The 72089-nt window shown below is 34.6% G+C and overlaps 1 protein-coding gene across 1 annotated transcript; it reads left to right on the top strand.

Annotated features, from left to right (window-relative positions):
- Positions 1 to 15028: 15028 nt before the first annotated feature.
- LOC114289006 (small ribosomal subunit protein eS8) lies at positions 15029 to 40053 on the top strand. Its single transcript, XM_028232646.2, has 7 exons — positions 15029 to 15090; positions 23919 to 23986; positions 35235 to 35324; positions 35426 to 35498; positions 37225 to 37555; positions 39524 to 39690; positions 39780 to 40053. The coding sequence occupies exons 3-7, from the start codon at positions 35321 to 35323 to the stop codon at positions 39859 to 39861; spliced, it is 657 nt and encodes a 218-aa protein (XP_028088447.2). The 5' UTR covers positions 15029 to 15090; positions 23919 to 23986; positions 35235 to 35320; the 3' UTR covers positions 39862 to 40053.
- The last annotated feature ends 32036 nt before the right edge of the window (positions 40054 to 72089 follow it).

Below are 72089 nucleotides of genomic sequence, written 5' to 3' on the forward strand. Positions count from 1 at the left end.
ACCGATTACCGTTAAACTGAACTGATTATGACTGATAATCGAACTGAATGAAATACTGAACTGACTGACTGAAATTTGAAACTGAATTGATTGAATACATCTGTTCGAATTGCATTCTATCTGTTGATTGTTTATTTGATCTGTTCGTATTTTAGTGTTTAAACTGCTAATTGAAGGCCTTATCGACGGCCGAACCAGAAATCGATTAGTGTTTTATGATCATCGTAATTTATATGATTTTATAGCATATTTATCTGAAAATTGATTAGGTATGATTAAACTAGATTAAATATTGATAAATGGCATAGTTTGCCTTAATTACACCCTTGCCATGAGAGTGGCCACTATCTAGTCACTTTTGAGCTCATTGCACTTGCACACAAATATATTTCATCAGCTCACTTCCTCAAGAAACACCGAACTAGAGAGAGAGAGTGAACTAGGAGAGTGATCCAACTTGATTTCGTGCTTTGACTTGAAGATTTGCTTGGTAATTGAAGTGTAGATTGCTAATTGAGCTTCCTTGCCTAGAATCCAAGACTTAGGTAAGAGAATTTAACCTTCTATTGATGTATTTGAACCTGTTCATGCTTAGTTCTTGAGCCTCTAGTGATTTGAGCCTTGAATTGGTCCATATATGTTGACTTGGAGCCTAGCTCATGCATGCATGCCGTTATTTTGAAGTTTTGAAGATTGTCTTTCATACAATTGTACATGCATGCTCATATGTTTACAAGAGACCATGAACTCATCATGTTTTTGAAAGATTTGGCTCACTAGAGCATGAAATTGAAGCTTTGAATTGGTTTGAATTCATGCATGTTTGCATGTTTCTCATTTTCATGAAAATTGGTTTGAATTGGATTTATTTGAAACACCCTTGGGCCTTGATTTTGCAAATTGAGCTTTGAATCATGTTTAACTATGAGTTTATAAGAGTTTTCCAGAAAATGGGCCCAAGAGGATCGGTTTTGATGCGTTTAAACTTGAGTTTGAGCTTGGAGGTACAATCTGGAATTTCCAGATTTTGCACTCCCGCTCGAGCGTGGAAAGTGGCGCTCGAGTGTGGAATCCGAGCATCCTGTATCTCTGTACTGTTTTACAGTCCGCTCGAGCGGAGGATTGGGCGCTCGAGCGGAGTCATGTGTCTCAAGCTCGAGCGGGCGTCGAGCGTCCGTCGAGCGGAGATTTCACCCATCCAGTACTTTTACAGTACGCTCGAGCGGGATATTTGACGCTCGAGCGTGTACCTTTGTCTGCATGTCCGCACGAGCGGAGTGACCTACGCTCGAGCGGGACTCTGTTTTTCTGAATTTTCTGAAACTGCTTTTAAAAGTGCATCTTTGCATCCTCATCCCATCCTAGGCATTCTTAGGCCTAGTTTAAGGCATCTTAATGAGGATATAGATGTAGAACCACACCGAGGCATATTAGGGATTAAGTTATTATCTCTTCCGACTGTGTAGCTTAGTGTGTGTTCAATCTGTTAACTGTGTAGGATTGGCTTTCTGAGGAGACGCTCTAGCCTTACTATAGCCTAGAGCTCTGTGAGTAACATCTGTGTAAAGATATGTTCAAAATGATTATTTTCCGAACAATTGAACTGTACTGCTTTCTGAACTGTTACTGTTAATTGAATGAATGTATGTCCTATATTCTGAACTGTATTGTGGCATCCTTAGCACCTACTGTTTACTGATACTGTTACAGAGATCTCTGTCGGTTCCCTCGTTGGAACCACTACTGTTACTGACTGATGGCCATCATTTACTGCTCGGTCTTTTAAGACCTACTGTTTACTGTACTGTTATGCTAATAGATGTACCACATATGACTGCACTGACTGAACGACTGAAATATTGATTTAATGAACTGTTTTCATTACTGTAAGGACATTCATTCTTAACCCCTTTACGCATTGTGTTATTCACTGGGCTTTAGCTCACTGTTTATATATATATGTAGGTGCTCAGCCACCAGATCGGAGCTAGGAGCGTCGGGATTAACTCCAGTTTTGTCAAGCCAACCCATGTGCCTCACTGCGAGGTTCCGAGCCTGCCATGCTATGGCATAGGGGTCTTTTATTTTCCCCCGTCTGTCTCTGTAACTGTTATGTGTTAACTGATTAGAATGTATACACTGTACTGTACTGTTAACAGGGATTGGGTCCCTGATCGGAATGATTGTAAATACTGTATAGACTGTTTGTTACTGACTGCTTATATATATGAAAAGTCTTTTTGCATACAGACTGTCACAGCTCATTGGACATTGTTTATTTACTGTTTTGGCTTCCGCCAGGCCCTGTACTCTGTTTTACTGTATTACTGCTAAGTAGGCCTTCGGTAATCTCGGATTACTGGCGGGTTACGGTACTAAACCCATAGGGCCGGGTTTGGGTCGTGACAGAGTGGTATCAGAGCGATACTTAACCACGAGTCATACCGCACACACGTGTCCAAATGAGCTATAGGGTGTCCTAGAAAAGTGATTAGGGCATTTCATGAACTTGAAAAGTGTGTGGCTATGTTATGACTGAATACATGTTGATGTGATAACTGTCTAAATATGCAACTGTTTATGTTACAATTGCTATAACTGTTATAACTGCTTATAGTGAAATGGACAATGCAAATGAACCTGAATCCTCATCTACCGAGGCAAGAATGGAAAGAATGGAAAGAATGATGGAACTGATAACTGCTAGACTTGAACAACAACAGAACCAACAGCCCCCACCTCCTCCTCCTCCTCCTCCTCCGGTACAGCCGGAACCTAATGCGAATGTGAATGATGGGGATATTATTGCTCTCACCCATAAATTCAGCAAGATGAAACAGCCATCCTTTCAGGGAGGCCTGGAACCGCTAAAGGCTGAAGCTTGGGTGCTTGAAACAGAAAAATTATTTGAGGTGTTCCCGTGCTCTAAAGCACACAAGGTACTGTTAGCCACCTTTACTCTGTAGGAAGAAGCTAGAAGGTGGTGGATGCTTATCCGTAATGAAAATACAGTTATGACTTGGGCTCAGTTCAAGGAGTCCTTCTTTGAAAAGTACTTCCCACAGTGTGTCAGGGATAGGAAAGTGACTGAATTCGAACAGCTGAAGCAGGGCACGATGTCCGTTGCGGAATATGAAACAAAATTTACTGAACTTGCCAGATATGCACCACACATGGTGGACACTGACTACAAGAAGGCCAGAAAATTTGAGGGTGGCCTTAATGTTGCAATACTTGACCGAATAAATGTTTTGAAACTACCGACTTTTGTGGGTGTTCTCGACCGGGCATTGATGGCCGAGTCAAACATCGAAGCACTGAAAACTGAAACACCAACGTCGGAATGGCGTGGTAAGAGGCAGGGTTTTAAGTTCAAGAAAGGCAAGCACAACCCGGCCAACAAGAAACAGAATACGGGGTCGACAACTAGCCCCAACCAAGGGAGTGGGTTTATACCACCCTGTTCTGAGTGTGGCAAGAAGCACAAAGGGGTCTGCTACAAAATATCTGGAGCTTGTTACAGGTGTGGCAAAGTGGGCCACATGGTTAAAGACTGTCCCTCTGCTCCGCAAGTTAGTAGCAAAGCTACGCTAAGCGTAGCAGCGTCAACTGTAGCACCAAAGCCTAACCCCAAAGCTACCGGGAAAGAGCCCATGAGGCAGGGCCGAGTGTTCGCCCTAGTACCGGGAGACGTGCAAAATACTGAATCCGTTGTGTCAGGTATCCTCTCTATTTGTACACAAAATGCATATGTATTGATTGATTCGGGGTCTACCCATTCTTATGTATCGCACGCTTTCTCACGGAAATTGAATAGACCCTTAGAACCCATGAACTATTTGCTAGCCGTATCATCACCCGTAGGAGGATCCATGACATGTGCTTATATGTACCCCGCATGTGAAATCATTGTTGGGGATATGCATCTGTTTATTGATTTACTACCATTGAACATTGATCATTTTGATGTAATATTGGGGATAGATTGGTTACAAAAATATCATGCCACTATTGATTGCGTGACCAAGCAAGTTGTTTTCCATCCACCTGGTTTGCCTGAATTCGTGTTTAATGGGAGTGGAGTAGTACCTCCTCCGTATTTAATTTCGTCAGTGAAAGCTGTTAAATTGATTAAAAAGGGGTGTAAAGGATATCTGTGTTCTGTGCTGACTGTGTCTACTGAGAATAGTGTTAAAACTGATGTGAATTGTATTCCTATAGTCAGGGAATTCCCAGATGTATTTCCAGATGATCTGCCAAGGGATTTGATTGACAGGGAGATTGAATTTACCGTTGATGTGATTCCGGGTACACAGCCGATATCGAAAGCTCCTTACAGAATGGCCCCAACTGAACTGAAGGAGTTGAAAGTGCAATTGCAAGAACTGTTAGACAAGAAGTTTATCAGGCCCAGTACTTCACCGTGGGGTGCACCGGTTTTGTTTGTAAAGAAGAAAGATGGCTCGCTGAGACTGTGCATTGATTACCGTGAATTGAACAAGGTAACTGTGAAAAATAAATACCCATTGCCACGTATTGATGATTTATTTGATCAGTTACAGGGTGCACAAGTGTTTTCCAAGATTGATCTTAGATCGGGGTATCATCAACTGAAGGTCAAACCGGAAGACATTGATAAAACTGCTTTTAGAACGAGGTATGGCCATTATGAATTTTTAGTTATGCCATTCGGAGTCACGAATGCCCCTGCTGCTTTTATGGACCTCATGAACAGAATTTTTAAACCATACCTTGATGATTTCATTGTAGTGTTTATTGATGACATATTGATTTACTCTAAAAGTATAGAACAACATGAACATCATCTGAGACTTGCCCTGCAGACCCTAAGAGAACAGAAACTGTATGCTAAACTGTCTAAATGTGAATTTTGGCTTGACCATGTTATGTTTTTGGGGCATGTTGTTAGCAAAAATGGAATTTCTGTTGACCCGCAGAAAATTAAAGCTGTAGTGAACTGGCCTAGACCAACAAATGTGACTGAAGTCCGAAGCTTTTTGGGATTGGCTGGATATTACAGAAGATTTGTCAAAGATTTCTCCAAAATTGCCCTACCATTAACTCAGTTAACTCAGAAGGGGACATCATTTGATTGGACTGACCAAAGGGAATCAGCATTCCAAGAGTTGAAAACTCGACTTGTGACTGCACCGGTTTTGACTTTACCTTCAGGTACGGATGGTTATACTGTATTTAGTGATGCTTCTCATAAGGGTTTGGGGTGTGTTTTAATGCAAAATGGGAGAGTTATTGCTTATGCTTCCCGACAATTGAGACCACATGAAAAGAACTACCCAACCCATGACCTGGAACTTGCTGCAGTAGTATTTGCACTGAAGATCTGGCGTAACTATCTGTACGGGGTGACATGTGAAGTGTACACCGACCACAAGAGCTTAAAATATTTCTTCATACAGAAGGAACTAAATATGAGACAGCGCAGATGGCTAGAACTGATCAAAGACTACGATCTACAGATTTTGTACCATCCGGGAAAAGCCAATACTGTTGCCGATGCATTGAGCCAAAACTCAATTGCCAACTTAGCTTGTCTGCTCACCGGACAGAAAGAGCTGCTTTGTGACCTTGAAAAATCTGAAATTGAAATTGTTTTGCGAGAACAAGGTGGAACCTTGGCTGCTATTTCTGCTCAACCGGCGCTGATTGAAGAGATTAAAGAGAAACAGCAACTGGATGACTTCTTGAAGAAGATCATCGAAGAAGGAGAATCTAAACCGAGACCGGGATTCAAATTTGAGAATAATGTACTGAAATTTCAAGAAAGACTGTGTGTACCGAATGACACTGAACTGAAAAGAAGAGTTCTGCAAGAGGGCCACAATTCAAAATTGTCCACCCACCCGGGGAATACGAAAATGTACCAAGATCTGAAACAGAATTTCTGGTGGCCGGGAATGAAGAAAGGAATTGCCGACTTTGTGTCCAAATGTCTTCATTGCCAACAAGTCAAAGCTGAACACCAACGACCTGCCGGATTATTGCAACCCCTACCCATACCAGAGTGGAAATGGGAGCATATCACGATGGATTTTATCGTTGGGTTACCTCGCTCCAGAAAAGGTATGGATTCAATTTGGGTTATTGTTGATAGACAAACCAAATCTGCTCACTTCTTACCTGTCAAGACAATCTATAATGCGGACAAATTGGCCGTTATCTATATTGATGAAATTGTGAGACTGCATGGAGTGCCTGTGTCTATTGTTTCTGACAGGGATTCGAAGTTTACATCGAGGTTTTGGCAAAGTCTACAGACTGCATTGGGTACTGAATTGAGGCTGAGTAGTACCTATCATCCTCAGACAGATGGACAGTCAGAAAGGACCATCCAAACTCTGGAGGATTTACTGAGAATGTGTGTCCTTGATTTTCAGGGAGATTGGGAAAGTCATTTGCCACTAGTTGAATTCGCCTACAACAACAGCTACCATTCGAGTATTGGTATGGCGCCTTTCGAGGCATTGTATGGCAGAAAATGTAGATCTCCGATTTGCTGGGCAGAAGTTGGAGATGGGCCTTTGCTTGGGCCCGAGATTGTGTATGAAACAACTGAGAAAGTGAAACTGATACAACAGAGATTGAAAACTGCACAAAGTAGACAGAAAAGTTATGCGGATGTCAGAAGACGGGACAGAGAGTATGAAGTGGGTGATCACGTTTTTGTGAAAGTGACACCGATGAAGGGCCAGACTCGTTTTGGAGTCAAAGGCAAGTTAGCGCCAAGATACGTCGGGCCGTATGAGATTATTAAGAAAATTAATCCGGTGGCGTATCAAGTTGCGCTTCCTCCTGAAATGGAGCATATGCATAACGTTTTCCACATTTCGATGTTGAGAGATTATCTCCGGGATCCTTTCCATGTAATAGAGCCTACCCGTGTAGTGCTGAGTGACGACTACACTTATGAGGAACGGCCTATACAGATCGTAAACAGACGGATCAAGAAACTGAGAAACAAAGAAATCCCGCTGGTAAAAGTTGACTGGCAAAACCATGGTGGTATGTATGCCACTTGGGAAAGGGAAGATGACATGGCCAAAAGATACCCTGAACTATTTCCACTGAATCCTGTTTTCTTCCAGAATGAAGGTAACTCAAGTTTAGAGGACTAAACTCTTTATAAGGAGGGGAGACTGTAATAACCCTCACCACTGTTTACCGAATAACCACCGATTACCGTTAAACTGAACTGATTATGACTGATAATCGAACTGAATGAAATACTGAACTGACTGACTGAAATTTGAAACTGAATTGATTGAGTACATCTGTTCGAATTGCATTCTATCTGTTGATTGTTTATTTGATCTGTTCGTATTTTAGTGTTTAAACTGCTAATTGAAGGCCTTATCGACGGCCGAACCAGAAATCGATTAGTGTTTTATGATCATCGTAATTTATGTGATTTTATAGCATATTTATCTGAAAATTGATTAGGTATGATTAAACTAGATTAAATATTGATAAATGGCATAGTTTGCCTTAATTACACCCTTGCCATGAGAGTGGCCACTATCTAGTCACTTTTGAGCTCATTGCACTTGCACACAAATATATTTCATCAGCTCACTTCCTCAAGAAACACCGAACCAGAGAGAGAGTGTGAACTAGGAGAGTGATCCAACTTGATTTCGTGCTTTGACTTGAAGATTTGCTTGGTAATTGAAGTGTAGATTGCTAATTGAGCTTCCTTGCCTAGAATCCAAGACTTAGGTAAGAGAATTTAACCTTCTATTGATGTATTTGAACCTGTTCATGCTTAGTTCTTGAGCCTCTAGTGATTTGAGCCTTGAATTGGTCCATATATGTTGACTTGGAGCCTAGCTCATGCATGCATGCCGTTATTTTGAAGTTTTGAAGATTGTCTTTCATACAATTGTACATGCATGCTCATATGTTTACAAGAGACCATGAACTCATCATGTTTTTGAAAGATTTGGCTCACTAGAGCATGAAATTGAAGCTTTGAATTGGTTTGAATTCATGCATGTTTGCATGTTTCTCATTTTCATGAAAATTGGTTTGAATTGGATTTATTTGAAACACCCTTGGGCCTTGATTTTGCAAATTGAGCTTTGAATCATGTTTAACTATGAGTTTATAAGAGTTTTCCAGAAAATGGGCCCAAGAGGATCGGTTTTGATGCGTTTAAACTTGAGTTTGAGCTTGGAGGTACAATCTGGAATTTCCAGATTTTGCACTCCCGCTCGAGCGTGGAAAGTGGCGCTCGAGTGTGGAATCCGAGCATCCTGTATCTCTGTACTGTTTTACAGTCCGCTCGAGCGGAGGATTGGGCGCTCGAGCGGAGTCATGTGTCTCAAGCTTGAGCGGGCGTCGAGCGGGCGTCGAGCGTCCGTCGAGCGGAGATTTCACCCATCCAGTACTTTTACAGTACGCTCGAGCGGGATATTTGACGCTCGAGCGTGTACCTTTGTCTGCATGTCCGCTCGAGCGGAGTGACCTACGCTCGAGCGGGACTCTGTTTTTCTGAATTTTCTGAAACTGCTTTTAAAAGTGCATCTTTGCATCCTCATCCCATCCTAGGCATTCTTAGGCCTAGTTTAAGGCATCTTAATGAGGATATAGATGTAGAACCACACCGAGGCATATTAGGGATTAAGTTATTATCTCTTCCGACTGTGTAGCTTAGTGTGTGTTCAATCTGTTAACTGTGTAGGATTGGCTTTCTGAGGAGACGCTCTAGCCTTACTGTAGCCCAGAGCTCTGTGAGTAATATCTGTGTAAAGATATGTTCAAAATGATTATTTTCCGAACAATTGAACTGTACTGCTTTCTGAACTGTTACTGTTAATTGAATGAATGTATGTCCTATATTCTGAACTGTATTGTGGCATCCTTAGCACCTACTGTTTACTGATACTGTTACAGAGATCTCTGTCGGTTCCCTCGTTGGAACCACTACTGTTACTGACTGATGGCCATCATTTACTGCTCGGTCTTTTAAGACCTACTGTTTACTGTACTGTTATGCTAATGGATGTACCACATATGACTGCACTGACTGAACGACTGAAATATTGATTTAATGAACTGTTTTCATTACTGTAAGGACATTCATTCTTAACCCCTTTACGCATTGTGTTATTCACTGGGCTTTAGCTCACTGTTTATATATATATGTAGGTGCTCAGCCACCAGATCGGAGCTAGGAGCGTCGGGATTAACTCCAGTTTTGTCAAGCCAACCCATGTGCCTCACTGCGAGGTTCCGAGCCTACCATGCTATGGCTTAGGGGTCTTTTATTTTCCCCAGTCTGTCTCTGTAACTGTTATGTGTTAACTAATTAGAATGTATACACTGTACTGTACTGTTAACAGGGATTGGGTCCCTGATCGGAATGATTGTAAATACTGTATAGACTGTTTGTTACTGACTGCTTATATATATGAAAAGTCTTTTTGCATACAGACTGTCACAGCTCATTGGACATTGTTTATTTACTGTTTTGGCTTCCGCCAGGCCCTGTACTCTGTTTTACTGTATTACTGCTAAGTAGGCCTTCGGTAATCTCGGATTACTGGCCGGTTACGGTACTAAACCCATAGGGCCGGGTTTGGGTCGTGACAAATAGGAACCCGTCTCGACATGGTTTCCAATTTCCTATTCCTAGGTCTAGGCAAATACACTTTCCCATACAACTTATAACAATAAGGGCGAATATGACCATGCATACCACAATGATGACAAATAAAAACAGGGTATACCTTCTTTTCTTTTACCTTACTAACTCTAGGAAGTTTAAGAAGTCCAGCCTTATGTTGAATTTTTTGTTCTCCCTTTCCTTGAGTTCTTGTATCATGAGATGTTGAAGCACTCTGTTTTTGCTCTTTCTTACCACCAAAGCCAATGCCACTCTTGTCACAACTCATTTGTTGAGACCCAATGATATCCTCCAAAGTCTTTGATCCTTTGTTCCAAAGACCAATGGTAGCCATAGCACACTTGAGCTCTTTCTCTTTCTTGATCATTAGTTCTTCCAAAGCAACTTGTGACATCTCGAGAGATTCAATCTTTTCTTCATACATGGCATGGGTTTGCAGTAGCTCATTCCTTTCTGTCTCACAAGTCAACAGTTTTGCACAAAGAACTTGTCGATCATCAGCTACCTTGATGGCATTAATTCTGGCCTCGGAAATCTCCTCCTTAAGTTCGACATTCTCACTTTCACATGCTTTGAGTTTCTTTGTGAGTTTGTCATTCAATTTGAATAAGTTAAGAGACTCCTTATACAACTTTTCATAAGCTTGCTCAAGTTCTTCATCTTCACTCCCCGAGGATCCGTCAAGTAGGGGTGGTCGAACCATAGAATTTTCCTCACGAATTGAATCCATTATCACAAATCAAACAAGATCTCGTTCTAAAAGAATTTTTTTAAAAAAAAAAATAGAACGACCTGCTCTGATACCAATTGAAAAATCTAGAAATCCCCTAGATATTGATTTGTGATTATGTAACAATTTTAAGTAATATATAACAATCCCAATCAAACAATCAAGACAAATCAACACAACGATTTTAACATGGAAAAAACCACAATTGGACACCTCCAACTGTGATTAAAAAACCACGGGCAACAGCCACAAAACAATCCACTAAGAAGATTTAAAGGAATTACACAGGTATACTCTCAATTACCTAGTGAATCCACGCCTAATTGAACCAACCTCTATGTGTCTCTTCCAACCTGTCTTCACCTCGGAATTGTCTTTATGATGAGCCACCCCGGAATCTACCAAAGCTTCAGGCTCGAATTCTTCAGAATCCACCGAAGAACAACTCTCTTTTTTGTAGAACAAACAAAACCTTTGATGTATACTCTTTAAAACATGAGTTGAATACTCAATCAAAACATCAAAGAAAACTAACAAAATAACCCCAGATATAAACCTTAAGAACCAAAAAGAAGATCTGGAGGAATTCAATAGTTTTGGGAGAAAACCAACTATTTATAGAAAATCCAAAAGAAATCCTAGTTTTGGAAGAAATCCAATTACTTATAGAAATTCAAAAGTAATCCTAGTTTTGGAAGAAAATCAACTTCTTAAAGAAATCCTTGTCAAACGGGATTGCCAATAATAAAACCTAACATCATACCTCACTCTTCTCTTCTCCTCTCCTCTCAAACGGCGCTCTCCTCTTCTTCTCTCATCTCGCTGCTGAACGACGAAACTGCTCCATACATCGAAGATCGCGCGGCGATCATCCCTGTTTTCCGTTGATCTCCACCAAAAAGTAAGATTTGAAACCCTAAACCCTATGTTTTTGTTATATATAGATATACATATATTAGATATACACCTTGATTTAGGGTTTTTTTGATTTTTCATTGCTCTGTGTTCAAATCCATTAAGATTTGTGTTTGTTTTTGGTTTCTGGTTGCTCTCTAGCGCTCTCTCTCACCGATTTTGGTTTCTGGTTCATGTAGGCTTAGGATTTATGGGTTGATGAAGAGGAGTGGGTGGGGGGCCTTAACAGATTTAAAACGATTTTTTTTTTTAATACTGTTTTTAGGTTCATGTTTTTAAAACTGTTTTTGGTCCTTATTTGTTGCTTCATTGACTAGTTTTGATTGTATATATTAATCAAAGAAAAATGGAAAAAAAAAAAAAAAAAAAAAAAAAAACTTACCACTCACCCAACTCCAAAACACGGTGAGTTCACATCTAGTGTAACAAAACACATATCACATGTTCCAATTTTATAGCATTGTTCTGTATCCCCACTTGGGTTTTTCAACATTTCATTGAAAGCTAATTGGGTAATAATTAACATTAAACATTCAATTTAAAATTTATTTATAGTGGTTGTGATGTTGCTGTTGGAATGAAAGCTATCAAGGAGAAGAAAAAAAATTTGGTTCAGACTCATTTTATTTTGCACCAAATGAGAATCATGAGCCATTTGTAAGCTATATCAAGTATTAATTCGGTCTATGAATTTTATTTTTGGATAGTTTTTTGGACTTTTTCTAGAACTAATAGTTCTGCTACAAATGTAAGAATCGATCTAGAAATGAATACAAGATACACATGAATTGATAAAATTTTATCCAATTGAAAAAAAATTTATATGTCTAAATAGAGTTTATATCTGATCCTGTGACGGATTCAAGTTTACTGAACAACTCTCCAAGTCAAGACATAAATTTGTTAGTTTAGTTTTCCATCAGTTTCAGAGTTTTCTTGATTTGAATTTAAGGGCTGAGAACATTTTATTGATCTAGTCTTGAGAATTAAGATAGTGTTCATTTGCAATTTTTAAAACACTAAGATTCCTTTTTAAAAAGTTTACTATGATTGTGTTCAGATTTTGGAATTGAAAAGGAATTTGTGGGGAAAAAAAATGAAAAAATAAGGATTAATTATACTTTGCACTCTTGCATTTTCTTTGAAAATGACACCAAATAATCAAACTTAAGATAGAATTTTCAAAGTACAAGGCAATGTTGGCATTTTAAGATATTCAAATCTGTTCTAACTGCAAGCATTTAAATGTAATTACTTAACCTCTCTTTACACTTATATGCATTACAAAAACACTTACAAATGTGAGTGTGAGAGAGAAATTGTGTTTGGTTATGTGTTCCAAACACAAATGTGAGGACGATCCTGCATTGGATGTGCTCATTATAGTTGTGCCTTTTGACTTTGAGAGAGAGAGTCATGGTTTTGGAGTAGTAGACTAAAACTTCTCAAACTTCTTAGTGCTTAGGTGTGAATGCCTTTACTAATTTTACCTCTCTCATTAAGAAATGCCTTTATCTTTTCATTAAATTTGCTTTTACCTTGGAATAAGTATAATTTTATTACATTATTACAACTAACTCTCCCATTTGAAATGAGATCAGTGCACTTCTAATTGGTCTAGGAACAAATGGGTGCAAACAATTTGTCGTTGTGTTAGAAACATTTTATTCAATCAATACTACATAGGTGCAATGTATTTACAATTAGCTTTCCAATGAGGATTTGGATTCAATTTTTCCTAATTAATGCAAAGGCATGTCATTCTCCAGTAACTATTATTCTAGTGGTGAGAGCTTCAACTTGAGGTATGAGGCTTTGAAATGTGATTGTGGGCTAAGAGCTGCCATAAGGGTTACCAAGTCTGACAAGTCATCTAAAGAGAGACTGTATTTCATTTGTAAGAAGAGAAATTGTCAATTTTGGAGTTGGTGTACCCCAAAATCTATAACGATGGTAGAGAGGTTGAGGACCGAGAGAATGCTTAATCAAAATCAAAATATGGAGACTGTAGGACTAAAAGTGAAGAACCAAATGCTTGAGCAATCCAATGCTTTCATGAAGCAGCTTGTTGTGGGTCTGCTCACGATTTGTATTGTTATGTCAGTTGCATTACTCTTCAAATGATGATAGGTACCGTTTGGAGATACTCGGTGTTTTTGTGCTAATGTAGTTCACTATGAACTATTGTACTAAGCTTTGTAATTGTTGAATGTTGACGTAGTTACTATGTATGGTTCTTTTGTACTAATCTAGTTGTTGTAATGCAAGCCCTGATGAATGAGTTTGTTTTAATTTTTTTTTTTTCTTTCATAGAATGAGTACCCAAGAGGAAACACAGTCTCAAAATAGGAAGAACAAGGGAAAATCAAGTCAAGTACCATCCGTTAAAGCTCATTAGGATGCAAAATCAAATGGAATTTTTATTAAGCTTTGTGTTGAGCAAGTGAAGGTTAGACATAGACCTGGTACACAGGGTCGGGTGGGAAAATGTGATAACTAAGTTTAAAAGTATGACCGGAAAAGCATACCAATGAATACAAATGAAAAATCATTGGGATGTGTTGAAAAAAGATTGGCTTTTATGGAATAATCTGTTAAGGGGTGAGACAGGCTTTGGCCGTGATACATTGACTGGAGCTATATCTGCATCTGATGAGTGGTGGACTTTGAAATTGGAGGTACGTGAAGTGCTTAATGTACATATTTTGTTTGTTTTTAGTTTAAATACACCAAATTTTGTTACTTGAAATTGTTACATTTTCCTTTGTAACTGTTATAATGATATCCTGATACTGCTAAATTCTGGCGTATGCCGTTGCAATTCGCTGAAGACTTAGACATACTATTCTCAGATGCAGCTACTACAGGAGAATGGGCATACACTTTTAGCTCAGGGGTAATGCCTCAGACTAATGAGACGCCGGAGGAATTTTATACCCCACATGATGCTGAATTTCATGATGATGCTGATTTGGAGGTGGTTCATCCTTTCGAGTTAAACAAAAAACCGTCATCAAACACTGATGGTTCATCAACCAAGAGCAAGACAAAGAAGAAATTTACTGGTGCAGCTCTACTGAACAAGACACTTGATCGTATAGTCAATGTGGTTGAGTCATCTTCAGCAACTTCAACACAGACTTCATCAAGATATCCTTCGATTGCAGAATGTTTGGCGAAGTTGGAAAGCATCCCTGGTGTGTCCCCGGATGATGAGCTGTATGTATGAGCTGCCAGATTGTTCTTACGAGACAAGCGTCGTGAGTGATTTATGAGTCTTCCAACGGATGAAGTTCAATTGAGGTTTCTAAAGTTTGAGATTAAGATGGAGAAGACCACCATAGGTTATCGCGGCTAATTGTTTTTGAGATGGACTGTTGTGTTGAACTCATTATTTTTTTTCTTTTATTAATATTTTTGTTGGACTTTGATGGATATTATTAACTATGTTGGACTTTTATTATTAATATTTGACTATGTTGGACTTTGATTAATATGGAAAAATGTTAAACTTTTATTATTAATATTTGGGTAGGTGGCATTTTCATAGTTGAATGGTAGGTGAATGGTTGACTGGTTAAATGTTAGTTCAATGGTTGAAATGTTAGTTGAATAGTTGAATGGTTGGTTTCAATTTTGAATATGAATGGTAAAGATTTTTATATATATGTAGATGTTTTCCAGCTGGTTTTATTATGGTGTTTTCCAGCTGAGTTGAATTTGGAGGTCATTCTAGTTTGAATTTCAATCTTTTGCTGTTGTATTGCTGTGTTCATTGCAGGTAACATTTTAGGAAGTTCAATTTGCTTGCTGTATTGTTGTGCTTGCTCTTGGCAACTAGTCAGTTTAGTCTGCAAATAATATATCTTCTTGTTGCCTAGAATTAATCCTTGAAATTAGTTTTTCCTTCTTGGAAACTAGTCTTTCTAATTTACTTTGTAGCTCTGTTATGTATTTTAATACATGTGGTACTGTGGTTGGGATACTTAGATTCGTTTGTAATCAATCAAAAAAATATAGTGAAAATTCACCAATGTGTGTTGGATTTTAAATGGGAATTATATCTTCTTTTAATACTAATGTGGCCCAAAGACTGCTTTAGTCTGAAAATCTCTAATCCCCCAGGAAAAACTTTGTTTAGTTTAGTGTTGTCTTGGTGACCAGTGTTTGACCTGGCCATTTGGTGCACAATAGGCACAAAATAAATTTCCCACAAAATCTTTCATGTCTTAAAATACTCTGTTTGGATTAAGAATTTGAAATAAAATTTATTTTTAATTATTATTTTTTTTTTGGTTAGTGTTAACATTGTAACTTTAAAAGTAAGAATTAAAATATTTAAACTATAAAATAAATAAATATTAATGTAGGGTGGAAATATTTTAGCCTTTTAAACCTTTTGTATTTTAAAAAATAAATCATATATATAAATAGATAAATAAATATAATTGAGACAAACAAAAAAATGACATTGCAATGACATTTTTTTGTTTCCTTGTCAACTCAATATTATTACAAAAAAAATTAAAAAAATTAAAAAATAAATTTGAGGTAATGAAATGTACCAAATTAGGTACTAATTAATCAACTTCCATTAATGAAATAACTTTTTCAAAATTTAAAGAGAAGAAAATGACAAAATTACAAATTTTCTGTTCATAAGGGCAAAAATGATAATTACACAGCAAAAAGTTATTTTACAGCTTATTTACCAAATATTACTCTGCTGCTTAAATCTATAATCCTACAGTTACACCAAACAGGTTACCAACTTATACTCACAACTATAAATTATAATTTAACAAGATTTGCAATCAACACGAAGTAAAAATTTTTGATTTAAAATATCATCTTGAAATTTTTGAATACATAAAACAGTAGATAAAATTTCTTTTTTGATAGTACTATAATTTAATTGTGCTTTATTCCAGACACCAGAATGATAGCGAACAATTTGTTCAGATGATTGAGGAGTGACTTTCTGAAGAAGAATGCCACCATAACCAATATCGGAAGCATCAGTTTGAATAATTTTGAAAGAATTTTCAGTAGGAATACCAAGACAAGGAAGAGACTTAACATATTGTTTGACTTGTTGAACAATAGAAGTATGAACAGAAGACCAAGGAGGAGGATTATCCTTTAACCTATCAAACAGAGGTTGACAAGTTTTCCTAAGGTCTTTGTAAAATTCAACAATGTAATTGAGGGATCCTAAGAACCTTTGTAATTGAGTTTTATCCAGAATTTCATCAGGGAATTTGGACGCAAATTCAATGGATCTACTAATGGGTAAAATAGTATTATGATGAATGTCATAGCCTAAGAATCGAACTTTAGTTTGAAATAATTTAATTTTAGGAGCAGAAATGACAAGACCATGACTTTTAATGGTGTAAAAGAATGCAGTTAAATGTTTCCAATGTTCACTAATTGATTTTGAAAAAATTAGTATGTCATCAATGTAAACAATTGAAAAATGACTAAATGGGTTGAATATGTCATTCATGATATGTTGAAATTCACTAGGAGCATTTTTTAATCCAAATGGCATGACATTCCATTCATATTGGCCAAAGGGTGTATTAAATGCAGTTTTGTATCTATCTTTCGGGGGAATTTGAATTTGCCAAAAACCACTTTTCAAATCAAATTTACTGAAAATAACAACTTGACTAAGTCTTTTAATTAAATCTTTTTTATTGGGAATAGGATATCGAATTCATTCTAGAACAGCATTTAAAGGTTTATAATTAATAACTAAGCGAGGGACACCTCTTTCTAATTCAGCATTTTTGTTAACATAAAAAGCAGGGCAAGACCATGGTGATTTACTGGGACTAATGATACGGTTGTTTAATAATTCATTAATTTCTTTTTTACACATTTCAAGTAACTCATGATTCATTTGAATTGGTCTAGATTTAGTAGGAATTTGTCGTTCATCAAAATTCTTAATATAAGGTAAAGTAACTACATGCTTTTTTCTATGCTAAAATGTAGTAGGTAAGGTAGAACAAACAGTGGATTCAAGTTTTAATTTGAAATCATTGATTTGAGAAATAACAATTGGATCAGTTAATTGTTGGTCAATGCGTTTATAATTAATTTCTTCTTTAAGAAAATTTAAATGCCGAGTTAAATGACTAATTTTATGGGAAATGGAACAATCTTTTAATTGATTTAATTTTAATAGTTCAGGGGGAGATAAAAATTTAAATGTGACAGGTTGTCCTAAAACATGCGTAGTTATTCCTGTACTAGATGTAGTAAATGGATATAATAAATATATAAATGGGGATCCTAAGATAATTTTATCAGTCATATTTGTAACTAAAACAAAGGAGGTTTTAAAACATACATTATCTTGGCAAACATGAACTTTAGGTAATTTATATTTGATATGCATTTTACTACCATTAGCAGAAGTTAATTTTTCTTGACATTTTTCATAATATGTAGTAGGGAGTAAACCTTCTTGTATACAATTTAGATCAGCACCAGTATCAATTAAAGCAATTAATTCTAATTCAAAATCATTGATAATTATTTTAATTTTAGAATACCATTTTTTAATGTAAAGCTTATTAATTAGATTTCACCGTTTTTCTTCAGGATTGTTGGATTGAGATTGGTGTGGCCGATTATCAAATATCAAATTATCAGGATTAGTAGGATCAGAATCATGTTCAGATTCATTTGGAGATTCTTGATCATTATTTTGGAAATTATCTAGACTTTTATTAAGTTTTAAAGTAATAATTTCGTCTTCTAACTTTTTATCTTTATTGTGTAATTCTTTAATTGTTTGTTTAATGTGATTGATTTCTTGTTGTAAATCTTGTAATGTAACTTCTTTTTGTTTATTTTTAAATCTATCTAAGGTTTTGGATAAACTAATTATGGGTTTATCAAACTTAGGTTTATTATCTGAATGAATTAATAAGGATTTTAATTTATCAATATATTTTTGTTTTAATTTGGGATCATCTAATTTACTAATTAGGTCAATAAGAGCGGATTCTTCTTGAGTATTTTTTGTAAGAACAGTAATTTGTTTAACTGGTTTACAACAAACATCATTACATCCTATATTAATGTTGTTATCAGAATCATCACTAGGTGATTGGTAATCGGATGAAGTATTGGGATGATCAGAAGAGGAACTACTAATAGATTGATTTAGTTGAAAGATTTCATATAATTGACTTTTGGAGTTATCATCAATTTGTAGTTGATTAACTTTATCTTTTAATTTTTGTTTTTCTTTACATTTATTGGAATAATGACCTTTTTGACCACAGTTATAACAAGTAATATCTTTGGTAGATTTAGATTTCGGATGTGATTTTGATTTATAATATTTCTTTTTAGGTTTAGTATAGAATTTATCATTTGATTTGGAAGGTGAATAATTCTTTTTATATTTATTAGAATATTTGTATGATGATTTATGTTTTTGTTTGGAGTATTTGTGTGATTTCCTACGAGAGGGTGCAATAGGAGGTAAATCATATTGTTCACAGAAATTACCTAATTCATATTTAGCTTTATGTTTATCTTTATTAGCTTTTTGAGTAAGTTTAAGATCAATACATATTTTTAAACCTTCTTTTTGAATAGTGCTAATTATATCACCATATGTTAAATTATCATACTCAATAACACCAGTGGGTTGACTAAGAACATCTCTACTTTTATGAGCAAATAAGCTAGGTAATCCATTAATAAATTTTTCTTTCCAAAATGATTTAGTACAGTCTTCGCTTAACATAACTCAAGAGGTAAATACATCTTTATACCATCTAAAATCACTTAAGGTTGGACAGGTAAGATTACTCAGTTGATCATGGATGCGAGAATATATATTTGTAGGTGTACCAATGAAATGTCGGACTATGGTATAGATTAATTGATTGATTCCGTCAGGGTGACAACATCCTAGAGTTTCATCAAAGATAGGTAGACCATTTTCATCAGTTTGATTAGCATAAATGATTGAGTCATGTTGTTCTTCATTAAGGTATTTTTCCCACCAAGATTTGAGCATACTAGTAAAACCAGAGGTAAGTAAGGAAACAATTTCATGTTGAGAATATTGGGGATAATTACTGAGATAACTATTTGCAACCATGGATAAATGATTTAATTTTTGAAGGATCTGATCTTCACTGAGACCATCAATATTCCATTCGTATAATTTTTTAGCAGAAACAGAAAACTGATTATTAAGATTAGTTTCTTCAAATTGGAGATCAGGTGGAGTAGGTCGAGAATACCAGTTTTTGGTAGATTGAGGATTAACTTTAGGATAATGAATTTTATTAAGATTGGAAGATTGAAATTGTTGGGCTAATTGATTTATTTCATTATCAGTAGTTTCGGTTTCAGATTGATCTAAAATAGTGTCGGTAATAGGTTGTTGATTTAAAACAGTAAGACCTTTATCTTTGGATGTAGAAGTATCATTGGGAGTTAATTTAGTAAATAAATGTTCAATAACTTTGACAGTAGATTGATCATTAGTAATTAAGCTAGTTCGTTTGGAATGATGAGTAGGGAGATTAAGTAAAGGTTGATCTAAGGGTTTAGTAGATTTGGTGGATTGTTCATCTAAATTAGTTTTTAGTTTATCTAATTGTTTACCAATGGTTTTTAGAAACTGATTAGTATAATTATTTTGTTCAATAACTTTTTTAATTTTAGGGTCAGTGCCAGACAATTTAAAAGGAGAGGCTGGAACTTCAGAACCTTGATGATCAATAATTATATTTTCTAATGGATGATGATTAGAGCTAACAGAAGTATTAGGAGAAGTTTTCCATTTATGTTTTGTGATTGTGTTGATTTTTTTTGTAATATTGATCCATATAGTCAAAGAAAGATAATTCAAAACCATATTGAACCATAAAATCATACCATTTTCTAGTTATTCTGGATTGCTGAGTAGAATCATATTTAGCACGATAAGCATGTCTTTTAGTCCTATTTTCTTTGGATCTAAAGTCAATAAGTAATTTATCTAAATCAGGAGTAAAATCTTTTTTGATTGTCATTAATTGGGGATTTACTGGTGGTATAAATTCTTCGAAATCAGTTTGAGTTTGAGAAGTATTAGAAGCAATGTCTTCTTCTGGTAAATGTGTGGGAGTAGTATAAACAGGTTTACTGATCTGGGAAGTGGTAGAATTATCAATTCCTTTTAGTTTATTTTGAGAAGTTTGGTTAGTTTGACCAAGATGTATTTGACTATTTTTTTGAAATAAATGGTGTAGTCATCCCTTACAGGTTCGGAAAATTTTTTGATTTAAAATATCATCTTGAAATTTTTGAATACATAAAACAGTAGATAAAATTTCTTTTTTGATAGTACTATAATTTAATTGTGCTTTATTCCAGACACCAGAATGATAATTTAATAGGTTTAAAAAGAAGATTTGACTATAATTTATAATCACTTTCCTATAACTCTACCAAACGGAACCCATATGTCTTACCAATTGCTTTTTATTTTGCAAGCTTAACGTACCGATTTTCAAATTGAATAATGTTTAGACCAACGTCACCCATCAAAAGAGTTTCATTTGAACCAATTAAAACACATTTGGATTTGACGTCATGTAGATTTTGAAATTTGCTATTAATTTTAGTCAAATATCATTAAATACTATTTAAGTAATAAAATTTACATTGTTTTTATGTAAATAATTGCCATAATAAGTCTTTCACATCTAGATTTCTATTTGATTATTTTTATTTGATCTTTATTATTATGATTGTAATTCATAGATTTTGTTATAATATCATATATGAATAAATAAATAAAAAAATGCATGCAACTATAAGCTTAAAAAATTGTTATTCCTTACCTATTAATTCTCATTTCATAAGCTAAATATGATCCTTTATCCAACTCAATATATTATGTACCTAGTAAAAAATGAAAAATGATATCCACACATCATTTTCCAAATAACTGTTTCTTAGTCAAATAAATTATTCTTATATAAAGTTTGACAACTTTGAGAGTTTTTAGAGTCTCTACTAAATTTGTTGAGATTTTGTGGATAATTAGAAATTCACTAAAAAGATATCAAAGACACTCTAGAGAGTCCAAAAAATTGAAACTTATTTAATTAGCTCTTAGCAGCCAAGTGGACAAATAAAAACATTATACACAAAGATGTCTTATTATTATTCAAATATATTGATCTCGATTTGTAGACAAAAAGAAAAAATCTAGCATATTTTCTAGGAAATAGAGGAAAATGATTAAAATAAAGAAAAACTTATGGACGTTTCGTGTCAAATGGGAAGAGCTATCTAGCAGGTCCGCCGTATTATGTGAATGTGTACTTACTTTACAATAAGAGAACATTTATATTTTTTATTTACATAATCAGGTAGACCATTAGTTTGCAATAATTAGAAAGTTTAATAACCAATAACTGAAACCCACTAAGCTCAACAACTACATACAATCAATCCTTATAATGGGTTAAACTGCTCTCTATAAAAGTTGAATTCGAAATCTCACACCATTAGGTCAAATGCCCTCATTAAGAGAACACTTGCCACTCTATTTAAAACATAAGAGAAACAATAGAAAACATTAATTACATGACCCTATACAATTGCAGAGCACACCACATAAGATATACGACATACCTATTTATACTTAAAATATATATTTCACGGTCTTTTCTAGTGCTATATTTAAAATATGAGATCTTTGATCTTTTTGCATAGTTATAAAACCTTTTGAGCTTGTAAATACTTTTTGGACTTTAATATAAGGATTAGGTTTCTCTCTAGTTTAAAATCGAAATAGAGCGTGTTGATGGGTCCATTGGACTCATGGCGAGTCATATTTCAATGATTTGAATTGTTTAATATGGAGAGCTCATCGAGTATTTTATCCTTGAAAAAATTACGTTAATCGGATATCGAAAAATGTTTGATCAGATCATATTTTTGTCAACAGTAAATATGATTTTAAAAATAAATTATTAACAAAAATGTGTTCTGATCAATGGACTATTGATATCCGATCGACGTATTTTTTTGCATGGATGAAATATCCAATGAGCCCTACGCATTGAACAGTTTGGATTATCAAAATAGGACATGTAGTGTGCTCCACAGGACTAGAGAGAATATGGACCCTTAATGTGTCTGTTTGGTGCAACTTAAAAGCTGCTTATTTCAGCTTTTAGCTTAATTTAAGCTAAAATATTGTGTTTGGTGTAACTTAACTCATTAGATTATAGCTTAATTTAAGCCATTTTCAACTTATTTTCCAAAGCAGTATGAGGGGTGCTTATAAAAATCGACTTAAGCAGACAGCTGGTAAGGAGGGCTAAAATTACTTAAATGCCCTCGTTAATACCTAACTATTACCAAAAACCTAACTATATAAATCTCATTTCGCAAAACATTGTTCATTGCTCACTTGAGAGAGAGAGAGAGAGAGAGAGGGGGGCAATTTTCGGCAGAGATTTCAGGCGAAAGTGATTTCCGACGGAGGCAAACCAGAGTTCTCTTTCGCTATCTCTTCTCTCTCTTTTCTCGATCTCTCTTCTCTTTCTCTCTCACGATCTGAAACTCTTTCTTTGGCACCACTACCATTACGATCTGAAACCCTAACCAGAGCGTCGCGATCTGGTCAGAGAACCAAAGCTCTCAATGAACCGAGCTCCTTTTCTCTTTCTCTCTCCCTCTCTCTCTCTCTCTCTCTCTCTCTCTCTCTCTTCGCGATCTGGTCGGACAACCAGGCTAGGATTCTGGTTGTGATCTGGTCAAACCAGAGCTTTCTCTTTCTCAATGAACCAGAGCTCTCTTTCTCTCTCTTCTCTCTCTTCTCTCTTCGTGATCTATCTCTCTCTCTCGTACGCGCATCTCCGGCGTTATTTCGACGGTGGCTAGGTCATCAACGGCGATGGCGAGCCATCTCTGACCTGTACCTAACATTATTATAAAAAAATATATATAAAATAACAATTTTTGTATTAAATTATACCATCTTAAATTTAAGAGTTTGAAAACTCAAAAAAAAAAAATTGAAAAAATATCTCAACTGGGAGCGGAGGGACACAGTGACAAGGGGGGTCATGTGCCCTCTTGACTTTTTACTTTTTTTTTTTTTTGGTCTTAGCTGACATTCACACAGTTAAAGCCTCACATCTTCACTTTTCAATTAATTTTAATTTTAATTTTTATATTTTTAACTCCCAATCCCAACCAAACACACTGACACACACAGCCTTACCTCACCCATGTTTTGTTTTGTTTTTGTCTTTTTGTCTTTTTTATTTTTATTTCGTTGTTGTTTCTGTTTTTATTTTTGTTTTTTTTGTTTTTTTTGAGTCCCAATCCCAAGAAAACACTAACACATACAACCCCAACCACGGAAACAATTTAAAAATTTGTTGGGCAATCTAAAAAAAATTTGCTGGGCAAGGCTTTCAATAGTAGATGGTAAGACCTCTAAAACCTAAAAAGTGTATGAAGTTCTTTATTTTTTTATTTATTTACAGTACTTGTTAAATGTCTCTATATTTTCTTTGTCTTCTTTGTTACTTTGCAATTTATCGACTCGGGATTCACCAGATTGAGATCACACAACACAGATTTGGGACCACACTACAATTTTGGTGGCTTCTCTTCATTGTTTACAAGTACCTTTATTTATTATTTTTTACTTTTAAACAAAAATTATGAGTATTAATTTATAATTATTTATTAAGTTTTGATTTGTTATTATTTATGTTAAAATAAGAGATTTTGATATGTTAAAATTATGAATCCTGATTGGTGGTGATTTTTATTAAAATTAGAAATTTTGATTTATTGTTATTTGTGCTAAAGTTAGGGATTTGATTTGTACCCCGCTATATTAAATTCCTAACTCCGCTACTGATCTCAACCACTTGTTTTTGAAAGGGTTAAATGAACCAATTCCATATTTCAATCTAATAGAAAAATATTTAAAGTATCAAGTCTATAATTTAGATTGAAAGATGTTGACTTGGTTTATATCCATTAAATAAATTGCATTATTTATTTCACAATTAATATTGATATAAATTGCACAATTGCAAAATTTAAATAAAGAAATAAATTGCACAATTTATTTCAATTTATATTGATATAAATTTATTTCAATTAAATAACTTCTATTAAAATAATATTATATTGATATAAAATTCTTTGGTATTGTCAAAAAAAAAAAAACATTTGTTGTTAATTGATATTAATATAAAAAAAATGAAATAACTTTTATTAAATGAAATAAAAAAAATGAAATAAATTTAGCCATTAATGAAATAAATTTTATATTAATTGATACTAATTAATAATTTTAGTATTAATTGATGCTAATTAAGCCATTAATTGACACTAATTAATTTATAATAAAAAAATGAAATAATTTTATACTAATTCATACTATTAATGAAAATAATAATTTTTGTAATACTAATTATATTAACTTTTATTAATGAAATAATTTATTAATACACTTAGAGGTTTTTGAGAGAGGTTGGAAAATTTACAACGCAGAGTGAAGTGGTGTTTTTCATTCTGCTTTCTTCGTTGGCATGCAAGCCAATTTATACACAAAGTTGATACATACAAGTTGAAACAATCCAAAAAAATTCGTCAAAAGTTCTGACAAAGAAAACAAAAAGTCTAAAGGCTAAAACAAAAAAGTCTAAAGGCTATTACCTAGACTAGACCATAGACTTCTAGATTTTTACAATAATATCTATGCCATAAATGCATAGATTTGGACGTGAGTTACTATTAAGGATAAAATTTTATCAATAAAAGATTAGGATAATGATATCGGGTACTGCTTTGGGCCCCATCGCATATCATTCAATCCTTCCTTTTTGACAAAATTTTGACACTATTAAGTTATTACAGGACACGTATAAGGATTTTCACAGCTTTTCTTTAATAAAGCAGGATAAGAAATATCTACTTTATTAAAGTAGTGAGTGAAGGAAAATCCTTATCACTGACAGACTCAAATAATTACAGACACAAAATATTTGCAAAATCTTTTTGGGTTTTTTCTTGGCGTATATTTTTCTGATATCTGAGGAGAATCCTTATCTTCTATGGATTTTGTCTTCTTTTGTTGGAGCGCCAATTATTGATGTAGACCTTGGAGTGATTCTTCAAAGTTGGGTCTTCGTGGAATAATTCTTCAAAATGTAAAGAGTAGAAAGATGTTCAAAATGTATTTTGAGTCTTGTAGTGGGACCACCTTTTTTTTTTTTTTTTTTTTTTTTTTTTTTACCCATACATTCTATCTGCTAGGTCGTCCAAGTCTGCTGCTGAGAGTTGGTCGTAAAAGTCATTATCATCTCCCATTGGTGGTTCATCGTACCATTCTTGATCATTTTCTCCCATCACAGGTGATTCATGAGAGACGCCATGCTGATAATTAGGGTACTGACTTTCATCGACAAATGTCTCTTTGCTGAATGGATATCCTGGGATAGCTAAATTACAGTGTATATTCTGAAGTCTATCTTCACAAACTAGATGTCCATAATTTCCATTATACGCTAATAGTGAGTTGCTGGCGAATTTTCTCCATTTATTGAGCTGTTCTTTAAGTGGAAATTTTCTGCATGGCCAGGGTCTCCTATTGAGAAGTCCTGGGTATCCTGGGAATGTAGAGGTTCCTCTGAGGTACATTTTGTGTTTAGCTTGATTGCACCATATTCCCTTCCACTCTGGTAATTTGATGTCTATCAAAGCTTCCACATACGGATGATGTTCTTCCATAACGCACAGTACTGCATGAGCAAGCTTATGTCCAAAGTGATCTGTCTGATCTGGATCTGTGAAAATTAGTCTGGAGACAAAGCCGTAATCTAACAATTTTGGGGCTGTTAGATAACGAATTTCGCCTCTGATTTCTATCTCCAATGGCTCGAAAGTGGCTAGATTTATTTGGCAAAGGCAAACGCTGAAGTCTAGGTTACACTGACATCTACCAAAATGTTCTGACCTCTTATTGCATCTTTCTTCGTCTAAGCAGGGTTGCTCTTCATCTTCATAGGTATAGGTCCATTGGTAAGCTAGGCCGGGGCAGTCAACCCTTGCTATGGAGAGATCTTGAAGAAACTGCTGAATAATGACTAACTCGTTGTTTCTGCTATCTCCGGCTAAGGTATAAATATAGGGTTTTAGGTCTTCCATTACTTGGCTTTTCTCACAAAGGGATCGAATGATAGAATGCCTGAAGAAATACATTCTAGCACTCAATTGGTCAAATTCCTCACTGGTGAGTTGTTTGATTTCTGGGCTAGGTAAGGAGGTAGGTGTTCTTTCTGGAGCTAATTTTTTAAGCTGGTTGGTTAAGGTTCTAATGGTTGCTCTCAATTGTTTTTCTTCGTCTCGGAGCTGGTCTAGCTCTTCACTGACCTTCTTGCCTTTATCCATAATTTTCTTGAAATTTCTGGAAAGGCCTTCACAATGTCTGCACATTTGGAGAGGATTCTGCGAATCTGTCTGAGGATTAGAACTACTGCTGCTTGTACTACTGCTTCCACTTGTCTGGCTAACTGGAATGCCACTGTTAGCAAGGATGGTAGATCTCATCTTGCTCAATGTGTCCAGGTAATCTTTAGCTATCTGGCTAATAAAGTAACTGGTTCCTATTTGTCTTCGGGCATAGGTACTGGCTGACTCAAAATCATAAAATCCTTTAAACTGAGGTGTGGGAAAATTTTTGACTAAAGGTTCTACTTCTATCCAATCATGGTAAATACCGGGCTTGGTTCCTTTAGCTACTACATAGAAAGAAAAACTTTTAGACAAGGGTGCTTGTTTTAAAATGGTCTGGTAATCTCTATTAGCTTTCTTATCACTACTCATAAACTAAGATCTTACTAATTGTTCTAAAATTTCTAATTTTTTCTTTAAATTATCTTGTATTTGATTAATCTGTTCTATTTGTTTAGCTATTTGATTTGTAGCTGAAATTAATGTTTCTATTTCTAGCTTAGTAGGAAATTTTTCTAAATTTAAATCTATTCTTTTTTGTAGGATAGCACTATACTGATCTTGGATATAATCTAATTTTTTATCTTGATCTTTAATTATACTACGATTATTACGAAGATGATCTATAGATGAAATGAAAAGATTACTAATTTTATCTATGTCTTTTTTAATATTTTCTGCAAAATTAATCTGATAATCTATGATGCTATTTAGCTGAGGATTATGTTCGCTATGAAGCTGATGTGTAAAAGTCTCTTCAAAATTACAACGAAAATTATTTTTATTTACGCTAAGGCGACGATTATGGCTGCTGAGTTCTAAATCTAGATACTCTACTTTTTTCATATACAAAATTAACTCCTACTATAAAATTATTACAGGCTACTATAATATGAAATTTATAACTAAAATCTCCAAAAATAAAAACTACTCTATTACCATCAGCAAAATGCATAAACTAACTTAAACTGTCCTAAAACCGAACACTGCTCTGATACCAATTTTTTGTAGGTTGAGTTAGTGGTTTACCACTATTTTGAAATTGGGCTGAGAATTATCTGACTAATTCTACAGTTATGCTACTAGATCTTCAAGCTGTTGTATGGCTATTTTTAAGGCTTCTTGTTTTGCAGTTAGCTGTTTCTAAGGAATGGGCGATGGTGCTAAGGGCATAAGCCGTTGGTGTATGTACAGTTCGCTTGAAGAAACTAATATTGTTTTGGCTGAGTAACATGCCACCTTGTAAGCTAAGGATGAAATTAAGTCCTAAGATGAAAGTATGATTCTGTCGGGTATTTCCAACCCAAACCTGAGGTAAAGGAAACTATTCTATATGCTGATCTGGAGAACCTAGATGATGAAAACTAATCTGTGCGCCATTGATGCAATGTGTGTATATCTGTTTAGTGCCGTCTGCTATACTAACTAAAGCTGGGGTTGTTAAAGTCGTGCTCCATCCTGGGGGAACTACTTGTTGTTCAATATATGATTTACTAGCTCCTGTATCTATCATGGCATCTATACTAAGGGTTTTTGCTGCAAACTTGATTACACAAGAGATCTCAACTAGATTTGGTTTAGGTATAACCGGATAATTAAATGGTAAAGATGTAGTATCTGATTGGGCTTTAGAATATTGACTAAAGGGTTGAGAATCAACTAGGTTGACTAATTCTAATGAATTCATATGTTCTTCAATCAATTTGTCTTTTAAAGGGTACTTATTGTGAAATTGCTCTAGCTGCTGTTTAAGCTGTCTATTTTCTAATTCTAAACATTCTATGTCAAAGCTAGTCTTAGTTTCTATCTCGTGTATTTGTATCTTAAGTTCTCTTACTTGTAGTTATAGTTCTCTAATTGTTAAATGTAATTCTCTGCTTTCTAGACTATGATCTTCTTTAGTATTTCCTAATGCTATCTTATGTGTCATATTTAATTTTTCTAGACAGACTATACAATAGGTTATACTGCATAATAAACATTGAGCTCGTTTATCTTTAGCTGGAAACCAATTACAATAGCTGCATCTAGTGGTATCAAATCCTAATCCTATTTGAAAGTTATGCTGACATTCAGTATCTGCATTACATTCCATCATAAAGAAAGTTTCTTGGGAAGGTGTTAGTCCTATTTCTTGGTTGAGTTGTCCTAAAAGATTATCTATATTAGTATCACCTTCTGAATCACTATCTGAACTTATGGCTTCTATTTGATATCCATAATCGCTGACTATACTATATATTTCTGAATCATCACTAGTTATGCTAACTATATCTTCTTCTAAGTCTTTTATAATATGTAGTCTTTCTATCTGTTTATTAGTATTTGGTCTTTGTCTTTTTGGGCAGTTCTTTGCAAAATGATTGGGTTCTCCACATATAAAACAATTGCATTTTTTGCTATTGGGTTTTCTAACATATCTTTGTTTTCTTTTATCTTTTTCTTCTCTGGGTAATTTCTTATAATTTGTCCTATTAAAAGTTCTACTTTTTCTAATGAATTTTTGTTTTTTCCATGGTTTTCTATAATTTTTCTTCCAATATTTTTCTTTTCTACATTTTCCAAATTTTTTATATTTTTTCCTATTATGTTCATCTTCATATTGCTGAGGAGTATATATTACGCTGCTACAAAAGCCGTAACTTTGTTTTTTCAAGTCTTTCTGTATTTTAACTTCTATACATTTTTCTCTGAGCTTATAAAATGTAAAAACTATTCTAGGTCCTATTCCTAAAGTTCCTCTTATTCTTAATTCTCCAGTGGCTATTCTTGCTGGTAAGAATAAGAGGAACTTTAGGAATAGGACCTAGAATAGTTTTTACATTTTATAAGCTCAGAGAAAAATGTATAGAAGTTAAAATACAGAAAGACTTGAAAAAACAAAGTTACGGCTTTTGTAGCAGCGTAATATATACTCCTCAGCAATATGAAGATGAACATAATAGGAAAAAATATAAAAAATTTGGAAAATGTAGAAAAGAAAAATATTGGAAGAAAAATTATAGAAAACCATGGAAAAAACAAAAATTCATTAGAAAAAGTAGAACTTTTAATAGGACAAATTATAAGAAATTACCCAGAGAAGAAAAAGATAAAAGAAAACAAAGATATGTTAGAAAACCCAATAGCAAAAAATGCAATTGTTTTATATGTGGAGAACCCAATCATTTTGCAAAGAACTGCCCAAAAAGACAAAGACCAAATACTAATAAACAGATAGAAAGACTACATATTATAAAAGACTTAGAAGAAGATATAGTTAGCATAACTAGTGATGATTCAGAAATATATAGTATAGTCAGCGATTATGAATATCAAATAGAAGCCATAAGTTCAGATAGTGATTCAGAAGGTGATACTAATATAGATAATCTTTTAGGACAACTCAACCAAGAAATAGAACTAACACCTTCCCAAGAAACTTTCTTTATGATGGAATGTAATGCAGATACTGAATGTCAGCATAACTTTCAAATAGGATTAGGATTTGATACCACTAGATGCAGCTATTGTAATTGGTTTCCAGCTAAAGATAAACGAGCTCAATGTTTATTATGCAGTATAACCTATTGTATAGTCTGTCTAGAAAAGTTAAATATGACACATAAGATAGCATTAGGAAATACTAAAGAAGATCATAGTCTAGAAAGCAGAGAATTACATTTAACAATTAGAGAACTATAACTACAAGTAAGAGAACTTAAGATACAAATACACGAGATAGAAACTAAGACTAGCTTTGACATAGAATGTTTAGAATTAGAAAATAGACAGCTTAAACAGCAGCTAGAGCAATTTCACAATAAGTACCCTTTAAAAGACAAATTGATTGAAGAACATATGAATTCATTAGAATTAGTCAACCTAGTTGATTCTCAACCCTTTAGTCAATATTCTAAAGCCCAATCAGATACTACATCTTTACCATTTAATTATCCGGTTATACCTAAACCAAATCTAGTTGAGATCTCTTGTGTAATCAAGTTTGCAACAAAAACCCTTAGTATAGATGCCATGATAGATACAGGAGCTAGTAAATCATATATTGAACAACAAGTAGTTCCCCCAGGATGGAGCACGACTTTAACAACCCCAGCTTTAGTTAGTATAGCAGAGGGCACTAAACAGATATACACACATTGCATCAATGGCGCACAGATTAGTTTTCATCATCTAGGTTCTCCAGATCAGCATATAGAATGGTTTCCTTTACCTCAGGTTTGGGTTGGAAATACCCGACAGAATCATCCTTTCATCTTAGGACTTAATTTCATCCTTAGCTTACAAGGTGGCATGTTACTCAGCCAAAACAATATTAGTTTCTTCAAGCGAACTGTACATACACCAACGGCTTATGCCCTTAGCACCATCGCCCATTCCTCAGAGTTGCGTGCGAAGCGTGGTGGTACCATAGGAGTAGATTTAGATTCAGTTCCAGCTAGTCTTTTATTTCCAAGTAGAAATATTTTTCCCGACCTAGCCCAAAAATACATACCTAATGAGATCGCAAATACGTCTTTAGAAAATTTAGATACAGAAAATTATGATTTAGAAGAATTTGATTTTGAAAATAAGGAAGATTATTGGAACCTAGAAGATTTTAAACAACCAGCTAATTTAGAATTAATTTTTGCAAAAATAGGAAAAATAAAGAAAAAACCAATATACAGGAGAACCGAAAATGATTTAGATGAGACAATAAGATTAGCTGAAACAACAGAAATTTTAGGAGAACAGCCTATGAAATATTGGGAAAGAAATAAAATTTTAGCTAGTCTAGATATAAAAAACAAAGATTATAGGATTACCTCAGCATAAATAGATCATACACCAGCAGACATAGAAGAATTTAGAACACAGATTAAGGAATTACTAGATCTAGGAGTAATTAGACCCAGCAATAGCCCGCACAGGAGCGCAGCATTTATGGTTAGAAATCATGCAGAAATAAAAAGAGGAAAAGCTAGAATGGTGATAAATTATAAAAGATTAAATGATAATACAGAAGATGATAAATATAATATACCAGATAAAGACCAACTCATAAATAGAATACAGACATCAAAGATATTTAGCAAATTTGATTGTAAGTCAGGATTTTGGCAGATAAAAATGGAAAAGGAAAGCATACCATGGACAGCCTTCTGTTGCCCTTAAGGACATTATGAGTAGCTAGTTATGCCCTTTGGATTAAAAAATGCACCTTCTATATTTCAGCGTAAAATGGATAGTATATTTAATAAATATAGTTTTATACTGGTATATATAGATGACATATTAGTGTTCAGTCCAGATAAAAGTAGTCACATAGATCATTTGTATATAACATTAGAAGAATTCATAAATAATGGAATAATAATCAGCAAGAAAAAGATGGTATTAAATAAACCCTACATAGAATTTTTGGGAATGGAGCTAGGAGATGGAAAAATTAGGTTACAACCTCATATAGTCAAGAAAATTTTAGATTATCCAGATAAATTAGAAGATACAAAGCAACTGCAATCCTTTTTAGGAATTTTAAATTATACACGAATGTATATTCCTAACCTCAGTAAAATAATAGGACCCCTTTATAGTAAAACCACACCCACTGGACAGAAATATTTCAATCAGCAAGATATAGCTCTAGTTAGAAAAATAAAAGACATTTGTAAAAACTACCAGGCCTACAACTTCCCTTAGAATCTGAATACATAGTTGTAGAAACAGACGCAAGTCAATTAGGATGGGGAACAATATTATTAGCAAAACCCAGTAAATATGACAGTAAAAATAAAGAACGCATTTGTAGATATAGTTCTGGAAAATTTAAAGAAAATGATACAACTATGACCAGCCTAGATTTTGAAATACTAGGAGTAGTATACGCAATAAATAAATTTAGATTATTTTTGCACAAACCTTTTACAATAAGGACAGATTGTGAAGCCATAGTTAGATTTCATAACAAACTAAATGAGCGTAAATTAAGTACTGGAAGATGGGCAAAATTTTTAGATTGTATAGTAGGACAGGGATATAACGTAGAATTTGAGCATATTAAAGGAAGCGATAATAAATTAACGGACTGGTTAAGTAGAAAAATTTATTTAGAAAAAGAAGATAACCAGTTTAATTTTTGTGCAGATAATGAAGAACAGCAAGACCATGAACTTTGGGGGATTTTCTCTTCCCATTCATGAAGGCAGAACCAAGTTCAGACCCTTAACAAGGATTGAGCTAGACGCAGTTCAACAGTGTCTTTTAGATAACCTTTGGACCAGCCAAAACCACCCAGCTAAGCGTCTTTTAGCCCTAAATTCCCTCAGTATATATTTTTCAAAAATCCAAAACAAGCCCTTGTCTAAAAGTTTTTCTTTCTATGTAGTAGCTAAAGGAACCAAGCCCGGTATTTACCATGATTGGATAGAAGTAGAACCTTTAGTCAAAAATTTTCCCACACCTCAGTTTAAAGGATTTTATGATTTTGAGTCAGCCAGTACCTATGCCCGAAGACAAATAGGAACCAGTTACTTTATTAGCCAGATAGCTAAAGATTACCTGGACACATTGAGCAAGATGAGATCTACCATCCTTGCTAACAGTGGCATTCCAGTTAGCCAGACAAGTGGAAGCAGTAGTACAAGCAGTAGTAGTTCTAATCCTCAGACAGATTCGCAGAATCCTCTCCAAATGTGCAGACATTGTGAAGGCCTTTCCAGAAATTTCAAGAAAATTATGGATAAAGGCAAGAAGGTCAGTGAAGAGCTAGACCAGCTCCGAGACGAAGAAAAACAATTGAGAGCAACCATTAGAACCTTAACCAACCAGCTTAAAAAATTAGCTCCAGAAAGAACACCTACCTCCTTACCTAGCCCAGAAATCAAACAACTCACCAGTGAGAAATTTGACCAATTGAGTGCTAGAATGTATTTCTTCAGGCATTCTATCATTCGATCCCTTTGTGAGAAAAGCCAAGTAATGGAAGACCTAAAACCCTATATTTATACCTTAGCCGGAGATAGCAGAAACAACGAGTTAGTCATTATTCAGCAGTTTCTTCAAGATCTCTCCATAGCAAGGGTTGACTGCCCCGGCCTAGCTTACCAATGGACCTATACCTATGAAGATGAAGAGCAACCCTGCTTAGACGAAGAAAGATGCAATAAGAGGTCAGAACATTTTGGTAGATGTCAGTGTAACCTAGACTTCAGCGTTTGCCTTTGCCAAATAAATCTAGCCACTTTCGAGCCATTGGAGATAGAAATCAGAGGCGAAATTCGTTATCTAACAGCCCCAAAATTGTTAGATTACGGCTTTGTCTCCAGACTAATTTTCACAGATCCAGATCAGACAGCTCACTTTGGACATAAGCTTGCTCATGCAGTACTGTGTGTTATGGAAGAACATCATCCGTATGTGGAAGCTTTGATAGACATCAAATTACCAGAGTGGAAGGGAATATGGTGCAATCAAGCTAAACACAAAATGTACCTCAGAGGAACCTCTACATTCCCAGGATACCCAGGACTTCTCAATAGGAGACCCTGTCCATGCAGAAAATTTCCACTCAAAGAACAGCTCAATAAATGGAGAAAATTCGCCAGCAACTCACTATTAGCGTATAATGGAAATTATGGACATCTAGTTTATGAAGATAGACATCAGAAGATACACTGTAATTTAGCTATCCCAGGATATCCATTCAGCAAAGAGACATTTGTCGATGAAAGTCAGTACCCTAATTATTAGCATGGCGTCTCTCATGAATCACCTGTGATGGGAGAAAATGATCAAGAATGGTACGATGAACCACCAATAGGAGATGATAATGACTTTTACAACCAACTCTCAGCAGCAGACTTGGACGACCTAGCAGATAGAATGTATGGGTAAAAAAAAAAAAAAAAAAGGACAAAATAATCATTTTTATATCATATAAGGGCAAAAAGGACAATTACACAACAAAAAGTTATTTTACAGCTTATCAACCAAATACTATTCTGCTATTTAAATCCATAATCCCACAACTGTACTAAACATGTTAATCAATTAACGTATAATCTATAATCATTTTTCCACAGCTCTACCAAACGGAACCAATATACTAGGGCCAATTATACTTACTTTGTGTCAATAATTAATTACAAATTAATAATTTTTTTTTATAATTTTAATTATTAAATTTTATAATATATTTCACTTTTTTTGTAATTACCTACTGTCAGGTTTTTTCTCCAATATAGTACAAGTTTTATACATACAACTTTTTGATTTAAAAAAAAAAAAAACTAAAAACAAAAAAAAAAGAGAAGAAAAATGATGGACTGGACTGGAGTTTAGACCTCGTAATATTGGGGGCCCAAAATCCAACCCATCTTCTCAGTATATCATTCGATTAGGGTTTCCTTGCCTTCCTAGGGTTTTCATTTTGTCGGAGGCTCAGCTCAGCCAAGCTAGAGAGAGATAGAGAGAGAGCTCCGTCGTCTCTCCACCGTACTGCAAATATGGGTAATCTCATCCTTCATCTCCTCTCTCTCTCTCTCTCTATTTTCAATTCTCACTGTAGTTTGTAGTGTGATTTTGATGGCGTATTGTGGTTGTTGTTGTAGGTATCTCACGAGACTCGATGCACAAGAGGCGTGCAACTGGAGGGAAGAAGAAGGCCTGGAGGAAGAAGAGAAAGTATGAAAACCAAAACTCAATTCAAATTACTTTCTTTCTTCTCCCTTATTTTTGGTTTTTTCTCTTTGCCCCTGTTTGGTTTCTGGGAAAAGCTAAGAAAAAGAAAATGGAAATAAAATTTATATACTTGTTTTTTTTCTTCTTTTGTAATAAGCTCAATGTGTGGTGTTTTTGGTTTACTGGACTCTTGGAGAATGAGTAATCAACAAGGCTTTACCTTTTATTTATCAGATGATATTAGTTATTTTGATGAATGAATTTGTGTGATGTTTATTGTATACATGGAGTAGATCTGTTATTTGTGGTCATCATAGCTGCAATTTGAGATGGGTAGATGTGTTTTCGGTTTCTGGTTGGGTTCATGCATAGTGAAAGATTTTACACTTCATATGGTTGCAAAGAAGGATTCTTGAAATTGAAACAATAAAATTGTACACGAATTTTTTTGGGTACCATACTTGTCTAGAATATACATATATATATATATATATATATATATACTATTATAAAGCACAACTCAGAAGATTTTGAAGGTTTGGAAGCTTTTATTTTTTTCTTCCCAAAATACCCAGATTTACCTATATTGTTAACAGCTTCAGAAAATAACTGCTAGCAGTTATCTAATACAATCCATCTTCTCCATACATGAAATCAGTAAAAAAATTTATATGTAAAATTGCGAACCCATCATGTTTGCACCCACCGTTAGTTTTTTCTGAGTTATTACCTAGAAGTGCATGGAAAAGTGACTTCCATTTAATAGGCTACTGACAGTTACGTTTTCATGAAAACCAAAGTAGATTTGATATATTTTTCTTCAGCTGTACTCTGAAGGTATGTTAAAATGTATTGATTTGCAATTTGAATTTTACATTGGGGTGATACCAAAATTGCTGGGGAAAATTTCACATATTATATGGCAATGTGTGGAGCAAACACAAAATAAGAAAATAGTATTTTGGAAAATTAAAAAGCAGTGATTTTCAAACTGTCTTGCATTTTATTCTGATCCAAAAGAATGGAAAAGACAGTTTGAAAATCACTGCTTTTTAATTTTCCAAAAACAGAGTTGTTATGAACTTTAATTATGAGTCTACCATTGCAGTAGCCTTTTGCATCTCAGTTTAGTGTTTTCAAGAAATTTAATTTATTTTTTCTTCTTCTTCTTAATGAACATGCATCATTAAGTCAACTTTAAGGCTGAAATCTAATTGTAGAGTGGCTATACACTTGTGCACATTGTTTCATTTTGTTGCAATAATGTTGTATATTATATTATGGTAGTAATTGCTCAGAAAATAGATGCAGATAGTACATTACAATAACGTGCACAATTTATTGTCACTAGATATGCTGTAGAACAAGAATCTAAAGACGCATCAAGACATGAACAAATATTTCCTTCTGATGAACTCCTATTTTCTATAAATCTAAGTAATGTTGGTTGCAAAGGGTGTGAGGAAAGGCTTAGAATTCCTGTCCTGGGGAATCATGTTTCAAGCTAGAAAAATATCATTTCACGAAAGTAGGTGCTCTAATGTAAAGAAATGGTTATCCTTAGTTAAGGTGTTCCTTTGGCATTCCTCATATAAGACTTCTTATTTGTACTGGACTTATGTTTGTGTTTTGGGATTATTTAGTTGTACGGCAATATCAACGTAGAGCAACAGTCGGTGGTTACCTTCATGTATCTGCATATTTTGCTAATTCTTTTGGCTTTTTATAGGTATGAGCTTGGTCGTCAGCCTGCAAATACTAAGCTCTCGAGCAACAAGACAGTGAGAAGAATCCGTGTGAGAGGCGGCAATGTGAAGTGGAGGGCCCTCAGATTGGACACTGGGAATTTCTCTTGGGGTAGTGAAGCTGTTACCCGTAAAACACGTATCCTTGATGTGGTGTACAATGCTTCAAACAATGAGCTTGTCAGGACGCAAACATTGGTGAAAAGTGCAATTATTCAAGTGGATGCTGCTCCATTCAAGCAGTGGTACCTTCAGCACTATGGCATTGAGATTGGTAGGAAGAAGAAGGCAGCTGCTAAGAAGGAAACCCCAGAGGTATGTATTGCTTCCTACCATGTTTTTTTCTTATAATTTGTTTTGTTTTTTTCTAAAATAATTATATATATTTTTTTTATAGGAGTTTACACTTTAATGAATCCAGTATGTCAACTTTACTTTGTAAATGGTTGTTTAACTGATTCATCCAGTATATTGGAAATCCAGAGAGTCTACCTCTGTGTTCTATGTATCAACTTAGTTAAACTCTCTCTTAATGGTTAAACTCTCTTTCTGTCTTCCTGATTGTACGATTGGCATCCAAGGCTGTTGATGGGAGACTAGCAAAATTGAATAAGAAAAGGGGACAATATAGGCTTTTAGCAAAAAAATGTTAATAGAGTGAGATTTTGTACTTTACTCCAGACCACATGGGTTTTGTGTATATTTCTAGGTCATACGTTTGGTTTCAATTTTTTGAAAATTAAGTTTTTTGCTTTTCGTTTTTTTTTTGGTGAATATTTTTTAAATTTTAAGCAATTTTTTTACTTTTTTAGATGCACCTTATTTATATATATCTAAAAAGTAAAATATTTGTAAAAAAATATTTTAAGATACACAAGAATACGAAAAATGTACTAAATTCTCGTCATGGTTATCAGAATCCCGATCCGGATCTTACGATCCTACGATCTTACGATCCATTTGAGTGCAATCGATTCGGATCGTGTAAAAAACTCCTTATAGGTAGGATCTTTCGATCTTGGTAGTGGGATCTTATAGGATCGTGGAATCCCAATCCGAATCCGATCCTATCCGATCCAATTTGCAAGCCTTGTTTTGTATTGTATGACATATTTTGTTGTAAATTTTATATTTGTTGTCTAAATATCAATTTATGTTGTCAAAATAAATAATAAAAATTAAGTAGTATTGAATCAAATAGACTAAGAAAAACAAATTAGGAAACAAGCATTCAAATATTGCGGTAATTTAAGAAAATTAAATAGTCGGAAAAACAAACTTAGCTTTAGCGGAGTCTAAGAAGGATAAGATGATAGTAACTTTATCCCAATTTCTGGAAAAATTATTTTTGTGACTCGAATTCGCTCCACCAGGGATGCTAACGACAAACCTTATCATTCGACTAAGCTACTCTTTTGAGTTCTTAATTTATTTTCATATCCAATTTTGTTAAATATTTTTTCTTCACTTTTTATGCATTATTATACATTGTAAAGTATTTTGTTATAGAATTCTTCTTCTTCTTCACCTTCTTTTTTGATAAAATACAGAACTTTTACCATCGAGTTTTCTATTGCATAATATTATATGTACATTTTACATGGAGTATTATATTTTTCACAATATCTTCACTTCTTTTTAATAAAATATAGGTTCATTTTGTGTATACTTTATAAGAAATATTTATTTAAATTAAATTATTATATAGTTTATCTTTTTCGGTAGGATCTTATGATCTTCGATCCGATTCTACGATCCGATCCTATAAACACCTCTAACGATCCAACGTAGGATCCCGATTTTAACAACCTTGATTCTCGTATGTTTGTTTTTTTGATATTTAATGAATTTTCTAAAGATTTTTTTTCACAAATATTATATTTTTTAATTGTATTTATGTAAGGTGTGTCAAAAAATTAAAAAAATTGCTTAGAATATTAAAAAAATTCAATGAAAACAAAAAAAACACAGAAAACAAAAAATTTTAATTTTCTGAACCAAAGTGTTTTTGGGCTACTAAAATGGTTAAAGTTTAATTACCCCCCCCCCCCCCCCCCCCCCCCCCCCCCGCGCAGCGCCAGCCAACCTCTTCTTTTTTTATTTTTTTTTATTTTATGTTATTTAATTTTCCATGTTAATTGCTCTGTTGGTCTGTTTAATCGTCAACAACAACACTGCCATCAATTCTTGTTGTGGGAATTTATACATGTGCCGCTGTGTCATGTGATTTCTTTTTGTCTAGTGGCGGTTATTCTAATTGTTTTATCATAATGTGCAAAGCAGGAAGAAGTGGCTGCAGAGGAAACAAAGAAGAGCAAACATGTCCTCAGGAAGCTTGAGAAGCGCCAGGAAGGTCGGAAACTTGATGGCCACATTGAAGAGCAGTTTGGTGGTGGTAGGTTGCTGGCCTGCATCTCTTCCCGACCAGGTCAATGTGGGAGAGCAGACGGGTGAGTATTGTAGAAACATCTCTTTTACAAATGAATTGAATGTTTCGCTGTATATCTCATTTTGCTTCCATGTCAAACTATCGTGATAGGTATATCTTGGAGGGAAAGGAACTGGAATTCTATATGAAGAAGATTCAGAGGAAGAAAGGCAGCAAAGCTGCTGCTGCTTAATCGGTGCTCTCTAACTGGGCACTTCTTTTGGGTTTGCTTTGTTGAATTCCTTTCTTGCTTATGGACCAAATGGCTTGTTATTGACTTTTATTCTAGCTAGTGATGAGATGATTTTACCTTGCTGTGTTGTGCTAGGAAGTTTTGACCTAAAATATAACATGTTATAATGATTTTTCTTCTTTAGCCCCAAAATTCCATTCACTGCTGTTTTCTGAATATGTTGTAGTTCTAATGGTTTCTCTAAAGCCAATTTAATTTTAGGGAAAAATAAATAAAAAAAACTCAGAAAGTTTAAATTTGTTTAATTTAAATCTTAATCTTCTAAATTAACCACAATCTCAACCATCCGTTTTGTTCCTTTTACTTCACTACCAGAGAATTTTTCTATTTGTTTTAATCTAATTACAAATACAATTTTTACGTTAATTACACCAAATCACAATTACAAGTTTTGAATAATTCTAACCACTCATCTAAACTTTACTATGTAGTACACTACATTGGATCAAAACCCCCTCCTTTCCTTTCTATCTGCACAACCTGTTCTTTCTTAGAAAATGTACTGTTGATCCTCTTCTCCTAGCCCCACACTTGCCTTCTCACCTCCAGCCACCTCTCCTGGTATTGCCCCATTCCCTTTCACCGGCGATGCCCACTTCCGATTTGAACTGGTGATGCCTGTACCCTTTCGCCAATCTTTCTCCAGTTGCAGTTATCTTCTGGAGTTTCTGAACTTGTTGCCATCTCTAAGGAAGAAGGTTGGAGTGGCTTTGATATCCCATTATGTACTGAATTATTGCGCCAGAAAACAACATAAAATTTGGGGTAAATTATATCAGTAGTTCCTGTACTTTGTCCTTTGTGTCATTTTGGTTCCTCTAATTTTCATTTGTTGGATTTTGTACTATGTGGCAATTTAGACAAATAGATAACTTCTGTTAGGCATTTCAACGGAAAAGAAGCACGAGGACAACATGCGCACAGTTTTTAAGGGTAAGATAGTCAATTTGTTCTCATTCCCATTTAATTCAATTATTCATTCATCTAACTCCTAGTGAGTAAATATCTCACTTGAAAATATATAATTAGCAATATATATATATATATATATATATATATATATTTCTCTGTATATAGATGAGAAAGACAGAATGTAAGGAGGAAGAGGAGGATAAGGTGTAGTTGAAGGCTTAGGGGAGGGAGGGAAGTGGTGTCGAGGGCCTATGAGAGGGGGTAAAATATGGGGTAGGGGTTGTGGGATGTAGGGAGTGTCAGTGGGAAAGGGAAGAGGGTTGGCATTGGGGGTTGGGGGTGGGAAGAAGGAAACATGGGACGTTAGGGAAGGGAAATGGAGTGGCGTTGGTGGATGGGGAGGGGGAAGGTGTGGCGTTGGTCTCTAGATAGCAGGAGGCAGGTTGACGATTGGCGACAACGGGAACAAGAAGCAATGTCGGGGATTATTTGATCTCATGCTGAATGCTCTGGTTTTAACTTTTATTGATCTATTTTTGTTATCTATATTACCCTCATGTATGTTTTTTCATTTATTGTCTGCTTTTGTATGTTTTGTTTGTATTTGCTTCTCTCAACACAATCTATAATTATTGCCTAAAATTAACTCTTTAATTATATGACTTATGTACTTTTTCTATCTGGGTATTTTCAGTGTTATAGATGGATTTTGAGAAAGTTAAATATGGCTATAATGGTGTCTAAAAGCTCCCAATATTGTATTGTAATTATCAACAAAAATTGGTTTAAGAGTGATAAACATTTTCTGGAACAGCCATGCTATGTATCATGAAAATCCTTTCATGAAAATAATCATGAAAACTTTGTGACCCTTGTATTACACTTAGAATAAAGCACTATATACTAATTAAGGTAATCCAAGGATCGTAACTCTTTCATGATTATTTTCATGAAATTTTTTTCATGATTCCTAACTTTTTTCTTTTTGGAATGGAATTTCCACTCCAGAGTGCCGTTATTATCTGTGTACTTCGGAACATGGAAAATTTTGAGCAAATAAAATTTGGAGTAATAAAACTTTGGAAACTCTGATGAACTGTGGGAAAATCTTGGAAATATGGGTTTATCATCCCTTAAGATTGAATCTAGAGTGACCAAATGGTAAATACTAATTTGATAATGAAGAAATTCCAAGAAAATTCTAAAATTGATGTATAGACATTGTCTTTCTATTTTTATCACTTATTCTTCTCACCGTCTTCTCTTATCGGTTAATTTGGTTAATTTATGTTGGATTAGTGATTGATTTTGGTGTGGATTGGTTTTGGGAAAGAGAGATGGGCGATGGATGCGGGAAAGGCATGACAACAGAGGGGAGGGGCTAAGGATGGCAACGGGCCGAGGTGGGGTCAGGGATCACACTCGCGTCCCCGATAGCAAAAATTTTCCCATCCCAGCCCCGATCCCTGACAGGGAACCTATCATTGTTCCCGTCCTCGTCTCTTAACGGGGATTCGGTTACCCTATCCTCGAAAATTCCCCAGCCAAAAAAAAAAAAAAAAAACAGCTCCAGTTGCAGATCTAACAACACAATCACAACCAACTCAAACCCCCCCCCAAAAAAAAACCTAAAAAAGAACAAAATTTAATCACTGTAAATAAGTGTGAGGCTCAGATCTGTATTTGATCAGACAAAGAGAAAGGCGCACAATCTCAGTACCTAATTATATGAACCCAGTCGAAGTAGAAATATTATCATAGCCTTTTTTATACCCACTAGTAGAATCAAAATCAGAAGCTGTAAAACACACACAAATATATAGATATATATATATACACACATGGACACACACATACAAAGAGAGAGATAGAGAGAGAAACTAGATCTGGATTTGAAATGGTAGAGTTCATGGAGGACTCCACCGTGCTCGACCGATCTCGTTTTTCCTGGAGTAATTCTGCAGTAGCGAAGATCTAGAGAGGGACAACGACCAGGGGTAGCACGGTGGTAGTGGCGTCGGAGGAGGCAACGGTATTAGAGGATGCGACGACTTTGGATACGGAAGAGAGAGAGAGAGAGAGAGAGAGAGAGAGAGAGAGAGAGAGAGAGAGTGTGAGTGAGTGACACCATAGATCCACACCATAGATTGTGAGAGAGAGAAAGAAGAGACGAAGAGAAGTGGGTTTGTAAGAGAGAAGAGAGAGAGAGTCGTGGGGGAGAGAGAGAGAAAGAGAGAGAGAGAGATGGGTTTGTATTAGAGTGAACTAAATATATATATATATATACGGGTTGTACGGAGATGAATTGGGGCTGGGGGAATCTTTCCCGTTCCCCTTCCTGAAAACTATCAGGGATCTATTTTTCAATACCAGCCTCGGCCTTATGGGAGATAATTTTCGGAGAAAACCCGGCTTATTGGGACGGGGCAGTTCAGGTCCCTGTCCGGCCGGGTTCAAATTGCCATCCCTAAAATTATCCCAATAAATCAACAAAATAATGAACCTGACAATCAGCCCACCCAAAAAAAGTTGAGAGGTAAATTGGAGAAGATATTGGCTCCGTTTCGGAATAGGTTATTTTAGTTGACTATTTGATTTTTTGACTATTTTAATCTAATTAAAAATGTTGTGTTTGGAATGATATATATATATATATATATATTGTAGTTGATTTGATAGTTGTGAGATAAAAAATAAAATAATTATGATTTGGATGTGATATTTTATTTTATTAACTATTTTAATCTATTTTGTCTTTAGTCCCATTATGTAACTCAAAAAATTAGAGGCTCGAGTGGCCCGAAATCCCAAAACGACGTCGTTTTGATCTCTTTTTTTTTTTTTTTTTTTCTTTTCTTCTTCTTTTCCATAACTCGTAGAAGAAGAAGAAAGAAGAGAAGAGAAAAGCGAAGCTCACAGAGAGAGAGAGAGAGAGAGAGAGAGATACAGATTTGTGTATACACAAATCTGTGTATACACACAGAGGATGGCGGGCACCGGTGATGGTCTGTTCTCCCTCCCTCTTCTCTCTTCCTTTATGTTCCTCCTTCCTCCTCTTCTCTCTTCCTTCTCTGTCTCTCTTCCTCTGTTTCAGATATAAAAGAGGGAGGGAAAAAAAAAAAAAATCCAAAATGACATCATTTTGGATTCGGGTCACTTGAGCCATGGAATTTTCGAGCCCTGAAGCATTTTTGTTTTGTCTTTATTTGTTATTTTAGGTAAAAATCTTCTTATCCCGCAAGTTTTTGGAGTTTTATTTTTTCAATTTAATGCGAAATTTGTTTTAATTTTAGGTTGATTTTGATTGGTGATGTTTTGATCTGGTTCTGATGTGGAGAACTTGATTTTAAGAAAAAAAGATAGTTTAGATCTAGAATTCGTTCTTGTCGTCAATTTGAGAGAACTCCTTTTCTCTAACGTTCCTGTCCAGATCCTCTTGAGTTCTTTCTCTAGAGTGCATTTTCTAGTGTACCAAAATGACTGTGATTTTGATGCGCAAAAAAAAAAAAAAAAAAGAGATCAATAGCAGAGAGGAGTCTGCGTTTGTGCACTTCTGATAACTCTTAATGGATAATATTTCAGGTGATGCTAGATGCACTAATTAGTATATTAACTATTCTATCAATTCTAGTTATGATATTGTTATTGATTTTACTCATTATACAGATTATAAATATAAAAAATCTCTTAAATTATACCATATCATCCATTAATACACTAATTGGTGCATATAAAATTTTGAAAATGAAGAAGCTAATAAAAGAAATAGTGTGGATTGTAATGGTGATTGTGGCCGGATCCGAGGAAAACAAATGAAATGCAGCTATCGGTTGTTGATCTCTGCTGGTCTTTTTATTTTTTATTTGGGTACCAAAACGACGTTGTTTTGGTATGTGGACTCCTAATGAATGAGGGGAAGCAATATCTTCATTGTTGAGAAAAAGGTGATTGGCCCTCGTCAACAGAAACAATGGCAGCTCTGTTTTGATGAAGCAAAATCTTGAAATTACTCTTCCTAGTTTGCTTTTTATCTGGTTTTAGAAGATAAAAATTCAAAAAAAAAAAAAAACAAAGGAAAAAAAAACCAGGTATCAAGCAATCAAAAAAACTACCTGGACTGTTGTGTGGGACGTGGGTTTAGGGCTGGGTTATGGTAACTCATTGAGTTAATGGTGATTCATTCACAAATTATAAACGATAATGCTAGGTGGTCCGAAAATTCATAACTCGAATGACTCGAAACACTCAAAACGACGTCATTTTAACACATTCGAGCCACATAAATTCGGGCCATCAAGACGGATGATTTACAAAATTAATTTGTTTCCCATTAGTTCCATAGACGGAAATAGAGGACTGGAATTGATATTTAATTAAAATATTAAGGTTTTATTTGAAAAAATTAAGAGTGTGTTTGGTTTGTGTTTTGAAATAAATTTTCAAAAAATAATTTTGGGGAGAGAGTTTAGAATTGTTTTTGGTTTGTTTGGTTGCATATTTTGAAAATAGTTTTGGAGTTTGGGATGATTTGATATTTTGTTGTAATTGAGTAGATGTGTGTGAGAGAGAAAAAATGATTGAGAATGAGAGATGAGAGAGAAAAAATGATTGATTGATGTGTAAGAGAGAGAATATGATTTTGAATTTTTTTTTCAAAAAAATTGAACCAAGTAAAATTTTGAATTTTTTTTTCAAAAATATAATCTTTAGATACAAATCAAACAAGCCCTAAAAGTTTAAGATTTAATTTGTTACCCGAATTAAACTGTACGGATTTATTTTGTTACATCAATTACTATAGAGATACAAACCAAACTAGTCATATTATTTTGGATATTTGATCTACCAAATCACAATTTTCATAATTAAAGTATTTTATAGACAATTTTACCCTTGCAAATATTTTTTAAAACCTTAGTAACTTGGTGATGTAAACATTCACATTAAATAAATTTAATAGTGTGAATGTTTATATCATGAATCATTCATTAATGCGTGCTTCACCCAATTATTGTTGGGAATATTTTGATAAGTATGTTACTCATAAGATTTATTGGAACATAAAAAAATATTTTAGATTAAGTAGAATATAAGTAGATGAAGGGAGAAGTTAAAAAATTTATTTTTTGGTATATTTTTTTGTTATCTGAAAACCAGTGACAACTTTTCATCCTTTAAAAATCTTGACATGAAAAGAATTTATTTTTTGGTATATTTTTTTAATTGTAAGAAGGCGAAGTCAAAATTGGGGTGAGACAACATCAATTGTGAAAATCGTGTGAATTTACAATATAGATGAATTTCAATTTGCGACTATATACGGAGAAGTTACAAAACAAACATGTGCCTAATTTGTTTAATCTGTGCAAAGAGTGCATCATAATAAATTTTAGTACAAGCTCCCATGATGAGGCTATTAGATATTTGGAAAAAGATTGAGAACTCTAAATATAGAATTTTAAAAGAATTGACTCCACTCATGATGTGATATTTGTACTTTATTTTTTAATTTTTTATTTTATTTTTTTGCTTTGCTACATCACTAGAGCTAAAATTAAGCCTCTAGATTTAGAGCTCTATCATTTCCCTAGGTATTATGGGTGAATGAGACTTTTGTGATTCAAATTAAATGGATTGTCAAAATATTTGAAAAAAATAGACAAGTAAAAAAAGAAGAATGAAATAATAAATAATAAAAAAATTAACAACGATGGTGGGTGAGAAACTTGAACATTGTTAATTCCAAGTTTTGTCTATTTGGAAGGTAAGTTTTGATTTTCATATCTTGTTCCAAGCTATCATCCAAATATTTTACCTTTGGAAAATTAGATTTTGAGAAGTTGCATGTGTTGCAAAATTGATTATTTGGTAGTTTGAGAGTACGGTCACATGGTGTGTATGATTGGTGGAGAATGTGAGGTATTATTTATTTGTGTTGAGTAATTGAAGAATATGAAAAGGTATAATGAATGGTGATTGATGAGGGAATATGATCATGTAGTACTCCGAGAGTACCTAATAATTTTTCTTGGTGGAGATAGATTGTTTAGAGACTTGGTTAAGTTATTAGGATTGTGGCAGGCTTTGAAGACTGTTTGGTTAGTGTTGCGTTTTCAGTATGCCGTTGGTTTTGAATTTTGATAGTAGATTTGCTATTGGAACTAGTAATTAAAATTTTTTACTTAGTGAAAGTTTTGAAATTTGCTCCAGTTCTAAAGTGTGCTTGATACCAGAATTTGATTAGAATTCATTTTATCAACAATTTGTTTTGTTTCGTTTCGTTTGGTTGAGAGGTCGTTCAGTTCTTCTGGAGTTTGCTCGGTTCTCTTCTTCGGTTATTTGTATGGCCCTCTTGTTTAGCTGTTTTGTTTGGCTTTCTTATTTTTTTAGTTCGAGTTTGGTTGGTAATCTTGATGAAGGTCCTTGTTTCGCGACACTTTCAACCCAGGAAAAAGGAGAGATTGGTGATTTTGGTGGAAATCCTTGTTTCGTATTGGGATGAAAGCGTCACTCTTTTTTTCCTAAAACGAAGATCACTTGATAATCCTCTTGATGGATCTTTCCTTAAGTGATTTTGGTTGAGATTCTTGTTTTGTGTTGGGTGGTCTTTCCGAATTCTTTGTGGCAGCCTCTTAAAGGTCTGTGTTTGTGATTGTCTTGCTTGCTCCTTTTTTTTTTCTTTGATATTAGTTCTTGTTCTCTAGATTCACAATCACTTGAGGCCAGACTCTTTTCCATATGTGGACTAAGCATGTATAAATATTTTAATTATCATGTATGGGTGAGGTATAAACACATAATTTATCATCTTCTCTAATACTTTATTGAATAACTATCTACTAGTTCATCTAAAAAACTAAACTATTATAGAGATATAACTGTACTACTTATATTTTCAAGACAGAATAATTTTAGAAGTTAACATCACACAGAATAATAAATTTCTGGGTGTCTAAAAATCACAATGCAAAGCAGTTACATAGGTCATGAGTTTCATGGTCTAATAACTACCATTCATAGAATTCGAAGTCTTCATACTTCGTTCTAACCACAGAAATAAATAAACTGATAAGTTTTTGAAATCCATAGTAAAACCCAATATTTGAAATGTATGATTGAAAATTGCTAGAAAGGAAAATAAACAAACCAAAGGAGATTCCCAGAAAGCAATTGGTGAGGAATTCTCATAACAAACTGTCTTCATTTTGCAACCAAATAAAAGAAATTCATTAAAGGATGATACTATAGAAAGTAGTACGTTGTACGAACAGTATCGATCCAGTCATCCTTGACAAGTTCAATGGTTACCACCATTTCTACCTGTGATCATGAAGTTTAGAACCTCATAAGACCTTAATAAATAATAGAATTACAAACAACCAATAACATAATCATGTGTAAAAATAAAGGGTATATGTAGTTTAAGTTTTGTATTTGAATCTCATACTTTCAGTTTTCTTCAATGTTGTCCCTTCGTCATGAGACTAGAGGGATTAAAGTTAAATTCAAAAGAAACTAGACCATTGGTGTAACGGTAAGTCACAGAGGGATCACGTTGTAAGGAAATTGGAAGTGTAGATTTAAATTATTTAAATTGAAACTACGAAAATTAAAGTGAAACTTTCCTCAAATTAGGGACCAATAGTGTAATTTATCAAAAAATAAATGTTATTTTGAGGTCATTGAAAAGATTAAAAAGATATTTGTATTGGGAAGAATTTTACCTTTGTCGAGTAGCTCCAAGAATAGTCGAAGATGAGGATTCCATTCAGGTAGATCATCAGTGTCCTGGATTCCATTCAGGCAGATCATCAGTATCTAGAGAAAGGTTCCTAGATACTTGTCTTGGGCCTGATTCTGATGGATTCCATTCAGGCAGATCATCGGTGTCTAGAAAAGGATTCCTAAGTACTTGTCTTGGGCCTGATTCTGATGGATTCCATTCAGGCAAATCATCGGTGTCTAGAAAAGGATTCCTAAGTACTTGTCTTGGGCCTGATTCTGATGGATACCATTCAGGAAGATCATCAGTGTCCAGAAAAGGATTCACTGGTACTCGTTTTGTGATTGATTTAAACGCATTCCATTTCTGAAAATCATCATTTTTCATAAAAGAATCCATAGGTACTTGTGTGCTTGATGCAAATGGATGCCATTTTGATAGATCATTGTCACTCTTACTCTGTATTTAATCACAATTAGGACAAAAAATAATCACTTACATATCAGAATGTCAATGAGGAACCAAAGACTAAAGACTAGAGAATATTGTAGAACTTTAATCACTTATAATTAACCATTCCTTTAATTATTGTAGTATATTTGACAAGAAACTAAAGACTAGAGAATATCGTAGAACTTTATTATGATGTTTCTAAAAAAATTGCCCATCTTTTGTCTTATTTTTTGGCAACAATTTTCAACAACAAAAAATAATTGCCTTGTTTTGTGTAGGAGCTTAGTTTATTAACTCTGATAACTGAGAAAAAGGTCAAGAAAATGGGCTAGATAGGTCACAACTTTCAAGCATTGAACCTTCAAAACAAAGATGTGCTACAACATTGGCTAATGTAATACAAATCCTATTATATTGCATAATGCTTGCAATTTATGAAGAATAGTAGCCTTAGTGGTATCAATATTATAGAAAACTCAGTCATGAGAACCAAATAAAATTTATTCCTCAAAATAATTAAATAAGAAAGAGTCGTACTTGTTGGGTATACGAATTCGAAATTGGGTTGATGGCGACTTGGGCAGCATAAGAGGGAACCGATCTAGTGATATGTGGTGTTGACGTAATGCCTTGACTGAAAAAAAGATGATTTGCCAAAACATTAGTGTTAATCTTGATAAGATCTTACATCAATTGTTGCCATCATTAAATGTCAAATATTATAAAATTTAATCAGCATCATCATGTGTTTGTGTTATAATGGAATGACCATCAAGTAATTGTTCATCTTAACCGATTTCCTTCAATGAAATCACAAGAAAATGTTATGAACAGTTACTAAAATGTAACAAAAATTTTGCATAATGATGATATAATAATAGTATTCACATATGATAGGAAGAACCTTGCTTGAGAGAAATTTCCAATACAACCATCCTGTTGATGTTGGTTTATCATATTGCCTCCACAACCATGAGTTTGTTGATCTAGAATATTTTGTGGAAGTGATTTAGCCTGATATGATGAAACAATAAGATGTAGTTATCATTGGTTAGCTAGGCCATAAGAGTACAATTTTAGTAACTCTAATATATAACCAAATTAAATTTATCTCTCAAAATAATAAAATAGGAAAGATTCTTACCTGTTGGGTATCATAATTCCATATTATGTTGACAGATCCTTCTGCAATATAAGAGGAATGCACTCCAGTGACAAGCGACATTGACACATTGCCTTGACTGAGAAATCAAATCATTAGCAACAAATCATTATTGATAATTTTGATAAAATCTTACATCAATCGTTAGCGTCATTAGATTTTACTAGTATTTGGATGAAATTGTTATTTGTTTGTTATAATACAAAAAAAAGTGTACCTATTGGACTGAAAAATGCAAGCACATGTACATATATGAGTACTAGTTATTATATTCATGATCTGCTAGTTTAAATTACTTTTTGGTTACAAGTATTTGAATGTTCAAAGTGTCAAATATTCCAAATTAAATGTATTAAGCATCATCATGTATTCATGTACTCAACCCAATTTCTCTGGCCTCTGTGAATTAATCAAAATCAGAGCAGCACTTTGGTTGAAAGCATCTATTAGGGACTTTCCCTTCTCAATTGATGATCTAGCTTTCAATTGGAGTCAAATCATCAGGCTTTGTTCCTGATTCCACAGATGGGCTTTGCTTTTTGATCCGGAGATGTATTAAGATGGTTGTTCTGATCTTCTAGTCTACTCTGCTGATCTGTTAGTCTGTTTGTATCTGTTCTGATCTGCTAGTCTGCTCTGCTGATTTGTCTTGTTGATTTTGGTAGAAGCTGGTAGCCTCTAGCTTTTGTTGAGCTTGATTCTGCAGTCTGAGGTATTTCAGTTCCAAATGCACCATGCTGTGTAGTAATCTTGGGTGATGGACAATGTGCTCCTAATACTGGTTGCATGTATTCTGCCTGCATACTGGGGTAACATCAGAGGTTTTGTTGGGTGCATTCTGGTTCTTGTGCTCTGTGATTCTGGTTGTATTCTGGGTATACACCAGGTGTATTCTGGTTCCTCTGCTCTCAAAGGTCTTTGGGCCTGTTTAATCTGTTTTGCTCAGTGATTGCTGTGTGAATGCTCCATCTTTTACTGATTTTTAATCTTATTCCCTGCTGCCTTCATACTGGTGTTTGATCAGAGGTGTTGCTGGGAGTCTTGGGTTTTTTATGTTTTGTTCTGTAGATTGCTTTGCTGCTCTATCTGTTGGTTTAGTTTTGTGTTTTCTTGCTTTTCTCTGTTTGTTGGTTCCTCACCAACTAGGAGGTTGGAGCTTGTTCTAGCTCCAAGCTCCTCTTTATTGATATTTTCCATTATACTTTGTACGAGCTTCATCAATAAAGTTTTCTTTGCCGATCAAAAAAAAAATCATGTGTTCATGTAATAATTATAATGACCATCAAGTAATTGTTCATCTTAACTTATACCTTTTGTGAAACACTGAAAAATAAATAAATAAGAAAATCATACAACTAATAACTTAAATGTAACAAATATTTTGCTTAATGATGATGTAAAAATAACGTGCACATATGGTAGGAAGAACCTTGCTTGAGAGAAATTTCCAGTATGACTATACAGTTGATGTTGGTTGATCAGATTGCCTCCATAACCTTGATGAACTAGTTGATCTATTATATGCTGTGTGATTTCAACCTGGAATGATGAAACAATTGTAGTTAACATTGGTTATACCTAGGCTATAACATTATTCCTATGTTGTATAGTGTAAATCATGTTATGACCTACCTTACTTAATATTACTACTATTAATTTCAAAATTGTACATTAAGATGCTTTCAACTACGAAATTGCACTATTTTTGCTCTCTAAAAAGGGATATTTATTGGGATTTTTATAATTAAGTGATCTAAATGTATAATTTTGAAGTTGAGGAGGTAAAACGATATTCAGTAATCATTGAGGGTGTCAATATAATCAGGGACAGATTTAGAATTTGAGATTTGGGGGAGGGGGGTGGGGGAACGCATGTAACTTTTCATTGAAAAAATTATTATAAAATTCAAAATTTTAATTTGTACAAGCACAAAAAAATAAATAATATATCTATTAATCGGACATTTTTTGTTAACATGATTGAGAATAAAAATATAATTGGACATATTTCTTTTATCTGTATTAACTTAACAAAATATTAACTATTATTATGTCTCCGTTTATTAAAGTTAACTATTTGAAAATGTTGTAATTGTCACGTTTTTTTATTATATATAAAAAACATCTATGATAAGCTTGACATCAAAACCTTAATTAATATCTTTCCTAATAAATATGATAAAGTAACTTGTCAAAAAATCATCTTCCATCTTATTACGCAGATTAGTTTTGAAAAAAAAAAATGATAATTGAAAATGTCTACTTTTATGAGTATAATGATAATTCATTTAAATAAGCGGTATTAAATTTTATGAACTTATTTTAAGAATGTCATGTTTAAGTAGATAATATTTTTATTTTCAAAAAATATTTCGATTTCTAGAGAATGAACAAACAAGAATGAATGCAAAATAAGATGCATAAGCAAATTAAAGTGTGATTTATAGAAGAAGAAGAAAAAACATAAATGACATATGAGCAGAAAACAAATAAAACAATATAAAAAGTAACTCTAAACAATACAAAAATATAACAAATAATACAGATAACAAATAGAATAGATCAATATTTGATAAAACTCAATTTAAAAACTATTTTTAAAATTTTGCAGTGTAAATAATTTGGAGGGTGCGAACTACTAAAATTTTGGCCGTGTGAAATAGTCTACTTTGAAATTATCTCACTAATTACTAGTATAACCTACATAATTTTAAAAAATTTTGGAGGCCTGCACCTCCCTTGATCCATGCTTGAGTACGTACATGAACACTTTGTTGGAAAAAATGATTTTTTGATGACTTTAATTTAATATTAAAGTGAGTCCCAACCATCTATTGTGTTGGGTCCAAGTGGGCTAAAAACCATTGAGATTTGAATAAGAAATTGCCTCATGATGTTAGATTCATGAATGTGATTTTTTTTTTGGGTGAATATGAATGGGATTTTAAAGGGTATTTAAATCCTTTTTCTTGGCTAAATGGTGTGAATTCTTTGGGCATTCAAAATTTGTTAGGATATACCTCCTTATTGGAGTGTGGGACCCAATTGGTTTATTAAAAGAGTTTTAATTTGGCTTGGTTTAATATAATATATTTTTATATATTATATTTGAGGAGACCCAATTCAATTTGGATACAATTAGAATTTAATTATAAAAATCCAAGATTCACAACATATATAATATATATATGGCTTAAGTTTTTTTTGGAAAAAAATCAGAGAGTAACAGTAGCGATTCTTTTTTTTTCGGTGAGTGTGCTTAGTATATCAATCAATTTGATGGAATTTGCTTTGGGGAAGCTACAGTTTTGATTTGGTGCTGCCGCAGCTAATTGATTTCGGGTTAATCAATTCGGTGTTGATTTGTTTGATCATTATTTAGTGGGTTGATTTGGTTCGTTATTTTGGATCTTCTTCAACTTTGGTTCAGAAGATTTTGGTTCTTCTATTTGGTGAGGTCTTTCCTCTTTGTTTATTTGTGATTATTTGGAATTCACCTAAGGGTGTTTTGTGAGACCATTAGTGTCTCGTTTGTAATCGTTTGGAATTATTTGGTTGATAGTGGAATCGGATTTCGATCCCGTGGACGTACCTCACATTGAGGGAACCACGTAAAAATTCTTGTGTTGCCTTTGATTTAATTTTTCCGCATTAGTTTTTATTCCCATTGATTGATTTACTTGTGGAGAATCACATCGATTTTCCCTAACAACTGGTATCAGAGCTTACGGTTTATTTGAGTTTATTTATTTGTGTAAATCAATGGAGGGGAATGTGGGTCGTATGTCTAGCTTCAATGGAAGCAATTGGGTAACTTGGAAAACTAAAATGGAGGACCTATTATTTTGTAAAGATTTATATGGACCCATTGAGGGTGATTCTGGCAAACCCGAGGGTATGAAAGATGATGAATGGAATAGGCTTAATCGAAAAGCCGTTGGTGTTATCCGTCAATGGATTGATGACAGTGTGTTTCATCATGTTGCTACTGAAACTTCAGCACATGATTTATGGAAAAAATTAGAGGGCCTTTATGATAGGAAATCAGCCACAAATAAAGCTTTTCTGTTTCGTAAGTTGGTTAATTTAAAATATAAAGAAGGCAGCCCTATTCCGGAACATCTGAATGAAATAAAGAGTATTGTTAACCAACTTGCTTCTATGAAAATTGTTTTTGATGATGAGTTGCAGGCTTTGATGCTACTTAGTTCTTTGCCCGAAAGTTGGGAGACTTTGGTTGTGACCGTCAGTAATTCGGCGCCCGATGGAGTTGTCACAATGGGCCAAGTCACTAGTAGCCTGTTGAATGAAGAAACAAGAAGAAAATCAGCGGGTTCCTCTCATTCAGAAGCATTTGTTGTGAGAGGCCGAAGCAAAACAAGGGGGAGGAGTAAGACTCCTCATGGTCGTGATCAAAGTCGTGACAAATCGAAAGATGGTTATTTTTCAAAGAAAGACATTGAGTGCCATTATTGCCATGAGAAAGGGCACATGAAGCGAGAATGCCGAAAACTCAAGAACAAAGAGAAAAGGCGTGATAAAAGTGTGGATAAGAAACAAGAAGACACAACAGCAGTTACTACCAATGGTGATCTCATGGTCGTTTGTGAAGATGATTGTATTAATTTTGTGGGCCAAGAGAGCAATTGGGTGATTGATTCCGGTGCTTCTTTTCATGTGACTTCTCGAGTTGATTTCTTCACTACCTACACTGCAGGAGATTATGGTTTTGTTCGAATGGGTAATGAAGGTTTGTCCAAGATTATAGGTATGGGTGATGTTTGCTTGGAAACAAATTTAGGCTGCAAGTTATTGCTTAAAGACGTGAGGCATGTTCCCGACATTCGCCTCAATTTGATCTCTACTGGGAAGCTAGATGATGAAGGCTTCAACAACAAATTTGGTGATGGAATATGGAAGCTCACAAAGGGTTCCTTGGTGGTGGCTAAGTGTAAGAAGACTCATACACTTTATTCGATGCAAGGAAAAATTTGTAAAGGTGTTGTCAATGCACTTGAAGAAGATACTTCTACTGAATTATGGCACAAGCGGCTTGGCCATATGAGTGAAAAGGGGCTGCAAGTATTGTTCAAGAAAGAGCTTCTACCCGGTTTGAAAGGTACACATCTTAAAACTTGTGTTCATTGTTTGGCGGGTAAACAACATAGAGTTTCTTTTCATAAAAATGTTGTTTCTAGAAAAGAAAATGTTTTGGAGTTGATTCATTCGGATGTTTGTGGTCCTTTAAAAGTTAGAACACATAGTGGTGCACTTTATTTTGTTACTTTCATTGATGATTATTCAAGGAAAGTTTGAGCTTTTCTACTAAAAACTAAAAATCAAGTTCTAGAAGTATTTAAGCATTTTCAGGCCATGGTTGAAAGAGTAACAGGGCAGAAATTGAAGTGCATCCGATCAGACAATGGTGGTGAATACATTGGGCCATTTGATGAGTATTGTCGCAGCCAAGGTATTCGGCACCAAAAGACAGTTAAGAAGACTCCTCAACAAAATGGAGTTGCCGAGAGGATGAACCGCACAATTGTGGAAAGAACAAGGTGTTTGCTTTCACAAGCTAAATTGCCAAGATCCTTTTGGGGTGAGGCGTTGAAGACAGCGGTTGACGTGATCAATTTGTCTCCTTCCTATCCTTTGAATGGTGATGTTCCAGAAAGAGTTTGGACCGGTAAAGATGTGTCTTATGAGCACTTGAGAGTGTTTGGTTGCCGAGCCTTTGTTCACATTCCAAAAGATGAAAGGTCCAAGCTTGATAGCAAGTCAAAACAATGTATTTTTCTTGGCTATGGGCGTGATGAATTTGGTTATAGATTGTGGGATCCGGTCGACAAGAAAGTCATTCGAAGCCGTGATGTTGTGTTTCTTGAAGACCAAACAATTGAAGACTTTGGCAAAGGTGATCAACCGGAGCCAAAAGCTAGTGATCTCATTGACATGGATTTATCTCCTTCATCTTCAGTTGATGATGAAAACGGGGGAGATGTGCAGCCACCTATTGAAGATGTAGAGGATGATGCTAATTCTAATGAAGTTGAGTCAGAAATTGAGGAAGAGCATCCAACTCAAGAACTACCACCACAACTTGAGTTGAGGAAATCTACAAGGGACCGACAACCTTCAAGAAAGTATCCTCCCAATGAATTTGTGTTGATTTCTGATCAAGGGGAGCCGGAGAGCTACCAAGAAGCAATTGAGCATGCAAAGAAAGGTGATTGGAAAAAGGCCATGGAAGAGGAGATGAATTCCTTAGTTGAAAATCACACTTATGATTTAGTGAAGTTGCCTAAGGGGAGGAAAATTCTGAAAAATAAGTGGGTTTTCAAATTGAAGAATGATGGCAAGAATCTGAGGTACAAGGCACGTCTTGTTGTGAAAGGCTTTGGGCAAAAGAAAGGCATTGATTTTGATGAAATTTTCTCACCAGTTGTGAAGATGTCTTCTATTCGGGTTGTACTTGGCATGGCTGCAAGTATGAATCTTGAAGTTGAGCAACTTGATGTGAAGACCGCATTTCTGCATGGTGATCTTGAAGAAGAAATTTACATGGAGCAACCGGAAGGTTTTGTGCAGAAAGGGAAAGAGAAATTTGTTTGCAAATTGAAGAAAAGTTTGTATGGTCTCAAGCAAGCCCCGCGGCAATGGTACAAAAAATTTGACTCTTTCATGATGAATAATGGTTTTTCTAAAACCACTTCGGACCATTGTGTGTTTGTGAAAAATTTCCCGGATGGTAAATTTATTATTCTTTTGCTTTATGTTGATGACATGTTAATTGTGGGTCAAGATTCTACCATTATAAACAGGTTGAAATTGGAGTTAAGCAAGTCTTTTGCTATGAAAGATTTGGGACCGGCAAAGCAAATTCTTGGTATGAAAATTGTTCGTGATCGCAAAGAGGGGCTGATTTGGTTGTCTCAAGAAAGCTACATTGAGAAAGTTCTTGAGAGGTTCAATATGGATAAAGCGAAGCCGGTTGGTTGTCCACTTGCGGGTCACTTCAAGCTTAGTTCGAATCAATGTCCTACAAGTGAGAAAGACAAGGAAGAGATGCAGAAAGTTCCTTATGCTTCAGCAGTTGGTTCTTTGATGTACGCCATGGTTTGTACAAGGCCGGATATTGCTCACGCAGTTGGTGTGGTGAGTCGGTTTCTCTCTAATCCGGGTAAAGAACATTGGGCAGCGGTAAAATGGATTCTAAGGTATCTTCGAGGGACTTCGAAGGTATGTTTGTGTTTTGGGGATGGTAAGCCGATGCTTGATGGGTTCACAGATTCTGACATGGCTAGTGATGTTGATTCTCGGAAATCTACTTCGGGGTATTTGATGACTTTTGCAGGGGGAGCTGTGGCATGGCAGTCTAAATTACAAAAATGTGTTGCTCTCTCAACTACCGAAGCTGAATTTATTGCCATTACAGAAGCTTGCAAAGAAGAGTTATGGTTGAAGAAATTTTTGCAAGAGTTGGGTTTGAAGCAAGAAAAGTATGTGCTTTATTGTGATAGTCAAAGTGCTATTCACTTGAGTAAAAATTCTACTTTTCATTCGAGATCAAAACACATTGATGTGAGATACCATTGGATTCGTGATGTGTTAGATTCGAAATTGTTACAACTCGAAAAGGTTCACACAGATGATAATATTTCAGATATGTTGACAAAGACTTTGTCGAGGGACAAACATTTGAAGTGTCGAACTTTGGCGGGTATGGTTGATGTCTCCACCTAAGTCGGTAGGGGGAGAATTGTTAGGATATACCTCCTTATTGGAGTGTGGGACCCAATTGGTTTATTAAAAGAGTTTTAATTTGGCTTGGTTTAATATAATATATTTTTATATATTATATTTGAGGAGACCCAATTCAATTTGGATACAATTAGGATTTAATTATAAAAATCCAAGATTCACAACATATATAATATATATATGGCTTAAGTTTTTTTTGGAAAAAAATCAGAGAGTAACAGTAGCGATTCTTTTTTTTTCGGTGAGTGTGCTTAGTATATCAATCAATTTGATGGAATTTGCTTTGGGGAAGCTACAGTTTTGATTTGGTGCTGCCGCGGCTAATTGATTTCGGGTTAATCAATTCGGTGTTGATTTGTTTGATCATTATTTAGTGGGTTGATTTGGTTCGTTATTTTGGATCTTCTTCAACTTTGGTTCAGAAGATTTTGGTTCTTCTATTTGGTGAGGTCTTTCCTCTTTGTTTATTTGTGATTATTTGGAATTCACCTAAGGGTGTTTTGTGAGACCATTAGTGTCTCGTTTGTAATCGTTTGGAATTATTTGGTTGATAGTGGAATCGGATTTCGATCCCGTGGACGTACCTCACATTGAGGGAACCACGTAAAAATTCTTGTGTTGCCTTTGATTTAATTTTTCCGCATTAGTTTTTATTCCCATTGATTGATTTACTTGTGGAGAATCACATCGATTTTCCCTAACAAAATTTTCAACTTTTTTGAAAAGGGGCTATGGATGCTGGTTAATGGTGTTTTAATGACCAGTCTTAAAGGCTGGAGGCTCTTCTTCTCGTATCCGGATCCTCGGCCGCAAAATCTTGTTGCCATCCATGCGGCACCCCCAAAACAACATCGTTTTGGGGGAAATTTCAATTTAAAAAAAAAAAAAGACAGAACAGAAAGGATGGTTCTCAACAAGAGAAACGGGATTCATCATACTCGGACTCATTATTCGCAGATCACTGACAGCGTGTCCAACGGATTGCTGAACAACATGGGATCCTTGAGTTACAAAAACCTTAAAGACCTTAATCTTAACTCCAACTGTTCCACTAATCTCCTTCACAGTCATAGTGGCAGGTTCAAATGCATCAATTAAAGCTTTCTCTTCACCAAAAATAGAGAAGCCAATAAACTTGCTCATCTGGTCTCAGATCTGTTCCGATCTGCATCGCCGTGAAGAGATCGGCCTCCGACAACGAATCTTCTTGAAACGTCTTTATAGAGCATCAAAGATCCTTCGCCGAAAAAAAAAAACGAGTGGGTTTGATTCATGAATTTTTTTTTTTTGGAACACACATAGTTTTGCAAATATTGGGTTTGATTTTTTTTTTTTAAATCGCCGTGAATTTTTTTTCTTTACAGTGGGTTTGATTTATGATGTTGTTTTCAAATATTGTATCAAATATATATTCTTGCGATTATTGTATCAAATAGTTCTGCAAATGACTCTTGTAAAATAAATCTTACATATACATACATATATATATATATATATATATATATTTTTTGATTGAAGCCTTCTTTTGGTCTGAATCTCTCAGATTTGTGTTCGAAGTGGTTTGATTTGTAGTGATATGAGTTTGATTGGCTTAAGTTTGGTTCGGATCTGATCTTAAATCACTCCAACAGTATTCGTATCTGCAATTTTGATATTTCTTTTGAATGAAATTCAGATCTGGTTCAACATTACAATGCTAGTGCTTGTGTGTGTGTGTGAGAGTGAGAGAGAGATGGATAACAGAGAAAGACAAACTTCATTTGGTTTTGATTTTGGTCCCCTTCGTCCTTTCTCTCTTCTTCCCCTCTGGTTTCTGGGTTTGATTTTGGTCCCCCTTCCGTCCTCTCTCTCTTCTTCCCCATTGGTTTCTGTTCTGTTTTTTTTTTTTTAAATTGAAATTTCCCCCAAAACGACGTCGTTTTGGGGATGCCGCAGGGATGGCGGCAGGATTGTGCAGCCGAGGATCCGGACTCCTTCTTCTCTCCCCTATACATGTATAAATTGAGACCCTCCTGTCAAGTCTCAATATAGAAATTTTTGCTTCCATTTTACAAGTCAGTTTGCTAGAAAGTTCCTACAGTGAGAGAGTGCTGCCATTATTTTTGTTCGCTAAGCTAGACAGAAAGTGCTTCTGCCGTAGCTGGTTTTTGACTATCGTATCCTGGGAGACAGACGACGGGATTCCTTAAGCACTCGACTTGTGAGACGACGAAATCTGTTTTAAGGAAACTGCTACTGTGCAGGCTTCGGTTTGGTTTCTTTACCATTTTATTATATTGTGTATTTCTGTTGTAATTTAGTTGTAATTATCAGCATATGTTCTTGGTATATAATTTTAATTTTTTTTCATAAATCTATTTATTTAATTTCACAATTTGGACAACAAGCTTAAAACAGATTTTTATATATTTTCTATGAAATTGGTCGAATAGATTTATATAGACAATTAAGTTAGCTTTGTATAATGTTACTAGGAACTGTTGCGGAATTGCTCACTGTTTCAATGATACAAAATATAAATTTGCATGTTTAGAGATTCAAGTAATTTATATGAATAGGCCATTGTTCCGTTTTCTGTAGGTTAATTGCCGGTTCATGATTTTGCTTCTTTGCATGCACGTAAAACTATTTGTATGCCTTCTTGCACTGATTCATCCTTCTGAGTACATTAATATATTTGTGTTTGCTAATGAATAGATCCATGTGTGTCTTAGACGTATTGCATGCTATTGCTTCTGTTATTTAAGTAGACTACCTGCACTAAAGAGAAAGTCCACTGTTTGTTTTCCTTTGGAAATTCAATGATTGTAAATTATGCAATGTTATTCTCTAATTGCTTAGTTTAATTAGAATGCTCTATCATAATTTGCATACTTAATTGTATTAGTATGATCTTATTTTATGCGTATGGTTCATCATTCCCCTACCATGATTTGCATGATTTTTAAGGTTATAAAATATAATTTATGGATGTTGCAATTTTGACGTGCTAATTCTATTCTAGTTTTTAATTTGTTACATGCTTATTATTTTCTAGACTAGATTACATAATTAATTTTTTTTTTTTTTTAGAATTATTTGCATATGTTAATTGCTAAATGGTTATTGGTTTGTAACTCTTGCCTATTAATTTTAGTTTAATATATTTTGGAGTTATAGAGTTTTATGAATTGTGTACATGATTAATTTGAATTTAATTGAGTGCATTAATCTGAATTATTTAATTGGGTGCATTAATTTGAATTTAATTGGGTGCATTAATCTGAATTATCTAATTGCGTGCATTAATTTTTGGTTTTAATTTATTTATTTGGAGTTACAAGTTTACATGGTTGTTGTGAATTAATAACTCATGACTATTAAATTTTATTTTAAAGTTATAATTTAATTTTGAAGTTACAAATTGTATTTTGTTTTGGTACCTTATATTAATTGATTACTTATATAATTAATAGTTGGCTAGATGGTTTCATTTAATTTATTAAATTTACTTTTTTCTTAGATTTTTTTTTTATCGGAACTTTTTTCTTAGATTATTTGTTTGTATTTTGTTGTGGTTTGCTACTAACTTTCTTTGTAGGCATACCAATGCGAAAGGGAATGGAAAAACAATTACAAAACTAAATGAATAGTATTTGGGATGTAAAAATAAAAATATTTGGACTACTAACCTTTGTGTTGAATAGGAATACCTAAGCGTGGAAAGGTTTTTGGACTAAATAGAATCCTTATGGATTGACTATTTTATTTAAATGTTTGAAGCATGTTTGCTTGAGATTTAGTTGGTTTGTTTACCAATTTGTAGTAGCAAGTTTTATTTACTTATATTGTTGTAGCAATTATTTTACATTACTTGTAAAAGTTTTGGACCTTGGTTTGTTTTAACCTAGTTCATCCCTAAGAAAATTTAATTCTTAAAATTGTTTATCACGGACTAGGAGTCAACATGCTTTTGAAAGTTTTGTCAAAAGGTTAACTGAGTTTTAAGTGGGACCGATGTGACCCCTCCAGTCTTCCTAGGAACTTTCTTGACCATGTTCGATTCTAGGTTTTGTGGTGAGACTAAATTTTGAATTAACTTTTCATCTGAGGGATTTTCTAAGGGTTAAGTTTAATTTCTGGAAACACAGAAGTGATATTCTGGTGTAATTTTCAGAAATGGCAACTATCACTGATGCTGCTGCTACTGCTACTGCTAATGTTGGTGGGGATCTGAACCCCGGGGCAACTGGGTTGCCAACCCCTACTGCTGTGACCTCTGTGGTCAACCTTGGCATTACTCCGGCTGTTCCGGGAGGACCGCTTAGTCACCATGAGCGCCCAGAAAAATTTGCTGGGGTAAACTTTAAGAGATGGCAGCAAAAGATACTGTTTTACTTGACCATGCACAGACTATCTTTGCCGGAACTATGTGTTCAACTGCTTGGCAGACTCACTCTATAGTGCGTTTTGTACCAAGAGCTCAGCAAAAAAGTTATGGGAATCTCTAGATAAAAAGTACATGATTAAGGATGTTGGGGCAAAGAAATTTGTGGTTGGTCGGTTCCTAGATTTTAAAATGGTAGATTCAAAAACTGTGATAAGCCAAGTGCAGGAGTTCCAAGTGATCTTGCATGAAATTCATGCAGAGGGAATGCCTTTGAACGAGTCATTCCAAGTTGCTGTGATCATTGAGAAACTTCCCAATGGTTGGAAGGATTTCAAGGACTACTTGAAGCATAAGCGCAAGGAAATGTCAGTTGAAGACCTGATTGTCCGACTCTGAATTGAGGAGGATAATAAAAAGAAAGAAGGGAGTACCTCCTCAGTAAAGGCCAATGTCATTGAGCATGGCAAATCTTCTGGGGTAAGGAAAAAGTCCCTTGTGAACAAGGGCTCTAAGTTGGGACCAATGAGTGGTGTTGCAAAGAAGTCGGCTTACAAGCCGTAGGAATTTGGTTATCTGTTCTTAGGAAAATGCTATAACCGTAGTAGCGAGGGGCATCGGGCTAGTGATTGCCGCAAATAGAAGAAGCCATACAAGACTAAACCTCGTGCTCATATGGCAGATATGCAAGAGCACTCCCATGTTGAGGATGACATGCACTTGTCTGCTGTTGTCTCTGAGGTGAATATAGTGGGTTCAAATCCAAAAGAATGGTGGATTGATACTGGGGCTACACGCCACATCTGCTCTGAGAAGAAGCTGTTTATAACTTTCGAACCGGTTACAAACAGTGAGAAGTTGTTTATGGGAAATTCTGCTACCTATATTATTGAGGGGAAATGAAAGGTGGTCCTGAAGTTAACCTCAGGAAAGGAGCTAATCTTGAACGAAGTCCTGTATGTTCCAGACATTCATAAGAATCTTGTCTTAGGGTCTCTTCTCAGTAAACATGGTTTCGCATGGTTTTTGAGTCCGACAAGGTTGTTTTAACCAAGAGCGGAATGTATGTGGGTAAGGGTTATATGTTGGGGGGTATGTTTAAACTCAATATAATGACTATTATCCCAAAGATGAATAAAGGTGCATCTTCTTCTGCTTACATGATTGAGTCTTCCAATTTGTGGTATGGTAGACTAGGACATGTGAACTTTGAATCTTTACGTAGATTAATCAAGTTAGATCACATACCATCTTTTAAGATTAATCCGAAACACAAGTGTGAAACTTGTGTTGAAACGAAGTTGACAAGATCTTCGTTTCATTCTATTGAAAGAAGTTCAAAACCGTTGAATTTAGTGCATAGTGATGTATGTGACTTAAAATTTATACAATCACGTGGTGGCAATAAGTACTTCATTACTTTTGTTGATGATTGCACTAAGTATTGTTATATCTATTTGCTCAAAAGTAAAGATAAGGCTATTGACAAGTTTGTTCTTTATAAGAATGAAGTTGAGAATCAAGTAGGCCGCAAGATTAAGGCTTTAAGAAATGATCGTGGTGGTGAGTATGAATCTCCATTTATTGAGATTTGTGCTCAATCTGGGATTATCCACCAAACCACGGCGCCTTATTCTCCTAAATCTAATGGGATTGCTGAGTGAAAGAATATGATGCTAAAGGAAATGATGAATGTAATGTTGATAAGTTCTGGATTGCCACAGAACATGTGGGGGGAAGCAATTCTCTCTATGAATTACATTCTGAAAAAAGTACCCCGGAAGAAGGTGGACAAGACGCCGTATGAGTTATGGAAAGGCATTAAGCCTTCGTATAAATTCTTACGAATGTGGGGGTGTCTTGCAAAAGTGGCGATTCCTACACCCAAACGGGTTAGGATAGGCCCGAAATCCGTGGATTATATATTCATTGGTTATGCACATACTAGTAGTGCATATCGGTTTCTTGTACATAAGTCTGAAATTCCAGACATACATAGGAATACCATCATGGAGTCAAGGAATGCATGTTTCTTTGAAGACATTTTTCCTTGCCGAACCCATAAAGGGGTTCCGAGGTCTTTGGAGCAATTTGATGAACTTGCTAGTGATGATGATCATATTGATGATCAAGGTGATGATCAAATTGAGGTCTTAGATGAGCCTAGAAGGAGTAAAAGGGTTAGGATGTCCAAATCTTTTAGTCCAGACTTCTTGACTTATATGGTTGAGAACGAACCTTAAACTTTTCACGAAGTTGTGACTTCTCCTGAGAGTCCTTTATGGAAAGAAGCGATCAAAAGTGAGATTGACTCCATCTTACATAACCATACCTGGGAGTTGGTAGATTTACCTCCAGGTTGTAAGCCTTTAGGCTGCAAATGGATTTTTAAAAGAAAGATGAAGACCGATGGGTCTATTGACAAGTATAAGGCGAGGCTTGTTATCAAAGGGTACATGCAACGAGAAGGCCTGGATTACTTTGATATGTACTCACCTGTAACTAAGATAACATCCATTCGCATGGTAATTGCGATAGCAACTTTGCGCAATCTAGAGATACACCAGATGGATGTAAAGACAACTCTCTTAAATGGGGATTTGAATGAAGAATTCTACATGGAGCAACCTAAAGGGTTTTCAGCTCCAGGGCAAAGCAAGAAAGTCTGTAAACTTGTCAAATCATTGTATGGTATGAAGCAAGCGCCTAAACAATGGCATGAGAAGCTTGACAACGTAATGTTGTCAAGTGGGTTTAGAATCAACGAATGTGACAAGTGTGTTTATGTCAAAACACTGACAAAGGTTATGTCATTTTGTGTCTATATGTTGATGATATGCTCATTATAGGTAGTAACGATGAAATGATCAAAACTACCAAGAAGTTGTTAAACTCTAAGTTTGACATGAAGGATATGGGCATTGGCAGATGTTATTCTGGGAATTAAGATTACCAGAACATCTAGCGAAATTATACTTTCTCAGTCTCATTATGTTGATAAGATACTTGAGAAGTTTAGTGGATCAGATACGAGTGTGTCATCGACACTTGTAGATTTAAGTCTACATTTTACCAAGAATAATAAAGAGAGTGTTTCTCAGTTAAAATATTCTCAGGTAATTGGAAGTTTAATGTATCTGATGAGTTGTACTAGGCCGGATATAGCTTACTCGATTTGCAGGCTTAGTAGATACACAAGTAATCTCGATGCTTCTCATTGGAAGGGCATTATGCGAGTGTTAAGGTATTTACGCTACACTCGGGAATATGGGCTGCATTATACTCGATATCTAGCGGTGCTAGAAGGCTATAGTGACGCAAATTGGATATCAGATATAAAGGACTCAAAGTCCACTAGTGGATATGTGTTCACTCTTGGTGGGGCAGCCGTGTCTTGAAAATCTTCCAAGCAAACGTGTATATCTAGATCAACGATGGAATCAGAGTTTATTGCTTTAGATAAAGCAACAGAAGAAGCTAAATGGCTTCACCATTTCATTGAAGATATTCTACGTTGGTCTAAACTTGTGCCAGCTATTTGTATTCATTATGATAGTCAATTTGCAATTGGTAGGGCACAGAGTAATATGTATAATGGAAAGTCTAGACATATCCGTCGTAGACATAATTCCATACGACAACTACTCTTGAATGGAGTTGTCTCTATAGACTATGTAAAGTCTAAGGACAACATTGCGGATTCGTTAACCAAAGGGTTAAATTGAGTGTTAGTCGAAACGTTGTCAAAAGGAATGGGGTTGAGGCCTTTGGAAGTTACCGGAATAGAAACCCAACCTAGTTGACTGGAGATCCCAAGATCTAGGTTCAATGGGACAACCTAATTGCGTGTAACGGTGGTATGTCACTAAGGAGGTTAAACCTCCAGCCATTCTTTTTATCAGTGATACCTGCAAGTGTAGAGGTTAAGCTAAGCTTTTAATGACTCTAGTGTGTTAAGCTGTTGAGCTAAGTATAGCAGGATATTAAAGTAGAGTCACCTATGTGAGTTTGAGTGGGGCCGCTTCTAGAAGAATTGAGCAGGCTAAGATTCTTTGAAACCACTCGCTGAACCAGGCTAGTGCCCAGGGCCATACATGGCACACTAGTGAGAACAGAATGGTGGTAGGAGTAATTCTTGTGTGAGATCTATTGTCTCAGTTTACATAAACGGCAGAGCAGTTTAAGATGTCATATTCACTGATCAACCAGTAAACTCGATAGGTTTTCACTGGGAGAGGTTCAAAGCCAAAAGCTACCTTCTCTAATGTCGGGGTTAGTTCGTTGTACTCTCTCTCTGAGTCATTATTGTTGAACGGTGTCCGTTTATTGAGTCATTCGGTCAATTTTTATTCATGTGCGGGATTGTTGGAAAAAAATAATTTTTTGGTGACTTTAATTTAATATTAAAGTGTGGTGACTTTAATTAAATATTAAAGTGGGTCCCAACCATCTATTGTGTTGGGTCCAAGGGGCCAAAATCTATTGAGATTTGAATAAGAAATTGCCAAAAAATTACCTCATGATGTTAGATTCATGAATGGGATTTTAAAGGGTATTTAAATCCTTTTTCTTGGCTAAAGGGTGTGAATCCTTTGGGTATCCAAACTTTTCAAATTTTTTGAAAAGGGGCTATGGATGCTAGTTAATGGTGTTTTAATGACCAGCCTTAAAGGTTGGAGGCTCTTCTTCTCTCCCCTATACATGTATAAATTGAAACCCTCCTGTCAAGTCTCAATATAGAAATTTTTGCTTCCATTTTACAAGTCAGTTTGCCAGAAAGTTCCTACAGTGAGAGAGTGCTGCCACTGTTTTTGTTCGCTAAGCTAGACAGAAAGTGCTTCTGCCATAGTTGGTTTTTGATCGTCGTATCCTGGGAGACAACCGCTAGGATTCCTCAAGCACTCGACCCGTGAGGCGGCGAAATCTGTTTTAAGGAAACTGCTACCGTGCAGGTTTCGGTTTAGTTTCTTTACCAGTTTATTGTATTATGTATTTCTGTTGTAATTTAGGCATGGTTTGACATATTTAAAAAAAGTTAAAAAGTCACTATCCTATTTAAGTCATATCATCTTATTTAAGTCACATCACCTCTCTAACACATCACTTCAAACCCAACCCATATTTCATAAAAAGTCAAAAAGTGCACTTATTTAGGACATCCCAAACAACCCTTAGTTGTAATTATCAGCATATGTTCTTGGTATATAATTTTGATTTTTTTTTCATAAATCTATTTATTTAATTTCACAATTTGGACAACACACCTTCCTTTGACAAGAAACTAGAACCTAGAGAACATTTTAGACCATTATTATATGATGTTTCAAAAAAAAAAAAAAAAAAACTAGCTACTTTTTTTTTCCTTATTTTTTGCCAACAATTTTAAGAAATAGAAAACCATTCTCTCTTTTCATGTAGGATATTAGTTTAATAACTCTGATAACTAAGAAAAAGGTATCCAAATTGGGCTAGACATGCCGTAGCTATCAAGCATTGAACCTTCAAAACATGAGTATATTACAACATTGGTTAATATAGTACATACACCCTGTTATTATTTTCTGGTGTTTGCAATGCACGAAGAATAGTAGCATCAGTGGAGATAGCTTTAATTACAGATCAATAATATTATAGGAAACTTAATCATGATAGTCAAATAAAATTTATTCATCAAAATAATTAAATAAGAAAGATTCGTACTTGTTGGTTGTTGAAGTTCCAAATTGGGATGGAACCACCATCTCCAGCATATGATGGAGGCAATCCAACGATATATGGCGTGGACAAAATCCCTCGACTGAAAAATAAAATTATTAGTAGCAAATCATTAGTTTCATAAGATCTTACATCAATTGTTAGCAACATTAGATTTTACTATTTGGATCATATTGTTGTTTAGAGTGTACCTATTTGATTGAAAAATGTATGCATGTGTTTACATGTGAAGTACTACTATTATCTCATGATCTACTAGTTCAAAATTACTATTAGGTTACAAGCACACATATGTCAAATATTCTAAATTAAATGTATTAACCATCATCACATGTTCATGTTATAATTATAATAACCATTAAGTAATTATTCATCTTAACTAAGTTCCTTTTGTGAAATCACAAGAAAAATAAGTAAATAAGAAAATACTATGAACAATTACTTAAATATAACAAATATAAATTTGCATAATGATGATGTAAAAGTAAAATGCACATATGGTAGGAAGAACCTTGTTTGAGAGAAATTTTCAGTACGAATATCCAATTGATGTTGGTTGATTAGATTGCCTCCATGGCTTGGATGAACTGGTTGAGCTACTACATTTTGCCTGGATGCCTGGTATGATAAAACAATAAATTCTTAGTCCTACAGGTATAGTGCATGAAATTCTTGTTGCTACAAATTTTAGTCTTCACATTTCACATTGGATCAACATAACTAAGTTTATGCTTAGTAGTTAAATAATAAAAATAACTAAGTAAGATAAGGAGAAAGATCAATGACTTCCCTTCTAGTGCCTTGAATATTACCTGAAAATGAGAGAAAAGAAAAGACAAAGAGAAAAATCTCTAAAGCATGAAAGCATTGGAACATAGTTTATAGAAGTGTTACATGAGCAGTATGTTTTAGCTTAAATTTAAAGTGCATATACAATAAGAAGACATGAAATTTACTAGGACACACAATATAAAAAGTTGTTGAAGGTTGAGTGTTGACTATGTAGTATACCGAAGGTGGACCATAGGTTGATAATGTTGGACAGATAGAAGGTCTTCCTGGTGGCTGCATACTCGGAGCACTAAGCTGGTGAAAGCTTACATTGTGACCCCCCATATATGGTTTTGAAACCCGACCTCTGTAGTTTTCTTGATTTAATTGGGGTAGATTTGTGCCAAATGCTTGTATGACCATGCTCTCCTAGTCAATATTAAAGAATAAAATTAATCTCCAAAAAATGATTTTTTTTTTCATTTAAAATGGATAGACAATTGCATTGATGAAATACATAATTTTGTTTCCCAACTCCTTAAAAAATATATGTCAAATTTAGAAATCTACAAAACAACTAAAGATTTGGATCCACCTTCTTGAAGCATGGAACTACATTTATATAACACAACATAGCTGTTCTACGTTGCCTAAATCGGGTTAGAAATATTGAGTTGTTAAAAAGGTTCTCAAGTCTACAAAGAATTTGAGAAGCTAAAATACATGGAAAATGGTATTGATGAAACTTGTATATTGGCATTTGTAGCCAACGTCTTCAGAAGAATTTGTGAAGGATTCAATGCAAAAAACTTCCCCATGATGCTATGATTTCTCATAATTTTACTTGAGAAAGAAGTGGAATGAAAACAAAAGAGGAATATAAAGAAAGAAAGATATAAATTAAATAGCTATCCACTTATAGACTTAAGTTTTTAAGTGAATTTGAGTTCTAAATAATGTATGTTAGATCCTGTTGTTGCCTGTGTGAACTCTGAAATTTCTTTTCGACGAATTAGGCTAATATCGTTGTGTGTTTGTGAGCCCCCGATTACCTAACACAACTTTCATTATTAGTAGTGATGGCATATTGTTACTACATGTCTAGTACAAAGGGAAGTGTTGAGAGAAAAAAAAAATTACGGCGGTTGTACTATAATTGTAAACCAAAATTGACAGTTCTAATGATTCCTTAACACAACTTTCATTATTAGTGGCGGTGGCATAGTATTGCTAAACGTGTAGAACAAAAGTAAGGGTCGAGGAGAAAAAAAAAAGGCAGTTGTACTATAATTGTAAACAAAAATTGAGAGTGCTAATTATTCCGTAACACAACTTTCATTATTAGCTGCGGTAGCATATTGTTGCTAAAGGTGTAGTACAAAGGTAAGTGTCGAGAAAAAAAAAAATACTGCAGTTGTACTACAATTGTAAACCGAAAATGACAATGCTAATGATTCCCTAACACAACTTTCATTATATGTGGCGGTGACAAAGGTTAGTGTTGAGAAAAAAGAAAATATGATTGTTGTATTATAATTGTTGTAAATCAAAAATGGCAGTTTTAATGATTTTCTAACACAACTTTCATTATTAGTGGTGATGGGATACTATTGCAAACGGTGTAGTACAAAGGTAAATGTCGAGAAAAAAGAAAATACAACGGTTGTACTATTATTTTAAACCAAAAATTAACACAACTTTCATTATTGGTGACGGTAAAGTTTTGTTGCTAAAGGTGTAATACAAAGGTAAGTGTCGAGAAAAAAATGTGGTGGTTGTACTATAATTGTAAACCAAAAATGACAATTCTAATGGTGTTTCGCACTACTAGAAATGAATTCTATTTCCAATTCCGTATTAGCGGCGTTTGTTGCCAACCGCCGCTAAAGAAATTCTATTTTAGTGGTTAAGTACTGTTTAAAATGGTACTAGTTTTAGCAACAATAATAAAAAATCGATGACAATTATGCCCCCAATGGCAATGTTGCTAAACATTTTAAATCTGCAATATCTTAACATCAATAGCTTTCCTTGCTAATCTTATTCTACATTAAAACAGTTTCATGTTTTTTTTTTTTTAATCTCATCAATGTTAGGAGTCGTGTGAAGGACTGAACCACAAGGAAACCAAAGCATTTTTTTGACTTAAGAAACAAGTTTACAATGGTTGAGTGTTCAAAAAATCATTAACTCCTTAAAATTCTATTAACTCTTGCGACAAATGAAATCCTCTTTCTTAAAGAATCGAAAGGAATGCCTTGTTAAGTGCATTTCAAATTTCAACACAATTGAGTACCATAATGAGATGAAGAGCATTTAGTTTTCATTGCAAGGAAATTAGGGATTTGTTCCCCCTTTCGATCCTTCACAGTGTTATATATATATATATATATTATCAACAAACAAAGATAATTTATTGACACAAATAGGCCCAAAAGGAAATCAAAAGTTTTAACTCTTCCAAGCCAAGCAAGCCATACCAATAATTGATCTCTCAAGGGAGCTACATTTTTCCAAATCAAATCCAAAAGATTTTCTTGAGAATATTTAGTTGCAGCACCGTTGAGAAATAGTTCCATATCAAATGCAATCCTATCACAAGAATACTTTTAAGACAACTATTACAATTTTTACTGCTCAATAACGAATGTGCTTCCAAGCTAAGGAATAATCAGTTACGATAAAGATGAAAGTCAACTAATACCGTCACAAACACACTTGTGTGACCAAAGTCGATAAGCAAGGTTTTTCAAATCCACTAGTGAGATACAAATGAAATACCCTTGAGTACGAAAGAACAACTCTAGACGTGAGTGAAGCATGGATTAGCTACAATAAAATTCCTTGGATAAAAGGAAATAGCCCCGGAGTCCCATTTGAGTAAAACGAGTGACAAGCTTTGCACTTGGTGACTGAAGAAACACAATACACTTGCCTTTTGCATACCTCTTTGCATAATGAATAGATTCCATATTGACAAGAATAGATTCCACAACCTTAACATAAATAACGAAAGATATTGAAGTGTTAGTTAAGTCTCACTCATTGGTAAGTCAAACTGAACTACCTATATATGCTAGGAACTCAAGTTTATTATATTTGTAGGATTTAGATTTTATTGCATTTGGCACTATAAGGATTTATACTTTAAGTATAAATCCTTGTAGCATTTGGCACTATAAGATTCACATTAAAGTTGATAGTAATTTTAGTATTATTTGATCTTCACGTAATCCTTCAATGCCTTGCATATACACCAACACATTAACCATATTTTGTAGCTTTGGGACTAAAACTAATAATCT

This window comes from Camellia sinensis, chromosome 6 (genome assembly GCF_055761805.1).
Source record: "Camellia sinensis isolate YWXY chromosome 6, ASM5576180v1, whole genome shotgun sequence".
Classification (NCBI taxonomy): Eukaryota; Viridiplantae; Streptophyta; class Magnoliopsida; order Ericales; family Theaceae; genus Camellia; species Camellia sinensis.

Coding starts and splice junctions, on each gene's coding strand:
- LOC114289006 (XM_028232646.2), top strand. Junction 35,499..37,224: donor GCCTGGAGGAAGAAGAGAAA/GTATGAAAACCA, acceptor GGCTTTTTATAG/GTATGAGCTTGGTCGTCAGC. Junction 37,556..39,523: donor CTAAGAAGGAAACCCCAGAG/GTATGTATTGCT, acceptor TGTGCAAAGCAG/GAAGAAGTGGCTGCAGAGGA.